At 42.4% G+C, this 72089-nt stretch overlaps 1 protein-coding gene and 1 pseudogene across 7 annotated transcripts; one reads left to right on the forward strand and one right to left on the reverse strand.

Moving 5' to 3' along the window:
* The first annotated feature begins 2202 nt into the window (after positions 1-2202).
* Positions 2203-50636, forward strand: LOC149749795 (UDP-N-acetylglucosamine--peptide N-acetylglucosaminyltransferase 110 kDa subunit-like). 7 transcript variants are annotated; one of them, XM_089908509.1, is made up of 7 exons: positions 2203-2646; positions 7151-7232; positions 9069-9283; positions 35765-37601; positions 44075-45642; positions 48239-48389; positions 49925-50636. In XM_089908509.1, the coding sequence occupies exons 3-4, from the start codon at positions 9135-9137 to the stop codon at positions 37344-37346; spliced, it is 1731 nt and encodes a 576-aa protein (XP_089764635.1). In that variant the 5' UTR covers positions 2203-2646; positions 7151-7232; positions 9069-9134; the 3' UTR covers positions 37347-37601; positions 44075-45642; positions 48239-48389; positions 49925-50636. The 7 variants fall into 7 exon arrangements, 6 of the variants coding, with proteins under 6 accessions (XP_089764635.1, XP_089764636.1, XP_089764637.1 ...); XM_089908510.1 differs by lacking the exon at positions 49925-50636 and having other exon boundaries at positions 44075-44430; positions 45491-45642; positions 48239-49745; XM_089908511.1 differs by lacking the exon at positions 49925-50636 and having other exon boundaries at positions 44075-44398; positions 45491-45642; positions 48239-49745.
* A 1905-nt stretch (positions 50637-52541) lies between these two features.
* On the reverse strand, positions 52542-52647 carry LOC149749796 (U2 spliceosomal RNA; annotated as a pseudogene).
* Positions 52648-72089: the final 19442 nt, after the last annotated feature.

Below are 72089 nucleotides of genomic sequence, written 5' to 3' on the forward strand. Positions count from 1 at the left end.
CTCCAGAGGGTTAGCACTTCAGTGTCTCCCAGTGCTGCGTGAGCTCTGTTACAGTTCCCTAATAGTTGTTATTTTCCTAGGGTCCCATATCCTCATCCTATGTTTTCCCAGTTTAGTGTTGAGCCAAAATTCAAGGGACTACCATACATATTTCTAGCCCTCTTTCTCTGTGTACCTCCTGTCTATCTTGTACTCTTGCCTGCAAGTTGCAGCTTCCTGAGTCTCTCTGAACTCTGATCTCTGTTTTCTCAAATTAGCCCATTGACCATGCTCAGCTTGGGTCTGAAAAGTGGCACCAGGCAGGAACATTCATAGGGCTTGCCTCATTTGTTCCCCCTCCTTTGGGGAACACAGTCCTGAGCTCTTAGCTGCCCAGTGTCTTAAAAGGGTTGTTTAAGTTATTCTAATTTTCTAATGATTAGCTTTGAGAGGAAAATTCTGGGGCCAATTACTCCATAATGGCTAGAAGCAGGAGTCCTCAACTGAGATTGATTGACTGAATGAATGTCTACAAGAGCTTACCTGCTACCTTCTCCCCACAGAAATGAGACTTGATCCCACTTCTGATTTTATTTTAATGGGGTGGAGGGTTGAGGAACTGAAGAATCAAAATCATTATAGGATAGGGACTTCCCTGGTGGTGCAGTGGTTAAGAATCCACCTGCCAATGCAGGGGACACGGGTTCCATCCCTGGTCCAGGAAGATCCCACATGCCCTGGAGCAACTAAGCCCGTGCGCCACAACTACTGAGCCTGTGCTCTAGAGCCCGTGAGCCACAACTACTGAAGCCTGCACGCGTAGAGCCCGTGCTCCACAACGGAAGAAGCCACCGCAGTGAGAAGCCAGCACACTGCAATGGAGAGTAGCCCCTGCTTGCCGTAACTAGAGAAAGCCTGCACACAGCAACGAAGACCCAACACAGTCAAAAATAAATAAAATAATTTTTAAAATGCTGTGAATTCACAACACAATGATAAAAAATTTTTTTAATCATTGTAAGATAAATAACTTGCATGGGGAAGATACTAGTATCAACTTACGTTAAATAATTTCAAAGCAGATACGATCATGAGAAATGGGCCCACATCACAAAGAATCAAGATATGCAAAGAATATGAGTAATTACCCTAAGGAATATTGTTTGAATATTAAATGAGATGTGAATATTAAAAAATGATAGATGGTCTAAAATTCCATTTAATTCGATTAGTGGAATTAAGTATGGTAGATGGTCTCGTAAGACATTCCCCAGAGAGAACTTTCCAATAATTTAAACATTTTATGTTCAGTTGTTCACTGGACATACCCAGAACGTGATTCATCCAAGAGGAATAGTTCTGGAAACACTGCTGATAGGGATTACTGTCTAATACATAGACAGACAACAGAGTACAATAGTTAAAAGTGTTGTTACTGAGATTAGACATGGGTATGAGCTCTGTTTCTGCACCCAAGAGCTAGGTGGCAGAGGGGTTGAAACATAGATCTTGAAGATAGTTCCTGACTTCAAATTGAGCTCTGTGCTTCCTAGCTTTATGTCCTTGGCAAGTCTCTTAAGAACACTGTACCTCAATTTCTTCATCTTGAAAAATAGGGGTGATGAATAATAATACCTGCCCTTTATGTGTTGGGGATGAGATAAATCCTTAGTTTATTATGAGGATTAAATAAATTAACATGTGTAAACCATTCAAGCAGTACCTGGGGCATAGTAAGTTCCAGATAAGTGTTAGCTATTACAATAATTTCTTGTCTAAAATTAGGATAATAATAAAAATAGTAACTCTTTCATAAATACAGGTGTCAGTGCCATTTGGAATAGTCTCTATAACAATTTCTGTCTCCACATTTACTGTGTTTCAGCAAATTTACCTAACAGATGGTGAGTGGGCAATTTTTAAAGGGGCATTTTTTAAAAGAGCGGAGAGGGAAGGAATAGAGACAGGCACATACTATATTTGAAGTTACCTCCACGTGTATTTTATGTATGTATACCCATACAATTAAGAAGTCTTTGGATGTTTTATCTTCAAGAATAATTCAGATACTGGATTACTTGAATATCATAAACATTTAGGGTTTAACAGATTTGTTACATATAGACGTTGTATCATGGATTTAAAAGACCATAGCCAGCGGGCAGCGGCGGGCGGAGCGACCGAGGGGCGGCGAGGGCTGGGCAGCGGGCGCGGGGGGGGGGGGGGTCCGTGCTTCCTCGCGGTGGAAGGCAGGGGTTCGCCAGAGACGCCGGGTTGCTCCGCGTTGCCAGGTTACCGAGCGCGTGCCCCGCGTCCGCTCTTCCGCCCGGGCCGCCCTCGGCGCCGCCTGAGCCGCGGTGCGGGCTGCGCGGGGCGCCGGGTCCGCGGAAGCCTAGGTCGGGGGCTGCGTGAGGGATTCTCGTCGCGCGTGGACGCTGCGCGAGCGCGCGGGGGACGTAGGGCGCCGACCTGGGGCTCCCCGGAGCTCCGGCTCCGCTCAGGGCGCCCGCTCAGGGGCCTCCGGCGCGAGGCCCCCTTTGTGGTCAAGATGGCGGCGCCCAGGCGGGCTGCGCCGAGGTGAGCTGGAGCTGGGCCCGGAGAGGGGCGAGTGTGCCACGCCCAGGACTTGGACCCCGGACTCGTCTCCCGTCTCCCGGGGAGCGGCGGGTGAGTGGGTGCGGCCGCGCGTAGGTTCCTCTCGTGGGGTGGTTAGCTCTTCGTGCGTCCGCATACTTCTGTCGTCTGATAGATCTGGGGTGGCCCAGGTTGGAGGCGAGGGTGCTTGATTGGGGAAACCTGAGGGGTTTAAGGACTCTGTTGGGATCGTTTCAGACCCCAGCAAGAAGCTGAGCAAGTTTTCTCCTCTCTTCCCGGCTAAGTTTTCTCCCTTCTCTGAAGACGCCAGCTTTTCTGAATCACCTTGTTACCCGGGGGGATACAGTTGGTGGTTCTGACCGTGGAACGTGGGACCCGGCGCGGGGAAGCCTGAGCTGGTTCTAGTTACTTCGTTTGCAAAGCACTTGTCTTGTCTTTGGAATCTTTGTGTATGTAACCAACGTTGGGAAGAGCCAGCGTTTTCTCCTCCAGAACACTGCGAGGGGTAACTTTATACGTAAGAAACAAGTGGGCGTTCACATCCATCTCTTTTCCAACCACTGAGTTTTGGTTGTGTTTCCTTTCTTTAAGTTTGTCTCGTTTTGAAGTGATAACAAAACAAACAAACTAACTAACTAAACCATAGCCAATTACACAAAGTATATACTCTAGTCTCAGTCCTGCCATTAATTAGCTATGTTATCTTAAGTCATTTAATTTTTCTAGGCCTCATTTTTCTCCTGTGATGTTTTTTCTTTGAAAAAGTGTAGTTTCTAGAAGTCTCTAATCTCTGTGTCATAGTTCAACTTGGAGAAAACCTGTTCTTATCCAAACTCCATGACATTGTATTTCCAGCTCCAACTTTGGACTTTGAGTGAGTTGGGGGCAACTTTTTAAGGATATTTTTACACAGCTTTTTTAGTTAATATCAGTCTAGCTGACTTGTCATACTCAGACTTTCTCCCATATTCTTTTACCAGTGTGTTCCTTAGTCATATATATAAAGACTGTTGTGGGAAAAATGACCTCCTGGGTCAGCTTACTGCATGGTCATCGACACAGGGCAGGGAGTAAGATTCTGTGGATTTTACAGAAGCAGATACAGGTTTCATTATCCATGTCCTCTCCCCTTTCATCTTACAAAAACAGCAGGCTTTTCTTGGAGAACTGCCAGATAATGCCATCCTGCCTCCTCACGGGCCCCGGGGAAGAGTCGCCCAGGGACTGAACTCCAGTAAAGCAGGTGATTGGCTCATGGGTAGGCATCTGACCTCGGCTAAGTCTATCAGACTCCTCCCCAGGACTTTTCTCTCAGAGCAAAATGGAAGAATTGTCTTTTCTCTCTGGAATTTCTAAGCTGGGGAGATATGACTCTGGGACTCCCAGTGACCATCCAGCACCAGAAGAGACTTTCTGTAAAATAAAGTCTTGCAGAGGTAAGCAGGGCTGAGCGATGGAGAGAGAGCTGGAACCCTGCTGATACTCTGGAATTTCCAGATCCAGCTGTATCTGAATATGGCTGCATCCCTGAATTTCTAGTACTTGTTTGTTGAGGTTGTTGTTGTTGTTTGGTTTTTGTTTTTAAATTTCCTTGGACTATTTTGAATTTGTTTTCAGCCATGTGCATTTGAAAGCATCATAGCTAAAAGAGCTAATTTCCTACATTAGTGTTAGGTTTGCTGACTGGCATTCCTTAAGTGAAAAATCATATCCGCTATTTTCTTTAAATAAAATCCTTCTAGCTCAGGTTTGAGATATTCAAAACTCTGCCTCCTACCCCCCTCTTTTCCAACATTTACTATATCACCTTGAAGCATTTGTGAGCACATCTTTCCCATCTAGACGCAGTTGAGAGAGAGAGCAAAGACTTCTGATATGAACTGCAACCTGTACGCCTCCTACCTGGAAGCTTTAGAACATACTTGATTCTTGTCATTAAAGCAGATCTTTTGTTGTTGTCTCCGGGGCACAGAAGCATTTTCATGGCATAATGGAGTACAAAGTACATTAAGCCTAACTCTACTTCTCACCCTCTTTTACTTTAAATAGGCAGAAAAGAACAATCTCAAACACATTTTCCCAACAAATAAAATACATATACGATTATGTTTAGAAGACATTTATGCAACATATAGTTAGACTGATTAATTAATGGACCTTTCGCCAATTGGCACAGTAAATATATATGTTCAATGTGCTTAATTAAAAAGAAGACAATAACATATTTTTACAGGTTAATTATCTGAGCAGAGTATTGTGCCAGCACACTTGATACTACAGTATTTCATGTTTGACAAGTAACCTTCTTTCAATTATATTTACTGCTAAATGTTTCCTGGATCAAGCTATTAAATTATAAGGTCAAAAGTAAAATGATATGAAATTACAATGATAAAGGGACACATGTCCCACTTTATGAGAATAGAAGTTGTAATTTCTTTTCAATACTACTAGTAGTGACCACAGTACTAATTTGAGCCCTTACTATGAGCCACTGTGCCCATATACATTTAGTTCTTACAGTAGTTCTGCAAAGGGCATATAATAATCCACACTGTAACGCTGAAGAAAGTGATTCTCATAGCTGAAAGTCACATAGCTGGTGAGTGGCAAAGTCTAGATTCAAACTTAGAGTCCTCTGACAATGCCCAGGTTGTTGACCACTATGTACACTGCTCAATTGTTGCACCAATAAAGAAGTGCTTGAAATAATTATAGATTTGCCTACCCTGAAACTGCAGTGATTTAAAGACATCAAAGTTGCCAGTTGCTTAAGCACATCTACTTACAGTAAGAAATTACATTTTATTTCATTTCTAAAACAAGATTAATTCTGCAGGCCCATCGAAACTTGAGCACACAAATCCTACCTCCAAATGAAAGATGCTTGTTTTCCATTATTCAACAGATGGCCCTGTACAGAGGCAATAAATATATAGTAGAATTTTCATTCAAATAAATGAGAAGAGAGGTTTCTTCTTGTCCTGATTCAGTGCCCATCATTATGGATTATGATGGCTCTTCCCAAACTTTACTTCATTCACTCCACTCTTTCTACAAAACTCCAGTAATGGAATCCGTCATTCAGATATATGTGCAAAGCGAAAGGACTGTATTAATACAGTTGCTGAAAGTCAAGTTGATAGAGCACAGGAAATACATCCTAATAAATGCAACATTAATGTTTGTGTGTGCCTTGGAGTGAGGGGTCGAAGAATTTTCAGTTTAACGGAATATTTTGCCTCTTGCTATGAAAGTGTGGCTTAATAGTCTTGTAATTGGTCATTTACAGAATCCTCCATCTCTGGGTTTCATGCTTTCTTTACTCTGCAGCTGTTGATTCCTTCTCTTGTTCTGGATGGAAGATAGCAACGAAGCCACTTCAAAGGGCTCAGCCTGCCTTTTTGTGTTATTGTTTAGATGAAGATATTTCCATTTATTAAAGCACACTATTTAAACATTTTTATCATGTTTCAAACTTGACTGTGTTCTGAAGGTATGAGCACAGGCAGACATAATGGGGGATGTTTTCCAGGAGAGAACATACGCTTATCAAAAGAGTTATCAGAATTTTCATGTATGGATTGAGAATCAAATTCTGGAGTTAGACCTGAATTTAAATTCATACTCACAACTTATTACCAGTCTCATCTTGATCAAACGGTTACCACACTTCTCATCAATTTCCTTATCTTTGAAAGCGGAATAAGAGAAGTATGCCTGGTGGAGTTACACATAAAGCTCATCCGATAGAATATTCATAAGGATTTTGCACAAAATATACATGGAAATATTTTAGCACCGAGTTTAGCATGCAATTCATCTTCAATACATTTAAGAGCTATTGTTTTATTATTATTATGCTATCATTAAATATCACTATTACTTAAATGTCATTATTGCTAAAATTGCTGTAAAATTAGCGCAATAACCCATGATGAATTCCCCTCTTCTGTTTCCTTTGTTTAAATGGAAAATATATATATAAATCTAGACAGAGAACACTTTAGTGATCCTATTCAGTGGAGTGAGAATTTCCATGGCACTGATTAAAACAAATCCTGAATTTCATGGACTTAAGATAGCAGAGAGGGGCTTCCCTGGTGGCGCAGTGGTTGAGAGTTCGTGACCCGATCCGGGAAGATCCCACATGCTGCGGAGCAGCTGGGCCTGTGAGCCATGGCTGCTGAGCCTGCGCGTCCGGAGCCTGTGCTCCGCAACGGGAGAAGCTGCAACAGTGAGAGGCCCGCGTACCGCAAAGAAGAAAAAAAAGATAGCAGAGAGGCTAAGAGATTTGAAGTTAGACATCCCCAAGTGTGAATTCTACTGTGACCCTCTTCTAGCTCTGGAACCTTGAGGAAGTTTCTTAAACTTTCTGAGCTTTACTACTGGTTTCCTCATCTGTATCTTTTTCAGGACTATTTATCAAGCATCTTCCTGTTCTCTATGCTTGGACGTATCAATGAATAGATTAGACAAGAGCCTTTGCCTGCGTGCTCCTTCTTGCATGCTTTCTCCCTCCTTACACTCTCGTGTGGAAACGGATGTTATAAATAAATTCTATGCTTTGTCACAGGTTGATGGGCACTACGGGATAAGGAAAAGGATGTGAAGCTCACTGAAGAGGCTTGGGTTGGGAGTGCTGGAGGAGTGTACAGGTAGGTTCTGATTTTAGATAGGGTAGTCAGGGTGGATTTTATAAGTTGACATTTGAGCAAAGACTTGAAGTGAGGGCGTTGTCAGAATGTATGATGGGGAGACCACTCCCTGGGAGCAAGAATAACCAGTCCCAAAACTCTAAGGCAGAAATATGCCGGGCAGCTTGGAGGAATATCAAGGAGGCCACCCTGGCTGACTTAGTCAGTGGGGAGGAAGAGACAGCAGGAGGGCTGGAGGTCGGATATGTGATGGGATGGATTGGGTAAGTCCTGGGAGGCCATCACATGCATTGTGTCTTTTACTCTAAATGTAGGCAGCCAGGGGCAGGATTTTAGCCGAGGTGTGGCATGAACTGTCTCTTGTTTGAAAAGCATAACTCTATCTGTGGTCTTGAGGATGTGGGGAGAGAGTGGAGTCAGGGAGAATCTCGGGAGGCGACGACAGGATCCTCGAGGTCTATGTTGGTGGCCTGCACCAGGCTGCTAGCGGCTGGTAGTTCTCAGAAGTGGCACATTGGGAAGGTTGTGACAGCACTTTGTGGTAGATTGAATGCAAGAATGGAAAGGAAGAGGGGGTCAAGGGTGAATTCGAGATTTAGGGCCTGGGGAACTGGAAAGGTGTGGTTACTGTCACCTAAGATGGAAAAAGTTTGGGGTAGAGCGTGTTTGGTGGATTAAAGACCAGTTTTGGAGGTGTAAGATTTGAGATGTTTTCGTGACGTCCAAGCAGAGATGCTGAGTACACAGTTGGATACACAAGTCTGCAGTTCTGAAGAAAGGTCTGAACTAGAGATACACTTTAATACAATGGAGATATTAAGAATAATGACATGGAAGCGCTATTTTAAAGATAAAATGAAGTCATGCAGTTAGCACTCTGCTTTCTCAAAACATTTAGTAACTGTTAGCTAAAATAATTACCTGAAATGAAAAAATACCTATAGTTTGTTTTGTTGTTTGCAGTAAAAGTGAATAAAATGTCACAATTATTTTAATAGTATTTGTGACAGAGTAGTTTTAGGTAAGACACCATGACTACAAACATTTACAATAAACCTTTCAGTCTCCTACTTTTCACTCTGATAGGGTACTTGGAACCATATTTTGTAAGGTTTAAGTTAGTTGTCATAGGGTACCTCTTTAATTAGAAGTAATTCTGAACTGTCTAGTTCCATGCAGTTTTATATACATATATGTATAATTATTATTTTATGATTTATCAAACTCAGTTGAAAATTTGCATCACTGATATACATTAGAATTTAAGCATTTACCCCGGTATTCAAGGAAAAAAAGGTACTTGTCTTGTCATTTCCATAGGGGTACTTACTTTCACATCTTCCCTTCACTTTGCAATTGAAAACATGGCAGGGGAAATACTATCTTACTGGTCTTTGAGTTCCCCTTAGCTATCTGCAAGTCCTTAAACAGCCTTTGTGGCTTAACCAAAATTCTCTTCCATCTTCATTCCGCTAACAGATATTGGTCTAAGCATGTACTTATACTAAAAAATGCATGACCACGTTGTCTCTACACATCTATAATTTTATGTTAACACTATCATTATGTAAGCTATACTTTAGTTGTAATTATAACAGATTTTATGTCAACACACATCCATTTCTAGTGTTCATCTGGTGTTCAAGGGGAGAGCAGCATGTCGTAAATTTTATCAAAATATAACATCCGAAGAATAGAACAGAGGGTAATTGTGTAATTCTGTATTCACTCTAATTAAGTTCAGTGGAGTTGGCATAATAGAATTAAGAAGAAAAACAAAAGACTGAGGTACCATGGCTCCCTCTCCTTAACACACCCTTTCGTATCCGAGAGCAGAGACTCAGCACCTTTCTGTACAGAAATGGAGACAGGAAGAGGCCAGAGGATGAATGACAGGCACGAATGAGGTGGAACTTGGAAGAGCAACATGGAAATGAAATACTTCTTTTGTATTTGGTAGGTGGGGAAAATGTACCAGCGTGTATGCCTACTGGGACCACGTTTTCCAGAACAGTTAAGCCCAGTGTCAACTATGCTGTCCCACCTTCCTCGTAAGTACGAGCATACTGTTACTTGAATCTTTGCTTCCTGTTTCTTGATACCTGGTTGAGAAGATTATCACAGGAACTACATCATGTTAGCAAACACAGTGTTTTGAAATGATTGACACTCACTGAAGAGTGGCAACTCCAAGCTTGCTCTCTCTTGATCTTGGACTGTTGAGGTCTGGAGTGCAGGAGTGGGTTATGGGGAAAGACCATTGGAATTCTTATGTCTTCAGCATAATGGTTATAGCATAATGGTTAGGAGTGTAGGTGCTGGTTCAAATCTCTGCTTTCCACTTGCTAACCATATGAGCTTGGGCAATTTACCTGATTACCTGAACCTCAATACTCCTGCCTATAAAATGATGTTAATAATATTTCATCCTCATAGACTTGTTTTCAATGTTAAAATGAAGTCACTTACACCAAGCACTTAATACAATGCCTAGAGCATAGTAAAGTCTATTATTATTACTATTACCACTACTACTACTATTATTATTATTACTATCACGATGCCAGGTGCTATTTTTCCTATGCCTTATTCCATTATCTTCTGCCCTGTCCCCCCATTTCTGTCTTGTTTCTGTACAGGGGTAGGTTTGTCACAGAGCATTTTCTTTCCCTAGTGTCTGACTCTTAGTCATCAAGGTGACTGGTCCACGACCCGGCATTCATTGCTGCTCGTTGAAGCAACCCATTTTGAGAAGGGGAGCTGGATATTGATGCCAAGTTGGGTGAAGGAGAGAGAATTTTCTCTCTTCTGCACACAGAGAGCTAAGTGAAATATTCAGGCCTCAGAAGGAGAATCAGGCAAAGGGCAACATGCTTAATTTCATACCTTAGTGATTAAGAACAAGTCAGACAGGCTGGATTTGAACTCATTTCCGTCATGTACTGACAACGGGATCTTGGGTGCTTTTGTAACCCGTCTGAGGCTCAGTCAACATCTGAAAGAGACGAATAACATTATCAGGACCTAGCGTATAGCCTCCTTGTAATAAGTGAGTAAATCCTTTTAAAACGTTCAGCACGTTGTTTGGCATATAAACACGTAATAAAATTTAGCTTCTTTGACTACTACCGCTGCTAATATTAAGTAGCTGAGCAGATCCGAGGCCCATTTTTTTCTTAGATTGCACATAATCATTTGGACAACCAGCTCCCATTGATCAACCGTTGCTTATATATAAACCCCCATGAACCCAAAGGTGCTTTAACTCTCTCCCAGTCAGAGCCTGTTCTGGGGGCAGAAGCAACACCGGCACTACCCCCGTCATCTTTGCCTTTATTGTCACTACACTCGCCTGCCGTACTGAGCACTTTCTGTTTGCCAGGCACCAAATTTAGCCCTGCGTATGCACTATATCATGTAGTTCTCACACTCAGGTGGGAGACATTATCATCATCCCCAATTTTCAGATAAAGACGCTGAGGTGTTGGAAAGGTAAGAAAGTTGACCCACAGCAAGAGATGGAGCCGGAGTGTTCAAACCCTTCTCTCTGACCTCAAGAACCCTTAAATATTAGCATACTACTACATCCTGGTAAGAAAATCTGCTTCCAGCCACTCTGGTGAGAGTAGAAATGATTCTCAGTCCCCACATTCCTCTATTGCCCATGCCACCCTAGCCTCAGGACTAGAGGGGAAAGGAAGTGATCTCTTCAAAGAGCAGCCAAAGGGAACCTACTCCCTTCTGCCTTTTCGTAATCAACTAACCAATATTTTATTTCCTTCTTAAGAGTCCCCACATGTTCCTTTTGGTACTTAGCTTGGCCTTTTGGAATTCTGACATTCTGTACATGACTCATCCACTGTATTTCATGTTAATTTATTGAGGTCAAGTATAGGGTCTTACTCATCCTGAAGTCCAGTTATCCCGTCACATCTAACTCTGTTCTTTTCTTCTTGTAGGACATCTGCAGGTATTTATTTGAATTTTGTTGAATTGTTCTCATCAATAGTACATTAAAAGTTATACAGAAAGTGCTTTCTTATAAGGAAAACCATCTAAATAGATTTCTAGCTCTTTACTTTTTATAGCACTATTGTAGAATTATAGATCTCCAGGTAATATTTTTTAGATTGAGTTCTTCATATCATCTTATTTTTACATATAATGATAAATCTGAATTTTCTCTATCAAACCTCTGAGACTTCACTGGCTTGTAACTTAGCTTGTTGATTATGTGTTGTTGACTTTTCCATTTACAATGATATTTGATCCTGGTAAGGATGGGGCTGGGTGGGAAGGTACATCTTAGGGCCATAAATTGGTTTTGCAGAGAACTAACATAAAGATCTAAAGTCTCATCATATTTCTGCAGAACTCATGAATCATTTTATTATAATTCCATTCATTCAGGGAGTATAAAACCATTTTCAAATTGTTATTCCTAATTTGTTCATCTTCTCTTCCTTAGTCTTAGTGAGAAGAGAGCAGGCTGAATGGAAGAAAGTCATTATGACCACTGGGGCCACTAGGGTGGGCATCAGTCCCAGAGTTTTGTTATCATCTCTCCGCTATTAATATTGGCTAATGTCTTGAGTGCTTACTTGGTGCCAATTACTTAGCCGACCATGGCAAATGGATTGTGTCATTTCATCCCCTGATAGTCATACAATTAATGTATGTATTATTATGATATCCCATAATGCATACATGGAACAGAGCCTCAGAAGTGGTTATTTGCTCACAAAAATATGGTAGATGTGGAATTTGGACTCAGGTCTGATAGACTCCTAAATCACTCCTAGTGATTTTTACCACTAAATTAAAGTTGTATACCTCTGGAGAGTAGATAGTTTCTAAAATTTCCTCAGCTCTAACGTTTTATAATTAATTTTTTGTCTGATGGCAAGCTTAACAGTTAAGATGGGTAGGAAGGAATGCCAGCCTGTTGAATGGAATTTCCCTGAAATAAGCCTGTTTTATGACACCAGTTCACTCATTCATTCACTCAGCATGGTTTGAATGTTTGCTCTGAGCAAAGGCATTTTAGGCATCACAGTGGAGTGAGCGCCCCTTCCATAGACTCTCCTGCAGCACTCAGAGAAGTGTTGGACTGGTTTGCCTGTTATGGAATGGGGCTTGGTGATAGAAGCCTGGTTTGTCCTCCACTGATAAAACTAAGACATACTCATATGAGTTTATAGGCATCTTGAAGCCGTGGGATAGTAACACACATGAATCTTACCATTTTTGCCTGGGATTAATGATATAAAGGCTTTGGATTTGGGTATGGAAAATGGGTGCAATTATGGGCGTGTTGGTTCTACATATATATGGACATCACGTGTCATCAGCCTGCAGCTACCTGCCATTCCTCACTACTCCTTCTTTTCACAAACCAAACAAGTACCTTCTTATCTGTCCTGTGGATAAGCTCTTGACAGTGGCACTAGGACCTCCCTGAATAAGTACATCATTGGCTAAACCAGTGGTTTCTCAGATATGCTCATTGAACAACCCTTAAGGTGGATTGACATTCCACTGCCTAGAATAGAATATGGTGTTCTTTAGAAATCGGGGGGAAAAAATAGGCCACCAGATGTACTTTCTTTAAATTGTTTATATATATATATATATATCTATATCTATATATATATATGAACAATTGTTATATATGTGTATGTATACTTGTTCATATATATGAATGATTTAAAATTGAAGAGATATATATATACACACACACACATATATATATGTATATTTAAATTTTGGCTTGTGTTAGCAAGTAGTAAATTAAATTATTAGCAGATCCATACTGCAGGGAAATAACCAATCAGATTTCATTCAGTAGCTTGCTTTTTTGTAGATTTATGGTTGTGATTTTATATCTGCAGGTATGTTTGCTGAAGAAAATATTTCTACCACTTTACACAAAATTACATTCATTTAATACCAATGCGGCATGTCTCAAATGTCTTAATACAGTTTTAATCTTGAATCCCATCAGAAGTATGAAATTAGAAACGTACCCCAAAATCATTTGAAGATAAATTACTTTCATTTCCCTTATACTTTTGAGACTTTTGAAAAATAAGTATTTAGTTGTACTTATCTGTTTCTGTCTCTCTAAGGATAGCAAACACTGAAACACAATTCTTTTTAAAAGTCAGTATTAAAAATATATTGTCCAAGATGATCAAAACTAAGGAAGTGGCAAAGAAATTCAAAAATTTAAACTTTCAAAGGGTGCTTTTTTTGTGAATGTGTAGTACTTGTTCTTCTGAAGGAATTAATCTTTTTAAAAATTTAATTAACTTATTTTTTATTGAAGTATACTTGGTTTACAGCATTGTGTTAATTACTGCTGTACAGCAAAGTGACTCTGTTATACATATGTATATACATTCTTTTTCATATTCTTTTCCATTATGGTTTATCACAGGATATTGAATATAGTTCCCTGTGCTATATAGTAGGACCTTGTTGTTTAGCCAATCTATATATACCAGTTTGCATCTGCTAATCCCAAACTCCCAGTTCATCCCTCTCCCACCTGCTTCCCCCTTGACAGCCACCAGTCTATTCTCTATGTCTCTGATTCTGTTTCATAGATAGGTTCATTTGTGTCATATTTTAGATTCCACATATAAGTGGTATCATGGTATTTGTCTTTCTCTTTCTGACTTACTTTGCTTAGTATGATAATCTCTAGTTGCATCCATGTTGCTGCTGCAAATGGCATTATTTCATTCTTTTTTTTATGGCTGAGTAGTATTTCATTGTATATATGTACCACATCGTCTTTATCCATTCATATGTTGATGGACATTTAGGTTGTTTCCATGTCTTGGCTATTGTGAATATTGCTGCTGTGAAGATCAGGGTGAATGTGTCTTTTTGAATTATAGTTTGGTCTGGATATATGCCCAGGAGTGGGATTGCTGGATCATATGGTGGGTCTATTTTTAGTTTTCTGAGGAACCTCCATACTGTTTTCCACAGTGGCTGCACCAACTTACATTCCCACCAACAGTGTTGTAGGAGGGTTCCCTTTTCTCCACACCCTCTCCAGCATATGTTATTTGTAGACTTTTTAATGATGGCCATTCTGACTGGTGTGAGGTGGTACCTCATGGTAGTTTTGATTTGCATTTCTTTAAGAATTGGCAGTGTTGAGCATCTTTTCATGTGCCTATTGGCCATCTGTATTTCTTCTTTGGAGAAATGTCTCTTTAAGTCTTCTGCCTATTTTTTTGATTGGGTTGTTGCTTTTATTGTCATCAAGTTGTATGAGCTGTTTGTATATTTTGGAAATTAAGCCCTTGCTGGTCGCAATCATTTGCAAATATTTTCTCCCATTCTGTAGGTTGTCTTTTCATTTTGTTTATGGTTTCCTTTGCTGTGCAAAAGCTTGTAAGTTTGATTCAGTCCCCTTTGTTTATTTTCATTTTGATTTCTATTGTCTTGGGAGACTGACCTAAGAAAACATTGGTATGATTTATGTCAGAGAATATTTTGCCTGTGTTCTCTTCTAGAAGTTTTATGGTGTCATGTCTTATGTTTAAGTCTTTAAGACATTTTGAGTTTATTTTCGTGTATGGTGAAAGGATGTGTTCTAACTTCACTGGTTTATATAAGGCTGTCCAACTTTACCAACACCACTTGCGGAAGAGACTGTCTCTTTCCCATTATATATTCTTGCCTCCTTTGTCAAAGATTAATTGTCAAAGATTAACTGAGGTGTGTGGGTTTATTTCTGGGCTCTGTATTCTGTTCCATTGATCCATATGTCTGTTTTTGTGCCAATACCACGCTGTTTTGATTACTGTGACTTTGGAGTACTGTCTGAGTCTGGGGTGGCTATGCCTCCAACCTTGTTCTTTTTCTTCAGGATTGCTTTGGCAATTCTGGGTCTTTTATGGTTCTGTATGAATTTTAGGATTATTTGTTGTAATTGTGTGAAAAATGTCATGGGTAATTTGATAGGGATCGCATTAAATCTGTAGATTGCTTTGGGTAGTATGAGCATTTTAACAATATTAATTCCTCCAACCCAAGAACATGAGATGTCTTTCCATTTGTTTGAATCATCTTCACTTTCCTTTATTAATGTCTTACAGTTCTCAGCGTATAAGTCTTTTGCCTTCTTGGTGAGGTTTATTCCTAAGTATTTTATTTTTGGGGTTGTGATTTTAAAAGGCATTGTTTTTTTACATTCCCTTTCCGATATTTCATTGTTGGTATAAAGAAATGCAACCAATTTCTGTATGTTAATCTTGTATTCTGCTACCTTGCTGAATTCGTTTATCAGTTGTAGTAGTTTTCATGTAGAGTCTTTAGGGTTTTCTATATATAGTATCATATCATCTGCATCTAATGACAATTTTACCTCTTCCCGAAGGAATTAATCTTGAAGTTCTACTAAGACTTTTGGGATACCTGTTTTAATGAGCCACTACTTCCTGCCTGAGATTGCACTATGCGCCAGAGATTCTAGAATTAGCATACTAAAACTAATAATGCAAACAACAACAACAGATCTTCACAAACCTTCCTTGCAAGGAAGTAAAGTCCACTGGAAAAACAGACAAGTGAAACACACATTCAAAATGGCAGTGATTCTCAAACATTTATGTGCTGAAAAATCATGACAAGCATGATAACCAGAGCAATTACTAGACCCCTTCTCCAGCTGGTCAGGTGTAAGTCCTGTATCTGTATTTTTGGTGAATGCCTCCAGGAGAGTCTGAGACAGATGTTCTCAGTTGTCGTCAACCTTTAGTGTGCATCAGATTTGCCTGAGAATATTGTTAAAACACAGATTGCAGGGCTCCAGTGCCAGAGTTCTAACCAGTTCCCAGGTGTGGCTGATATTGCTGGCCCAGGGACCACATTTTGAGAACCACCTTTCAAAACTCTGCAGTATGCAGTTGTGTGTGTTGTGAATGCAGTATGCGGTTGTGTGTGTTGTGAATGAGACGGGCCCAGAGAACCAAAGGAGGGCAAAGGGACTGCCCTAAATTAGTCAAAGGTAGCAATAGCAGCTAGAATTGATTGACCCAAGAAAAAATTATAAGAACTTTACCTGCATTTGCTCATTTAATCCTTTCAGTAAGGTACATAGGTGCTACTTAGTGTTCCTCTTTTACAGGGGTGTCCAGAGAAGGTAACTACTTTGCCCACGTCCTAAACTGGTAAGTAACAGATTAAGAATTCAAGTCTAGGAAGTGTGATTCCAGAGCCCACACCTCTACCCTTTCTGCATGTAGAGAGGAGTAAAGGGTTGTCAGTGAAGCCTTCCTGGGGGCCCTGGCCTCTGAGTGTAGATAGAAGGATGAGTGGACATAAAGATCATTATTTGTGTGTGGTGGGGGTCGGGGAGGAAGTATGAGGGCTTCCAGAAGAGCCCGCCCTCCCCATACATCTGCTATAAGCAAGTCTGATGATCAGGAGTCCGGAACATGAGTATGACTATGGGATACTGAGAAGGGTTCTAGAACCCTGAGGTTAGAGTTCTGGATCAGTTAGTAGGTAACAGAAAGTGAATGAGTGATTTACCTTACTTTCCACGGGTAGCAGGAAGTTTGGAGATAGTCCCTCTAGCGTTAGTCCAGCTGCTGAAGGGCATCACCAGGGGACTGGGTTGCTTCGCTCTTCCAGCTTCCACATCTCTAGCACGTCCACATAGCTTCAAAGTGACCCCAGAATCTCCAATAGTGTTCCAACAATTTGGGCAGGAAGAAAGAAAAGGAAAAAAAAAAGAAATTAAGTAAGAAAAAAAAGGCAGTGTCTAACTCAGAGAGCAAATTTTTTACCACAGATGGTCAGCAGACTTGCACTTAGATCTCATCAGCTCGGATTCTAAACTGGCCACCTTAGCCTTAAGGATAATGGGGTCTCCTAAACCAGGGCTCTGATAGTAAGGAATAAGGAGAGAGTGGTACTGATTAGCAGTGCCTGGTGTCCCAAACAAATATTATCCCCAAACTATTTTTTTTTAATCCTATATTTTACTTTAAAGAATGGAGGGGAAACATTATGTATCTGTAAATAGCCTTTTAGAAAGGGTACAATTATATAGTTATACAACCCCCTGGAGGGCTCCTTTCTTCTAAAATCTCTTTAAAAACTGTTCAAGGTTAAGGACATTTTTATCTTAATTTAGTAACTTGCTGTCGATTATCTTGGAATGACATCCTCTCTCTGCAGATGTTCTGTCAGGCTTTAGAAAATTCTAGAAGTGGACAGAGAAGTGTTATGGTACATGTATTTGCAATATGCACGTCTTTGAAATGAAATCCATTTAGGGACCAAAAGGCATTTCACGTCTTTGCTATACATTTTCACATATTTGCCTTTCCAGAATTCCTTTGAGCAAATCTGTTAGATGTAACCCATCCGTTTCTCCCATCTGAATTCTTTATTACTAAACGTTCTTCAGTATGCTCTCACTCCCCTCTGTCAAAGGCGTTTCTCTGGGTCCTCACCCTTCTCATCTCATATGTGAATGCGTACCTTAAACTGAAGCAACAGTCTGCTATGACTTCTCCATAACTTGAAGAACCTGTCTTTGTGGGAAAAAAAGTAGACTTACTAACTTAAAAGGTAAAATGTGCGCAGTGTTTCTGAGAATTAAAAACTAAGATAAAAACATAAGCAATGGAAAAAACTTACAGTGGATCCTTTTCAAAGACTTTATTTTACAGAGAAGGCAACTGAGGTTTAAAGAAAAAATGCGTTAGTTAAACACTAAATAATAAACCTTAAACCTCAGTGGAGCAACACATGGACAGTTCATTTCTCACTCACTCAGGAGTGTAGTATGGACTTTGGTGGTCTGAGGGTCAGTTTTCTGCTCAGTTATTCAGGGACCCACCACCTTCATCAAGTGGCTCTACGTTTGTCCTAAAAAGGAAAGGAGAGAGGAAGCTGCAAGCTACAATTATCAACTCGTTATCCTTCAGACATAAACTCTTCAGGTCACCTCTGGTCACATTCTTTGGGATAGAACCATACCCAGATGCAAGCGGAGATGGAGAATGTTGTTCCTATCTTGGTCCTAGTGATGCCTCTACAGGCTGGAGGAGCTAATTAAAGTGTAGTCAACAGCTCGTTGTTTCTGCCACAATGAGTGATTAGCCTAAGACTGTGGATTAATTATGTGTGTGTGTCACATATACATATAATACACACAAACATATATACGTGTGTGTATATATACATTTTTTAGCATGAGTTGACACAGGGGGCTTCTGCCGTATCAAAAGAGTACAAACTGCCTCTTGTTGCTTTTTCTTAATTGAAGTTGACTACTACTATCTATTTCCCTTCATTTTGCTACCTCCCCCCCACCTTTCAGTATTATATGAAAATTCTGAAAGAAATAATTTCAAAGTTTCCAGTGCTTTTAAAGGTAATAGAATACTCAGACCTTAACAATTTTCCTGTGTGAAACTTTTGCCAGACTAAAATAGTTAACTTATGAAAAGTAAATTTAGATTGATACAAAAGAGAAAATAAGCTGATTTTTTTTTTTTTACACAAATGCCCTGAGCCAGGGTGGAAAATAAATGGAAAACTGGAGGAATTTAGATCCTTTTATTGTAAATTTAAATATTTTTAATTGTAAAAATAATACAGGCTCATTGCAGAAACTCCAAAATTGAAAGGATTTAAAGAAAAAAGGAAAAATAACTCAAAATCCCATTTCTGATAAATCATCTCTGTAACATTTTTGAGGGTATCTTTTGAAACTTTTTTGTGACGGGGTGCATATAAATACAATGCAAGTATAAAATACCTTTAATTATTATATCCAACTACAAAACAGTTCTATAACATTTTTATTTAGTAATATAAGTATGATTACTCATCACCTAATAAAAATCTGCAGCATCATTTTTAATGGTTGAACAGCATTCTATTATTTATTTAACCAGTCCCTACTGTTCAGCATTTAGATTATTCCTGTTTTGCTTTGCTAAACAATGAGACAAGCATCCTTGTTCATATGTCTTTGAGCATTTGTTTATTTCCTTAGAATGGACTTCTAGAACTTGAATGGCTGGTTGTCAGTTCTGGTACATACTGACGTATTGTCTTCCAGAAAGGTTACCGTGCTTTTTATTTCTACCAGGAATTTAACATCCAGTGTGGTTTCTTACACACACTCATCAGTACCAGTATTATCAATATCAATACCAGTATTATCACGTTTTTTAAAACTTTGTCATTCTAGTCAGTAAAATATGACACCTGAATTATTTTATTTGTATTTCTTTGATTAATAATAGCAAGGTTGAACATATTTTCCTATCTTAATTGGCTGTTAATACTTTTTAGTTTGTGACTTTATGACATCCATTTTTCATCGATGTATAACAACCTTTTATATATCAATGTGTTTATTTTGTTTGTTGTAAATGCAATTTTTTTCTCTTCATTTATTAATTTTTATTTTGTGTGTGTTGAACTTCTTTAATACTGTCAAGTCTATTCAAAAACCCTTTAATGAACACAACAAATGTGGAAAATCAGTCACTCTCCTGCATTTTGTAATCAATGTATTTCCTTTTGGGCAGTATGGAAATGTAAGTTCTTATTTCATCTTATGGTTGGAAAGAATCTATTCCCTCGGAAAGGGATTATAGTCTCCATGATGCAGTAATGGGAGATTTTATAGGGTAGGCAGGGTCTACAGAAGAAAAAACCCTAAATCACACTCCATTGGTGGTTGCCTTATTTATAAAAATGGCATTTGAGGTTGTGTGACTGCCATCAGGTAAGCAAAATTAATTTTTAGCATGAAGTACTCCTATCAGCAAGAACAGCCTAGGATAGGCTAGCGGTAAGAAGTGAGGGGTTATGGGATTGGGGCATAGCCTCTGTTTCCTCCAACGCAGCTGGAAATTTAAACTGTGGGGCTCCTGCTTGATCCAATCAGCCCAGCTAGTATGTGTTGCCAGGTAGGGTGAATAGACTCAGAAGTACAAGAGCTCATCCTTGGTCCCCTCTGGAAATGAGCAGAGAATACTGTGTCAAGCAGAGGTGATCAGTCCATGGTCTGGAGACTTGGATCTCCTCACATAGTCCTTAAAGTCAGGGTGAGACAAAATGCCAATACAAATTATATTGATGACAGTATCAATGAGGTGACATTGAGTCCTTTGACCCAACGTGTGTCTGCAGTGTGCCATCCATTAGTAAATGGGCAAAGCCATTTGACAGATCTATCTGATACAATGAATGAATCTGACACTCATAGTTTGAAAAACTGAAACTGTATCCATTTGTCAAGAACAGTGGCTACTTGTTCTGCTTTATTCCCCCTGGTAGAACTAGGTGACATTGCAGGCAGTAAGACGTTCGGCATTTCACCCTGGAGTAGCCCCAAAACTGAAGAAGCTGTCTTATCAATAGTTAGCTCCTTGTCACCAAGAATATTAAAGTAGATTTGTATGATTAGCAAATTAAAGAGACTGTAGTGCCTACCACTACTGTATTCACTAAGGCACCCAAGTTATTCTAAAGAAATCCTAATAATACATTAGGACCGTTTTGAATATTTTTATTTGATTAGCCAGAATCTTCTAGTTCTAACATCCATCACCATTTTGACCACTGAAACTTGGCCTTCTTTTCTTACAGCCTAGCCCTGTGGTCTTGGGCTAATCACTAACCTGCTTAGAGATACAATTTTCTTCTCTATGAAATAGAAACAATATTATATGCTTTGAAGGGCTGCAGGAAGATGAGCTGTAATGTTTATCAAGTGCCTAGTAAGTAGCCTGGCCCATAATAAATACTTGGCTAATTGTAGATGTTAGTTTCATTTTTAGTTTTATTTCCAAACATTGCTCTTTACTTTTGGAACTGTAAAATTTGTTTTGAGAGTGGAGGACTTGTTGTTTGGATTCCTCCAACACTCTCTGTATATTCTGTACTTCTATCCCTACATCATTTATCTTAATGGAATAAATGATCTTTGGTCTGGTGATTCCAAGGTGACGAGGAGCTAAGCAGATGTTCAGTATACACCTGGAAGTATGGATTTTCATGCCCAGTGCAAATGTGGGAAAGGCATTATTCCCACATTATAAAGGGGGTAAAGACCTCCAACTTGAGGAGACTCTGGGTTGAGAGATGAGAGATTTACAGGTACTGTGTTTATCCTACAGGGTACCACAGGGGCTTTTATGTTCTGTAGCAAGAATTTGCACCTTATACCCTTGTAGTTAGAAGTAAAGCATACCACATAACTAATACCTAGTAAGCATTAGAGTTAGAATAGATACCATTTATTTAACGTTTCCTTTGTGTTAAGCATTTTACAGTTACAACATATGGATGGATACTATATTGTAATGGTTAAGAGTGTAGTTTTTTGAGCTGGATAATCCTGGATTGGAGTCTCATATTTATTACCTCTTTTTTTTTCTGTTTTATTGAGGTATAATTGACAAAATTGTAAGGTAGTCAAAGAGTATATCATGATGATTTGATATACATATGCGTTGTAAAAGGATCCTTCCCATCACGTTAATTAATACATCTAACAGCTCATGACACCTTTTTGCTTTTTTTCTTTTTTTTGTGAGAACACTTAAGTTCTATTCTCTCCGAAAATGTTAGTTATACAATACTGCAGCTGAAAGTTTGTACCCTTTTACCAGTCTTCCCCTCTTTTCCCCACCCACACCCCAGCCCCTGGCAACCAGTTTTCTACTCTGTTTCTATGAGTGTGGCTTTTTTTCTTTTTAGATTCCATATATAAATGATATCATTCGTATTTATCCTGTCTGGCTTATTTCATCAGCATAATGCACTCCTGTTTCATCTATATTGTCACAAATGAAAGGATCTCCTTCATTTTTTAAGGCTGAATAATATTCCATTACCTCTTAAATGGGTGACTTTTGGTACATTGTTTACACTTTCTAAGCCTCAGGGTTTCTTTTCTTCTGTAAAAAAAAAAAAAAAATATATATATATATATATATATATACACAGGTTATTTTCTGATATGTGGAATGTTTGTTGAATAAACAGATAATTAGTTGAGATCATAAATGTGACACTTAGCACTGTATTAACATTTATTAATACTCTCCCTGTTAATTTCTACAATAAATTGTATAATAAGTAACAATAATAATAGTACTACTAGTAGTTTTAGAAAATGCATAGGATGTGCCAGTCATCATATACTGTACTATCCTCCTTCATGTGCACCACAAGTTACATGTGGATATCATCTTCCACATTGTTTCCTTTAAAGAAAATTGAAGCTCAGCAAGATTGAGTAGCTTGCTCCAGATGTGAACTCAGGTCTGAATCACTCCACATATAGGTTCTTAATGACTCCATGTCTTTAATTCCACATCTGCATTTGTTTGTTGTTGTTGTTTTTAACTTTCCAAGCATCTGATGTGAAATTCCTTTCTCTTTGGGGAATTTTCCACTTTGTGGGTCTTGGTGAGAAACAGAGCCTTCCTCTCGTTATACAAGCTGAACATGTCAGATACACTGTTTACTCACATGCTCAGTCTCCCTTACAGATGGAAAACAGTCGGGCGACCTCGGGTTGGCCAACTGCACCCTTCTCTTGGATTTTGAATTACAAATAAATGATGTAAAGAAGCAAGGCCAGCAGTGCTGGGTCAACCTCCTGTTTCCTGTTCCTGCTTGGTAGCAAGGCCAGCTAGGACTTATAACATCACTTTGGCCTGATCCTATAATTGCAATAGCATAGCCTTGGCTTTCGGTTGTTTAGTCTGCTTCTAGTTACTGAGACCTAACCATAAACTTCCAGAAGTTTCCTTTTCTGCTCAAATTAGCCGTATCTGGTTCCTGATGATTACAAATAAGACCTTTCCTGATATACAATGGTGACCTACTTATCCAGGCAGATGTAACATCGTCCTGGCGGGGACAGAGGGCAGGCAAGTTCCTTGAACAGCTGAACAAGAAGAAAAAGACCTAAGAAGGAAGAATTGAAGCCAGTTCTGCTTGTGTTATAATTCTACCCGCAGCTGCCTCTGTTTCACAGACCACATGCTAAGGACCGTGTCCCTTCCCCTGTAACAGACGAGCAAAGTAGACCCAGGCCTTCCAACCCAGAGACCAGCTGAGCTGTACCGTGGACAATCTAGGATGTGAAAGACTTCACTCAGTGTCTTTGTCACTTGACATATTGTTCCTCTCTTTGGGAAGTAGCTTCTTTGTGTGACAAGAATATGCTAAACCAACACTTAAGTGGACAGAGGTGAAAGATGCCAAAATTAGCTACAGAAAAAAAGGTGTAAAGACTTGTATTTTCTGTTATTTGAAGGTGTTAAGACCCCACATAGAATATGAGTCCTTTAAAGGAAAGTTGTGAATGGCCCAGGGAATGTTGAATTTCCATGTGGCCATATGTTCTTGATCGGTCACGATGATGATGATGGTAGCAGCAGTAGCATTTATCAGTGTTTCCTGGGTGAGAGGCACTTTATCCTAATGACCTTTTATCCCCATGACGACCCTATGAAGTAGGAAATACTGTTTCAGCATCTTCAGAGTTTTTCTTTCTTTTTTTTTTTTTAATCAGGAATTTACCCTAGATCACAGTTGGGTGGTAGAATGACCAGAACTGGACACTAGCCTTTCCTGAATTCCCAGAGTGTGATCTTAGCAGTTGTATTGCCTGATGCAGAGCCATGTAAATGTTGCCAAAGCAATGAAACGTGTACCTATTTCTAAGAGATTCTAACTCAGAAGCTCTGGGGTTTAAGTGCAGAGCAGTTGAGTGTGATTGTCTTTACAGACAGTAGATAACTTAAGAGAAGTTGTTTAAAAGTATATTTGCATATTGCACTACACTCTCATGTCTGTGATTGGTTAGCTATTGAGTAACTAACACAAATCCCAATCCCATCTCTAATCTCATTCATCTCTTGTATATTTGACCTAATTGAGGCAGTATTTTTTTTGTTCTTTCCCACAAACACACATCGAACATCCAAAACATGCTTACCATTTGTGAGCATATTCTCTTAGTTATTTAGGAGTTGAGTAAGAGTGAGAGAGAAGGGCTTCCCTGGTGGCGCAGTGGTTGAGTGTTCTGCCTGCCGATGCAGGGGACGCGGGTTCGTGCCCCAGTCCGGGAAGATCCCACATGCCGCGGAGCGGCTGGGCCCGTGAGCCGTGGCCGCTGAGCTTGCGCGTCCGGAGCCTGTGCTCCGCAACGGGAGAGGCCACAACAGTGAGAGGCCCGCGTACCGCAAAAAAAAAAAAGAGTGAGAGAGAAAAAGACACATAAATATGAAATACGGTCATCATTTTTTTAATATCCTTTATGTTGTTAATCCCTCTTAGCATTTACTGCCATTCACTCATTTGTATTATTTGGGGTATAGCAGTTTATTCACACAGCATTTTTACATATGGCTTATCATTTGTATTCTATTTTAATAACACTAATAATTATAGACTATTGACAAACTCATCAGACCCTACATATTCATTTCAAAATCATGAAAATAAGGTGGAAAATGAGGTGTAAAGTGGAAAATCTATGTGTACGTTTTCATTGGTGGAATGAGGAGCTACCTGAATATCACTCCTTTAGCTTTTCCTTCAAATGGTGCACTTTTTCCTCCATGCATAGGAGTCACTTCCATTAGGTAAACAGTAGTCTTGAGGGCAAACCTCAGAAGTAGAAACTGGAGAACTTTTCAGTTATGGTAAAATCAAACATATTTTTCTTCAGTAGTGAAAAAAAATTCTTCATGAGAAGTTCAACCACCGTGAGTTCCATGGTGAAAAACTTTCCCCTTATAGATGCAACTTCCCCCAGAATTCTGAGAAATGTCGGTAGTAGAGAGGGGTGTTGCATACACCTGTTTCATTTCCCTCTGACTTTTCCTTCTCCTTTCTCTATTGACATTAAAATCTATAGTGAAAGCACATAGTAAGCAGTCTAGGACAAAATCTAGAATTATTCTTATGTGATCAAATGTACTAAAATAACAAAAGCAAATCTTATTTCTAGCTAATAAAATAGCATTCCTTATATGATGTCATATTATGGTAGAAAAGAAATATATGCGTCTATTTTCTTCTATATTAAAACTGCTAAGGAGTGGGGACCCATGAACTAAATCAATTGTTTTGGGTTCAAGTTGTAGTTTTTAGTAGCCATCCTTCTTAGCAAGTTTTCAGCAGCAAATGTAGTTCGTTTACTATCACCACTAAATGTGCAATTGTGTAGATTTGTGGAAAAAAGTATTATCAAATACATATACTTTAAAATGATTTGTGTAAATTTATCTATTCATATTATTATTCTCCCCAAGTAAATCAAAATCTATATACTGTGTTTTTCTTCTATAGCTTAAAAGGGGAATGTATGTTGAAACTTATTCAAATATTTATTAGGTGTCTACTAAGTGCCAGGCACTCTACTAGGCAGTAGAGCTGTTGTATTAGAGGTGGAAAATGTCCTTGACCTCCAGAACTGATACTCTTGTAAGAGAAATACTGGGTCAAACTAAGTCAACAGTTTCTTTGCTACAGAGCTTTTTACCAGTCTTGTGAATTATGAGTCTCTGATAAGGAGATGTAGTGGACAACAGATCCCAAATTTATTTGAAATCTTTTCCTTCATGGACTGTCTCATAGGATTTATGATCCACTGAACACACTTGAGACACACTAGTTAGTATTCTGCAGTGGTTAGTTAATTGTTTTCTATTAAACAACTATATACTGAATCCATGATATTATTATCTGGATTTTTTGGAGGATACAATGATGTACATGGCCACTGTGATGATAAGGGGGTCCAGTTTAGTTAAGAAGAGAAACAAACCACAGGAGTTATAACTTAACGTAACAAAAAAATACACACACATATACATATATTTATATGTAAATTACTATTTATATAGTATACAATGTCTTCTGAAGAAGATAGAGTTGTTTGTAACTTGGGATCTCACAGGAGGTTTCACAGAGAAGGTAGACCCTGAGCTGGGCAGAATTTCAGTAAGTTAATTTGGTTCTGACCGTACGATAAAATCAGGTATTTGCACTGGTCAATCTGACCTTGATGGAACAGCATTCCATTTGCAGGGAATAGTGTGATCAAACATGCAGTGGTAGAGATTGCCAGATTGTAATATTCCAGTGCCTGGAAAGTGTTGGAACATCTGCTTTCTCCACGGTCTAGAAAAGTGAATCTCAAGTGAAATGGACGTATAATGGAGGCCAGTGCTCTTTGCTTTGTACACTGCTTTGATTCTACAACATACAACAATGTAGTGATCTGTTTCACATTGTCATTATTCGAGAGGGTTCTTAGTAACAGGAGTGGAAAAGGAAGACCTCCCTTCCTGTGTTTCTGCCCTATGCTCTTAAGCCAGAAAAGGTACCAACATCACTGACGTGACCTTGTCTCAGGTATCTATCAGGATCTACTAGAATCATTCTAGTGAAAGGTAACTAGACGTCCAAAGGACTTAAAAGATACACTATAACCTCTGTATACTTTATATACCTGGTGAAACAAAAATGTCACCTGAGTGGTCCCCTTCCCTAGAAATACCAGTATGTTTTTCCAGTGCATGGCAGAACTTTGCAGGTAAAACTGGGATAAAGGTGAAGAACAGTCTTAAAATTCTAGTCCTTGAACAGCACCTAACACACAACAGGTTTTCAATAATCTTAGCAACAGTATTCACAAATAATGACCGTCAGCGTAACTGCTCTTTTGTGCCAAAATACGTTACCATATTCCTTTTTTTCCTTCAGCTTTACAACTTGGGTTCTACTATTGTTTCCATTTTACAGATTAGGAAAGTGAGTCTCAGAGATGCTAAGTCACTTGGGCAAGGTCACAGAGCTTGCAGGAGATAAACCTGCACCCTTACTGTTGGATCCTACCAACCAGACCATAATTTAAGTCCTTCAAAATATACCTCAGAACCTTTGAGTAAATTAATGAATAAATCCTCCTAGTCAGACTGACCAGATCATTATATTAGGTTCAGCTATAAGTGGAGGAAAGTCATAATCATAGTTGGACAGTTAATACAGTAATTTACTTGCTTTGAATTTTCTAAATGATGTTTAGCTGGTAGTTTCATGATGATAACCATCGAATAAAAACAGGCATATTTTGGTGTTTGGAATAAGATCTCGTATTGAGTAAAATACGTATTGATTCCTAGACCTATATGATGTGAGTAACAGATGACATTGAGATGTCGTCTAGAAGTACTCCTGTGCAGTTCATCATGTCAACCCAGCTAATAATTTTAGAATGTTCAGAGTGAATAATATATGCAGCCATAAAGCATATTTCTAATCAATGCAAATAATATTTTTCCTATGCTAAACCCAGAGTTAAGTTATAACACGCATCATAAGATTAATGGGCCATGTTTTCTTCATCACTTTGCTAAATTTCTTAGTCTGGAAACCATTCAGAAGGTTGCGAATTGGAGCTGAGCAGTAGTAGTGACACTGTGCCTCTGATGATGAAACTATTTCCACCCCGACCCCTACTGCTCCCTTCTTGGGAAAGAAGGCAACATGTCTCCTAGAAAAAGTCACAGGTTTATAAGCTGGCTTGTATAATACGTTTGGAGGAATAGTGTGTCTTTTAAGCAGAGCCTATCTCGGCATATAAAATAATTTTTACCTACCATTTAATGAAATTAACACTCACTTTGAGGCTCGGTCTTTTGCCATTTGACTCCTGGATCACGTCTATGGATATATTTTTTTCTTGAGACGAAGTGTGAACCCAATATAGTATCCATCATTCAGTCTATCTAGCTGATGTACATCCTCTGAAGCACAAGCTCCCTGAGGCCAGGCACTTTATCTGCTCTATCAGTGTAGCCCTGATGCCTAGTGTCTAGCTTTTGGAGATTCTTAATAAACATTTGTACTGAATAAGGTATGTATATGGTGAGCAAAAGTTGGCTTCCCATTTTACAGTCAAGAGTATCCCACTCTTGTTCTGTGAACACTGGATAGCAGAATCTTACTGTTATTTTTCTGTTCCCTTTGCAAGATTCCTGAAAGGGCATTCCTGTCCTTAGAATGTCCATCTCCTCCCATCTTCCTGGAGAATAACTCTTCTTTCTGAAATACTTAGCCCCATTATTGACTCTTTAAGACTGAATGTATTACCTCCTTACAAACAGGAAAATGCAGTGCTTTTTTTTTTTTTTCGACAATTTATCACCAGAAAATTATTCTAGCACCTGAAATTCTGGACCTAAAATGCCTGGACTAGTGGTTCTCAAAGTCTGGTACCCAGACCAGCACATCAGCTGCACGTAGGAATTTTTAGAAGTGAAAGTCTTGGGTCCTGCTCCAGACCTGCAGACTCGGACACTCTGGGGGTGGGGCCCACTACCTGTTTCAGGAAGCTCTCTGGGTGATGCCGATGCATACTCAAGTGTGAGAGCCACTGCTTAGACCTAGAGCTTAAGGTTTAGGCTTTGGACAGATCTGAGTCCTAAACACTACTGAGACACTGGAGTGGCCATGAGCAAGTTACTTCTGGGAACCTCTTAGCATCTGTGTGCCTTGCTTAGCTAATAGTGATTTTAATTAATTAGAATAATGCACACGGTGTACTCAAGAGAGTAACCAAAGCATACGTTATGTTCCATAAATTCTAGCTGTTTACCATTATCATCAATCAGAGCTTACTGACACATCCTGAAGACATTCTTCTAATAAGTGTAATAATGTGGTTTGTAAAATTAACAGCTTAGAAGAGCATATTACGAAGTTCATCAGACAGGGTCTCAGCAGGAAATCAGGGGTACATCAATAGGGATAAATTGAGCCCAATGTAGAGAATCAAGAGATAGTGTAGTGCCCTGGGTTCAGTAAAAGTGTGGCTACTTTATAGGAGATGAAAGAGAAAGGAAGCCTTGCTGGAGAGAGAGTCCTCCCCAAAGATGCTGTGATGCCCCACAGAGAAGCACTATACGTTAGTTGGGGGATGCAGCCAACTCCCAGCAATTTGGCAAGAATTAATACCCTAACTTCACTCCCCTCCTTCATTCCCTACAATCTTCTATTGGTACTCTTCATTGGTGAGCCAAACAGAAGCCAGAGCAAGGACACTTACTAAGATAGGCCATGCAAGCCATCCATGTAGAGTTGGGTGGAGAAAGGATGTGGAAGGGCAAATAGGACATATTTCCCGCAGGTGGTGAGCGAGCTGTAAAATCACTCGCCCTTCTAACATCATTGCCATTGCAGGAGCACGGAGGAGCAAGTGGTTAGTTCTGACTTGGCAGATCCAGGAGACTGTAGGACAGAACTGGTATATGAGTTGGGCTTTAAAGGTAGATTTGAATTTTAATGGAGAGTATGGAGTAAGAAATGGTGAAGAACCAAGGGAAAGGGAGATTCATTGCAAATGGAGAAAAGAAAAGTGGCATAAAGACAAGAAAAGTCAAGACTTACGGAAGAGATAGCAAATACTCTGCGTGTGACTGGAGCAGAGAATGGGTAGACAAAGGCTGGAAGTTAAGATGAAGTCATCCTTGAATAACATTAAAGTTTCCTCCTTTAACCTCAATTTCCACCTTCTACTCCCTTCACTAACATTGGAAAATTAAAAGTGAATTTGACTGGGTTGGTGGCAATGGCAGTATGAAGCAAAGAGAGGAGAATAAGAGTAAAAAATTTAGTAGTACCTTGGTGAAGCTGGGTAAATGATGGGTGGTGGTGTCACGTCAAAGCATGGGCAAGTGATTGTGACAAATATAGGCTTATTTCTTGACTATATGACTTCAGTTAAGGTACTTAAGCCCTCTAGGCTGCAGTCTCCCAACCTGTAAAATGGGGATAAAACCTCGCTTCCTCCAAGGTTTCTGTGAGGATCTAATGAGAAATGGAAGTAAGAGTTGAGTCCAGTAATCAGTTTTTAATACATATAAACTAATGTGAGGATAAGGGTAAGAATACTTGCTATCATTTATTGAATACTTATTATGTGTCCAATATTGTGCTAGTCTATTTACATATCTTTTCTCACTTAGCTTTCTTTTAGCTGCCTTTCTATAGGCAAGAGATAACTGATGGCTCAGTTATGAGGAAATGCAGTTGTGAGGAAAATGTCAGAGGGAAAATGTACCAGAAAGTTAATTCCTAATGGATCTGTCAGCCTTAAACAGAGCATGTCTGTGCTAAAATGTATAAAATATCTGTGCTAAAACTACTCAATTGGGCAAGTTTTGATAAAGTATTAACTTAATGAATAGGCATAAACAGCTTGGAGCTTTTTGGAGGGTATGTGGTAATCTTAGTATTGGTGTGATGACTTTTGAAAGTTCTATGGCGTATAGAAGTCAAAAAGAAGACCCGGAAATTGGGAGAACTCTCTCTGAAAGTTATTGGGGAAGTCTGGCTAGTAAGACTCCAAAAGGGAGAATCAGTAAGAGGCCAGGTTATTCATAGGCCTTCTAAGAATGTGTCCATGAGAAATATTTACAATGATTGGATGCCGGAATAAAGGAGAACACTGGCTCCATAAATGGTAACTTATTTTACACAAACAGGCTAATGATAAAAATAATGCAAATCTGATGGATTTTTAAGAGTTTCATTGACCAAACTGAGACAAAAGTGCATAACAGCTAGATGCTCATAGTTTTAATCAGTTCCCTTTGGAGTCAAGCAAAGATAGCACCTGAAATGGTAAGGGACGTTTATGCAAGGTCACCAAGATTTTTGGTGGTGCATTTGGGATATAAACCCATTTCCATAAGAATTCTTTCAGAAGTCAAATGTTTGCTTGTCAAAAAGAGCATGAACTTACTTCCAGGAAAAGTTCTTAAGAAAAAATAATTTGAGTAATGAAGAACACTGATGTAACAGTTACTTTAATTTAAGAACCCAGAAATAGAGGTAAAGAGTAAAGCAATTATGGGTTAAGAGTCTGCATAAATTCCCCTGGAAGGGGGATATGGTCAGAGATGGCAATTTGAAAACAGTGAGTCACCAAAAGTAAAAGTTTAAATTACAAGCTGTTTTGGGGGTCTTCAAGAGAGGTTTTATAGATAGAACAACAACAGCAGCAAGGATAAGATATAACGCTGTCATGTAGACTGCAGCCTGAAAAGAAAGCATTGCAGAAAAGCCACATCATCCTGAATTTATATTTCCGTGCATTTGAACAGATTGGAGAGCAGTAAAGTTGTTTTAAGAGCGAGTGATTTAAGTCAGCCAGCTTGTGAATAATACGAGATATTTTTGCATTTACATTAACTTATGTCCATAAATAACGAACTTTAACAATGAACAAAATCCATAATCCTGATAATGCTAAGAAAACTGGAAAGATACCTTTACCTTGAAAAGACAGGATAAAGAAGACAGCATAGAAATTTAGGGAGATTGCAGTTTTGGAAAAATCATATTAACATTTATTAGCTGCTACAGCTTTGAAATGTGATGATTTAAAGAAAGAAGTAGACTGTTGATTTCTAAAAGGTAATGTGTTGGCTGAAAGAGAAGAGAATCTTGTTGAGACCTAAAGTGTTCTTTTAAGGATATATTTCAATGTCATTTCAAAAAATAAACGCATTTCCCATAACAAAACAGTGAGGTTAATGGAATCATGCAGGTGAAAGCTTTTTGGCCCGAAGGAGTTCCATCCTTTGGAACAAAGTTTTATTGTTGAACACACCATGACCCAGGCCTGTGAGTGCCAGCACAGTGGCTGTTTTTACAAGATCTGGTACAATATTCACAGTAGTTCTGGCCTTAGCACTAGCCAAGGATCATTCTTTTTGTATCTTCCTGATTGCTTCCTCTACAGAAATGGGATAATCCCTCCTCTTCTAAACTGGAAAGTAGTTTCTTCCCTCAGTAAAACTAGTTTCTTCTCCAGGTTGAACTTTTCCAACTCTTAGAGGTCTAAAATGAATGATAGGAAACATACTATATTTGCATCTATTTTTATTTAAGAGTTATCTAAGGAGATTTATCTAATTAAATAGGAATTTCCTAACAGATGCCAAAATAAACAATCAACAAGTTTTCTTTAAAGATCATATATATTATATAACAAGATCCACCTAAGAGTTAAAATATAAGTAGGTATACAATTCAACTATTTGAAGATAATTTTTCTTCTTACCACTGAAGCAATAAGCAGGTAGTAGTACAATTTGGGGAAAACAATATTTCTGGCTTTTGTTTATTTTAATTTGTGATATTCATGAGATCTTTTGTGAAGCCTTTGGGTATATAGTAAAATTAATGGGTTTTTAACTTTGTATCGACTCGTACTTTTGTAGGTTTTAAATTTTTCTTCTGGCTTTAATTTATGCTATCTCCTTTTACTTCTTCATTTAGAAATAATGTATTTTTCTCAGGATTGCAATCTCAGTGCAGTCCTCTACTTTTCTATTTGTTGGACGTTCTCTTAGACATCTACATTTTTATCTAGTTAGTACCTTTTTAGTTTTTTATACAATTGATAAGAACTCTTTAATCTTATGAATTCTTTATATTTTCTCTTTGGAGACAAGATTTATAGGGATTTCCTTGGGCTTAAACTAGAAAGAAAAACGAATTTGCATATGAAATGTTGAAGGCTTTGTTACAAAGTGGACTAACATTATATGTATGTTTGAAATAAACTGCTTCAACCGGAGCACCTAGCTGTTAACCTCCAGATTAATATCTGTCATAAAATATGTGCGTGCTTCCAACACATGGCATTGCCTCCTATTACTGCATGTCCAGGAGAAATTGTTTTGTCTTGTAGCAAAAGACATTAGCTCTTTGCACATTTTTTTTTTTTTTTTTAATGACAGCTATCCAAAAATCAAGCGTTCCCTTGTATGTGAGGACAGAAAAGGACAATTTTTAGACAGGTCTAATATCCAGTTGTACCTTTCAGTCACTTAGAGAGAAGGCTTAGACCCCTGAAGCCCAAAGTCACAGGTTTTTTAGGATTATGGTGGTATATACTTCCAGTTTATAGAAAAAAAAATGCGTTGTAGAAAATCCAAGTTAAATTAGGACTCAAATCCAAGTTAAATCTAGAACTAAAGTTTTACTGCCCCAAATACTTGTAAACTCTAGGTTACTGCTCTGTTGTCCATTTCATCAGTTGCAGAATATTCAAGTTAGCCTTTCAGTGCTAACAAGAACATAAAAATGCATTATGTCTAAAAGCAGAACATGATTGCCAAGGCAGATCTGCGCATTACCTGAGAGTTTGGGGGGCCACCCAAGCGGCATCTACTTGTTTGCTACTGACCTTCAGTTAGACTTGCTCAAGAATTGTTACAATGTAGTAACATACACCCTTATGTACTCTTGAGTTTATTGAAAACACACAGCAAATGTGCACACACACACACATACACACCAGCACACACCTACTCTAGAGCCTAGAATTTTAAGAGTCAGAACTTTTTACTTGCTTCTGGATTAAGATGGACCCTGTATTTCCTCAGCATGCTAATTAGAAACTCTATAAACAATTCAAAACCAGCTTAAAATTCTGTTTTACAAAAAAAAATTGATGTTAAATATTATCCTCATAGAGTTCTACTCTGACTTTTCAAATTGTTTTTTTCTCCCTTCATGGGATAAACAGTTAGGGTTTCTTTTTCTTTGTTTTTGTATCTCTCATTGTAAAAAATTCTATCTTGAAAGCTGATTTATTATTTCTTCCTTAGCATGGATGACATGGAAACAAAGATGATATTTCATCAGTCTTGTTTTTATTTAAGTTGAAAGGTTATATATTTCTACTGTCTACTGCAATACTGCTAAATATTTTTATAGTGCTTGTAAATCTTATGACATTATTTTTTTAGTTTGTATTTAAGGCATTTACTCAAAAGGGACCATATGCCTCAGTTCATGTCACTCTATCATCAGTGTGTATGGTCACTCTATTTTCTAATACTTTTAAGATTGGTTTTGGCCCCAACGTTCCTCTGCCAGATTTATTTCCTTTATTTTCCCCTATGTAGCACCATTTGGGCCATTTAATATGTAATCTCCCAACTCACCTTTATAGTTATTTTAAACATATGTATATATTTGAAATACCGAATTGTTTTGTATTTTCTAATTTTTGCAAAAGTAGTATCGACTACAAATCACATCCTATTCTTTTATTTTCTACTTTCATCTCTACACTTCCAGTGTCGAAGGCTGGACACATCTGCCCACTTTAGTACTCTGGCAATTAAACAGAACCCTCTTCTGGCAGAAGCCTAGTCGAATTTGGGGAATGTGTACAAGGAAAGAGGGCAGTTGCAGGAAGCAATTGAGCATTACCGGCATGCATTACGTCTCAAACCAGATTTCATCGATGGTTATATTAACCTGGAAGCTGCTTTGGTAGCAGCAGGTGACATGGAAGGGGCAGTATAAGCTTACGTCTCTGCTGTTCAGTACAATCCTGATTTGTACTGTGTTCGCAGTGACCTGGGGAACCTGCTCAAAGCCCTGGGTCGCTTGGAAGGAGCCAAGGCATGTTATTTGAAAGCAATGGAGACGCAACCGAACTTTGCAGTAGCTTGGAGTAATCTTGGCTGTGTTTTCAATGCACAAGGGGAGATTTGGCTTGCAATTCATCACTTTGAAAAGGCTGTCACCCTTGACCCCAATTTTCTGGATGCTTATATCAATTTAGGAAATATCTTGAAAGAGGCACGGATTTTTGACAGAGCTGTGGCAGCTTACCTTTGTGCCCTAAGCTTGAGTCCAAATCATGCAGTGGTACGTGCCAACCTGGCTTGTGTACACTGCGAGCAAGGCCTGATAGATCTGGCAATAGACACCTATTGGTGAGCTATTAGATTGCAACCACATTTCCGTGATGCTTACTGCAACCTAGCCAACGCTCTGGAAGAGAAGGGCCGTGTTGCCAAAGCAGAAGATTGTTATAATACAGCTCTGCGGCTGTGCCCCACCCATGCAGACTCTCTAGCCAATATCAAAGGAGACCAGGGAAACATTGAAGAGGCAGTTCGCTTGTATTGTAAAGCATTAGAAGTCTTCCCAGAGTTTGCTGTTGCCCATTCAAATTTAGCAAGTGTATTGGAGCAGCAGGGAAAACTGCAGGAAGCTCCGATGCATTATAAGGAGGCTGTTCGAATCAGTCCTACCTCGGCTGACGCCTACTGTAATATGGGAAACACTCTAAAGGAGATGCAGGATGTTCAGGGAGCCTTGCAGTGTTATACTCCTGCCATTCAGATTAACCCTGCATTTGCAGATGCCCACAGCAATCTGGCTTCCATTCACAAGGATTCAGGGAATATTCCAGAAGCAATTGCTTCTTATCGCACTGCTCTGAAGCTTGAACCTGACTTTCCTGACGGTTATTGTGATTTGGCTCATTGCCTGCAGATTGTCTGTGATTGGACAGACTATGATGAGCGAATGAAGAAGTTGGTCAGCATTGTGGCTGACCAGTTGGAGAAGAATAGGTTGCCTTCTGTGCAGCCTCATCATAGTATGCTCTATCCTCTTTCTCATGGCTTCAGGAAGGCTATTGCTGAGATCCTTGGGAACCTCTCCTTGGATGAGATCAGTGTCCTTCGTAAACCACCGTATGAACATCCAAAAGACTTGAAGCTCAGTGATGGTCGACTGCGTGTAGGATACGTGAGTTCTGACTTTGGGAATCATCCTACTTCTCATCTTATGCAGTCTATTCCAGGCACGCACAATCCTGATAAATTTGAGGTATTCTATTATGCCCTGAGCCCAGATGACTGCAGAAACTTCCGAGCGAAGGTGATGGCAGAAGCCCATCATTTCATTGATCTTTCTCAGATTCCATGCAATGGGAAAGCAGCTGATCGCATCCATCAAGATGGTATACACATCCTTGTAAATATGAATGGTTATACCAGGGGTGCTCGAAATGAACTCTTTGCTCTCAGGCCAGCTCCTATTCAGGCAATGTGGCTGGGCTACCCTGGAACAAGTGGTGTGCTTTTCATGGATTATATCATCACTGATCAGGAAACTTCACCTGCTGAAGTTGCTGAGCAGTATTCTGAGAAACTGGCTTATATGCCCCATACTTTCTTTATTGGTGATCATGCCAATATGTTCCCTCACCTGAAGAAGAAAGCAGTCATCGATTTTAAGTCCAATGGGCACATTTATGACAATCGGATTGTGCTGAATGGCATCGACCTCAAAGCATTTCTTGATAGTCTCCCAGATGTGCAAATTGTCAAGATGAAATGTCCTGAGGGAGGAGACACCGCAGACAGCAGTAATAGAGCTCTTAATATGCCTGTCATTCCTATGAATACTATTGCAGAGGCAGTTATTGAAATGATTAACAGAGGACAAATTCAGATAACAATTAATGGATTCAGTCTTAGCAATGGACTGGCAACTACCCAGATCAACATTAAGGCTGCCACTGGAGAGGAGGTTCCCCGTACCATTATTGTAACCACACGTTCTCAGTACGGGTTACCGGAAGATGCCATTGTGTACTGTAACTTCAATCAGTTATATAAAATTGACCCATCTACTTTGCAGATGTGGGCAAATATTCTGAAGCGTGTTCCCAATAGTGTACTGTGGCTGTTGCGTTTTCCAGCAGTAGAAGAACCTAATATTCAACAGTACGCACAAAATATGGGCCTTCCCCAGAACCGTATCATTTTTTCACCTGTTGCTCCTAAAGAGGAACATGTTCGGCGAGGCCAGCTGGCTGATGTCTGCTTGGACACTCCACTCTGTAATGGACACACCACAGGGATGGATGTCCTTTGGTCAGGGACACCCATGGTGACTATGCCAGGAGAGACTCTTGCTTCCCGAGTTGCAGCTTCCCAGCTCACTTGTTTAGGCTGTCTTGAGCTTATTGCTAAAAATAGTCAAGAATATGAAGACATAGCTGTGAAACTGGGAACTGATCTAGAATACCTGAAGAAAATTCGTGGCAAAGTCTGGAAGCAGAGAACATCTAGCCCTCTGTTCAACACCAGACAATACACAATGGACCTAGAGCGGCTCTATCTACAGATGTGGGAGCATTACGCAGCTGGCAACAAACCTGATCACATGATTAAGCCTGTTGAAGTCACTGAGTCGGCCTAAATAATGACTGTGTGCACAGGAGAATTACCCTGTACCTGAGCCTCAACCTTCCGGGGGAAAGGCAACTACTTTCTCCTTATCTGTACAATACCATGTTGCAGATGGGTGACAGACAATGATAAGATAGCACAGCCAGACTTGCTTCCTGCATGATCATGATCACGATAGGGAGAGACACAAGAGATGGGAAACTGCTGCTCCACAAGGAGTCTCCATAGAATTTTGCAGCATCCAGGTGTCTGGAAGGTCTGGAAGGTAAGTCTGGAAGGTCTGATCTCCCTTGGTCTTCCATGGGATGGATGGTTAGTGTGGAAGGGAGATAGAGATTGCCCAGCCGTTTTGTGATTATCATGGATTGATTGAGTCTTCTGGATTAATATTTTTCTTTATATTTTGGGTATTGGAGCTTTTAAAAATGTTTGGTTTCAGGTATTTTTATTCATGTGAAGTGTATATGATTCTCTTGAGATAAGGTTTTAAGCTAAAATATTCCTTGTTTTAGTTTCTGAACTCTACAGATAAATGGGGACTTTGCTGCTGTAGTCTTTTTATAGGTTTTATAAACCACTTGAGCCTACATCAGTCATTTTAGTTTGTGACATAATGTTTGGAACTATCAGTGCTTTGTTGGTTTATAGATGATGGCTTAAATTCTTTTCCTGGTCCGCTTCCTTCTTCCCTTTCCCCCACTTTAAAAATTCTCCTGTAACTTGGCTAACAAAACACCAAGTCTGATTCAAAACCTCCCGGAGTGTTTCTCTTAGCTCGAAGGGACTGTCCCTACTTGTTCCCCTCCTTGTTCCATTCCATGGGAGATAAATCACCAGGGCCCAGAAATCAGAAAGAATGTAAAATGAGACAAGCAAAGCTGTCTCCCCCCTGCACATGCAGGTTATTTTTGATGCTTCTGGGTTTATGGGTTTTCTCCCAGGGAAGTTAACCTTGAGCCGAGACAGTCTGTAGATAATGTAAACCACCATCTGGCAACCTTCCTTTTTCTAGTCTATATAATCTGCAACTGTAGCAGGAAGGTGTGAGTCTTCCTTTGGTTCCAGAGTGAAATGCGAGTTGGAGTTGGAGTTGGAAAAGAGGCCCACAACCAAGTGTTAGAGAAGGAAATGTGAAGTCATTAGTGAAAAACCAGGTTGAAGTTAAGGTGAAGAGGCATGAGGAAATGGTCAACTGTTACAGTATTACAAAGATCATCAAGAAGCATATCCATGAATGTGGTTTGTATTGCAATCTGCTGAAAAAGAGACAAGTATCCTGGCCTGGCCTTCATGGAGATTATATTTTATTGATTCTGATAATAGATTATTGTTGAAAAGGGCCTCCTATAAATTATAACCATGCAAAGGCAGCAAGATAATTTTTTTTCTTTATGTATGTGTTTCTCATTCCTCCTCACTTCTCTCTTAGGGGAAGAGAAAATCACACACAAAAAAATGTCAAGTCTCAGCTATTCCTTTTCAAAATAATTTTTTTCCAAATTCCAGTGGAGGCAATAGGTTAACTGTTAAGATTTGTAAGGCTCAAAAAGCTAGATTTTTTACAAAGTGTACCCAAATTTTATTCTATAGCTAATAGCTTTGGAAAGAATGTGTCATGATGCAAAGTTGGAAAAAGCTGGTTTTTCTTCCGTGAATGACTTCAGTGTGTTGGGAGAAGAGGCAGAGAAGAAATCAAAGTAATTAAACATGGGGTGAGTTTTCCTGATAGGGGACTCTAGTGCTTTAAAATAGACTAGATAACCCTAGGGATAAGCTGAGGGTAGAACAGACCAATGCCTCATTTCCAATCTGGTACCCTGGAAGAAAACAGTGTATTTCCTTTGAAGTCTTGAGAGGTTTCTCTTCTGCTTTGTTTTGGTTTTGGTTCATTTTGTAATCAACCTTATTAAGGTATCATTTACATACAATAAAATGCAGACATTTTTAGTCAATAGTTCAGTGACTTTTAATTAATGTATACATTTGTATAACTACCACCCCCATAAAGATAGATAACAATTCTAAAACCCTAGAAAGTTTCCTCCTAGGCTTTTGCAAAAGTATCCCCATCTCCCACCCCAAGGCAACCACGGATCTGTTTTTTATCTTTAGAGATGACTTTTGCCCAGTTTAGAATTTCATGTAAGTTGAATAATACAGTAGGTGCCCTTTTGATCTGGCTTCACTTGCTCAGCATATAGTTTTTGAGATTCATTCATGTTGGGATGTTTTAAACCAGGACTTTAGCCTGGGTGGCTGATGTTGTCTGAAGGCACTTATAGGTACATCTGAGTCTCTGGCATTGTCACTGTCTGTTCTTGGCTCCGTATTTTCAACTTTACTAAGCAGCACAAGGTTGAAGTAAGGAAGATCATTGTCAGTATAATGGAGGTGAAGTGGGTTCTGTTATATAATATTCTCAGCAAAAATTGACCTGCTTGGAATCATTGTGTTGATAATTGACAAGAATACTCTTCTTCCAAAAACCTTGGTACTATAAAACTTCTAAAGGACGCTGTCCTAGGACTCTTTTAGTTTTCATTTTTTGGGAAACATTTCTGGAAAATTCAAATGTTCACAACCTGAAAGAAGCAATTATTCACCTGAAGGCTGACTCTGCTAAAGTTGAGTTGTCCGACCTTTACATGCTGATAGAAGCCAAATAGCCTTGCAAAACAATGCTCTCTTATTGGATATAAGCATATAGATTGTTTAAGATGGACGTGTATATGCAGTAAAGTGAAAAAACAGAGAATCTTTGGGTTTCCCTTGCTGGGTTTTTTTTATTTTTTCATTTAAGTTTCTATAGCGTATGCTAATAATTCAGGGTAACCTCAGGTTAGTTTTAGTTCCACTCTTTACATAAATGTTGAAGTACTCCATACCCACCATTTTCCTACCTTCCTTCTTTTCTTCCATCTTTCCTTTCTCACTTCTTATAATCCATTATACTTAATCCTGCATTTGCTGAGGTGGCACTTAGTGTAGGAAAATACTGTGAAATTTTGCTGTTCAGAATGCATGTTGACCAAATTCTATATTGAGAAAAGGTCTGAATTTACCCAGAGTAACCCTTTCTCAGAGTCTTTGAATAAAGGCCATAGAAAGTGGGCTATATATAATATCCTGACAGGTATGTAGAATTCATAGCAATTGCCCTCAAAGAGCTTACCTATCGTAGATGCATATGAATGCATTTAATGATTGCTTTATTGGCAGCAGTGCCATCATACATGGTCTGTTTGGTTTTATATCATTCTCATTACCTGCTGATTACCACTGTATACATTGCAAATGGAATGGTTTCTATGGCTTGTGAACTTAACGGCCAAATAATATGTAATTTATTGCACACTTTAGTGTAGAAGATGGAGACTCCATAACTTTTCGTGTGTGCTTTGCCCCTTTGGAATGTATTACCCTGAGATCAGGCAAAGTAATAAATTTATTTCAAATGTGCGTGATAGCTAAACATCAGTTAGGAATGGTGGGCAATATTTCTTCTTCCAGCAACATAACAGTGTTTAAAGACTAAGCCATTGAACGTGGAGTTACTGAACATGGGACTCAGTTCACTGGGATCCCTTCTTAGAAAAATAAAGCAAAACTTGAATTGGATTTGTGTGGCTTATTCAAGTAGTAACTTATCAGCTACATCTTGAACTTAATTTGTCACAAACATTTGGTATTTTATTAACTCTCTTCCCCTTCTTCCCCCGACTCTCACGAGAATGGATCATGAGTATCTTAAAACATACTAAGTCGTCTTCCATCCCTGTTACTCTAACTACAAGAGCACACTTTCCTTATCCAATGCAACTTACTGTCTTTTAGAGTAGCTGTGCTTTTAATTCTGTACAAAATTACAACCAGCAAAGAGAAACATTTTCAAGGAGCCACCACATTGTAGAGCTTTAGAAAGAAGACTTTAGAATTAAGGGCAAATATATCAATTTATAGCTAAAGCACCTGAGGCCTAAAGTAGGCAGGTTACCATCGAGGTCAGGGAAAGTGGTGGAAGATCAGGTTTCAAGCTGAGGAAGAGTCTAGAGGGACTCAATCTGAGCAGGTCAAAAACTGAAATGAGACGACGAATGTTCTGGGAAGGCTGGCATGTGGCCTCAAGTGTGGGATTCAGACACGGAGTGGGCCCGGGGGGAACTGAGCTTCTGCAGTAGGCAGAGAAGTCCACCTCCTCTCCGGAAAGTGCCGCTGACATCAGGGAGTTGAGGGGAAAGAGCAATGAGTTCCAGTCCACCTGAGAAAGCAGGCCAGTCTGATTAACTCTGAATTTAGGCTTATTTCAGATACTTCTTGAGAAAGAACTTGGACAAGAGCAAGTCCCACGCAGCCTCTTTTAAATCCATGCCCAGTATTTTCTGGTGGAGTTGCTTAAACCCTCCAAGTGACTCCAGCATTTTAATTTCACTCTGTAAATAATTCCGACAGTTCTATGATTGATTATTTAATGGGCAAATAAGTAGGGTCACAAAAGAGTGTGAATGTATTTTACAGAATGAGGATGGGCGGGGTGGAGCAGTCTGGAATAGGACACCAATAAAAAGGGATCTTGGTAAAGAAGAACGTCTATTAGAAATGGAGAGGAATTCGCAAGGAAATTAGTGCCTGACTCCACGCCCTTCTCTCTGCATGTTTAAAAGCTAGTTTCTAATTTTATTTTCATAGGAGATGTCTCTGTGATGAATTGTCTTTTACCTCCACACTAGTTATCACATGGACATATTGTGAAGTTTGTGTGAGAGAAAGCAAGTATTAGAATTTCTCTTGCAAGCAGCCATAAGCACTGCCTGGAACAGTCTAGGATAGAAGGAGAAGGAAAGGAAGGTGGAAACAAAGGAGAAAGACAGCTGATGATGCTGGAGTCTCTCGCTGGGATTTGTGGTATCTCATTTTGAAACTAAGTACAGAAAGTCAGAACTTGACTGATTGTTTCTTGATCACGGTTTGTTTTCATTTTTGCTTTTTTCGTGCTCTCTCATCAGTTATTCCAGCCAGTGCCATGTCATTTTCAGTTTCAGTAAGTAAGCATGCCTGTCTTGTTTCCATTTGCATTATTCATGCAAACGTTGATTGAACTGATGACCCCGAGTTATCACGGAAACATTAAATACACCAGTGGATACATTTCTTAATTTTAGAAAAAAATTACCGAGTGAAGGTTAAAACAACTCCTCTTCATTTTGTCATTTTAAAAATACTTCTCCTAACATGCAATACCTCATTGCCTAACAATGCCAGATAAATGAAGAATTCCTATGTATTCCTGAATGCAGGCTAGTCTGTATATTTTTTGGCAGGTATGACCGTTACCGAGGGTAACGGCCTGGTTTGCTGGCCATGTCCTGTCTCCTAGAAAGTTGTACTTTCTGTTTTCTTTCAGTTGGTCCATTGGATATCAGAGGTGAATTTATAAAACTATACTTCCCTTTACACTTACTTTGTTTTGTTTTGTTTCCCTTGAAGACTAGTTGATTGACAATGTTGTGTTTCAGGTGTACAGCTAAGTGATTCAGATATATATATATTTCTTTTTCAGATCCTTTTCCTTTATAGGTTATTACAAGGTATTGAATATAGTTGCCTGTGCTATACAGCAGGACCTCGTAGTTTATCTACTTTATTTATAGTATACCCTTACTTTCTGTGATCCACGCTGGTCAGACCACATAATTATTTTCACTTCTGATATAATTTTTTCCGGTCCAACCTCAAATCTTTGATAAGAAGATATTTTAAAATAAGTTTAGCATGTGTGTGCTCTAAATCCAACAGTAGTTATTAGAGATATGATTTTGCACTAGGTATTCCTCCCTTTTTTGTTCTTGGCCAACCAATTGAAAATTAGTTTTTATTTTCTGGTTGATTTGCTAGATGTTTATGACTATAATAAAAGTCTTAAATTTTGTCTCATATCTTAAAACACAATCTGAATTAGCAATGGATATTGTGCCATACATAGGGGCTGTGATATAAATATAGTTTCTAACTTCAAAAACATATAACCTAGAAGGGAACACAGACACATATGCAGCAATTATGGTAACTGCATTTGTTTACTAAGTGAAATAGTACTGAGATGGATAAAGTGCTAGCGAGCCTTGAACAGGCAAATCAGCTGCAAAAATAGATGCGCAGTTCTTTAAAAATCTTTTTAACATTTTTCCAGGTACATGTAGAATATAACTTAGCATAAAAACGGTATGGGTTTGAGGATATGGGGAGGGGGAAGGTTAAGCTGTGACAAAGAGAGTGGCATGGACATATATACACTACCAAACGTAAAATAGATAGCTAGTGGGAAGCAGCCGCTTAGCACAGGGAGATCAGTTCGGTGCTTTGTGACCACCTGGATGGGTGGGATAGGGAGGGTGGGAGGGAGACAAAAGAGGGAGGGGTTATGGGGATGTATGTATATGTATAGGTGATTCACTTTGTTATAAGGCAGAAAGTAACACACCATTGTAAAGCAATTATACTCCAATAAAGACGTTAAAAATAAATAAATAAGTAAAAGAAGACTGACTCATCCAATTAAAAAAAAAAAAGAAATTCTCTCATCCTGGATTCAAGAGAAGGGATGAAGTAAAAGGATGAGGAAGAACAAGAAGAGGAAATGTGAGCGTGGAGAGGGTAGGAGGAAGAGCAGAAGGCAAATAAGTGTATGTGCTTCTCTTGCCATCCCTGACTTTTTTTTTTTTTTTTTTTTTGGCGCTTCAGGAAAACCCAAAAGCCAGAGAAGAGCACAGAGGTGCTCACCACTGCATGTGAACAAAAAGGTGGAGAGAAGAGAATGGTGGTAATCTGCGCAGGCAACTGGAGGATGACCTGAGTGCATCTCGCCAGGGAACAGTCCCCGTTCCATAGAATCCCTGAAGATGCCAGGCTCTTATGTTTAGATGGGGGGCCGAAGGTGTCTGTGGGGTCATCACGTACATCACTCCTGGAGGTGTTGTTCACATTGTGTTCTTTGTAAAGAGTGTCCCTGGTGAGGTTCAACATCTCCCTCTGCAGGACCCAGCCTTGCCCTCCCAACCCGCCAAGGTCAGCAGACAACATCCCCAGTTAATCCCCAGGTGTGGTGAGATATCTGGAGTGGCCCTGGTACCCCCCAGTTCAGGCGTCCTGGGGAAAGGGTGAGGAGGACAGAGGAACCGGGGCTTCTTCTCATGCAAGCAGACAGCTCACCTGGCCCAGCGCTGCTGCATCCCTGTGGGCACACAGTAGCCCTGTCATCCGGTAGGGGACACTGCAGGATCCACACCTGGCTGGGATTTGCCCAACCCCTGGGGACCCCTCAGCCTCTGTGGAGCCCCACTGAAGGGCCTGGGTCACCTCATGGCACCATTTCTCAACCTGAGGTTCTATAGATTTTTCATAGATGTGTAAAAATTGAATACAACACACACACAAAATGAAGGCAATTCAAAGCAATGCTAATTTAGGATGAGTTAAAGGGCCAGGATTCCAAATTAATTATGACCTTAAAATTAGATAACAAATACATCTGGTTTTATTACATGCTGAAAAGCAGTGTCTTCTACAAACTTTTCATGTTGGGATACAGCAAAGCTATAGAATTTATGATTCTGTGACCACAGCATCAGGATATTTTTAAATTAAAAAGCACAGGCAAGTTTGGCTGGGGTGTTAAAGAAAGAAAAACGATTATTAGGGGAAAAGGGAACATTGCGGTTCTCTGCCCACTTCCACTGTGCTGGTCTCATGATGGGCCGTGTTGCGTGTGGGCTGGAGGGACAGGGTCACTACTCCCACCTGTGTCATCAGACCTCCCACTCCTCACAGCGCCCAGGTGGGAGGGACCCACACTTTTCAACCTGGAGCCCCAGTGCCTCCCCTTTCCTCTGCATCACTTTCACTGTTCAGGGGACCAGTCGCTCGAACGCCGCCCGGCCAAATGCCCAGGTTAAATCGCCCCTGTAGGACAGGTCTCTCTGCTACCAGAACACACTTGGCAAAGAGCAGCAAACAGGCCCCAGTGCCCTGGGGATGTGAGCCCTGGGGATGTCAGGGCCCAAAGTCACTTGCAGGGTCTGAGTAGCCCCCTGGGTCCCACACACCGACCCCAGGGAGCCCACCTCCCCACTGACTCCAGTCCCTGCCTTTGTGTGGCAGGTTCTCGTCTGACTCCTGTGAAGACTGTGACCTGGAGGCCTCAGCCTGAGACTCAGAGGGGATGGAGCTTGTGCAGCGTCTGGCAGCTTAAATGAGACACGAGGCCAAGGAAGGAGGGCCACCTCTCTGCTCCGCCTCCGCTCCTGAGTCAGGTAGTGAGTGCCGGTTACTTCCTGTCGGAGCTGTACATATTTAGCATAATTTTAGATATATGTCTTCCTTTTAACAGTGAAAGGCTGTTACATCAAACAAAATTGATCTCCTCTTTATTTTTTTAAACATTTCTATGTAAAATAACACACAAGTATAGAAAGCACCCTCCGCAAAGGGAGGGCTCAGTGAATTACAATGGGCGCTGCACTCTGGGGAGCAGTAGTTCTTCCCTCTGTAAAAGCCCAGATGCTTCAGAGAAGCTCCTCTCAGCTTCCTTACTCTGGCCCCACCTCCACAGCGGAAATCCCAAAGGGACTGGATTCTCCCAGCCCTCCAGCACCCTCCACTACTTTCTCATTGTGCTGCCACACTCATTTTGAGTTATTTGTGTGTAAATCACTGCACTTGGAATATACATGGAGTAACTGACTTCATTCTTATAACCGAATAAGTTAGCACTTATTCTTCGACAGGGGGCGGCCAGAGTGCTGGGGACGTCCTGTATATTGAACTGGGTGTTGGTAACAGATGTGTTTATATTTACAAGAAACCATAAAGCTCTATGCTTAAGATCTGTGCCCTGTACAATACACCAAGTAAACTTCAATTAGAAAGAGATGCCAAAAAAATTTCCCCACAAAACAAACTTCAGGGCCAGGTGGCTTCCTCTGATTTCTACCAAACATTTAAGACAGAAACGATGCCCGTCTCCTACACACTCTTCCAGAGAACAGATACAGAGGGAACACACCCACACTGCTTTCATCGGACCAGGAGAATACTGATGTCATACCAGCAGTAGATATTACAGGACAGGAGAAATTCCAGGCTAAACACTTCTGAATGTCGATGTCAAAATCCAAAAGCAAATATTAGCAGTCTAAACCTAGAGGTTTTCAGAAAGGAAGGAAACTGGGATTTCGTGGCGGTATTTCCAGTGGTTGATGTGGACAGGATCACTGGGTGTTTGGGCGCTGCCTGGGAACGTGGAGAGAAGGGACAATGCCATCGGGTTAGTGGAATGAACATTTGGTGACAGAGATTAGGAGGGCCTGGGTCATCCTCAGAGACAGTCCTGGGATGGGGTCTCTAGGCTGTGGCTATGGAGGGGTCCCTCTAGAAGGGCATGGGCCTCTCTCCTGTGCCACTGCAGGGTCTAGGGATGGATGAGGAGTTTGTAGGGGCTGGATTTTGATGAGGAAGGATGAGCAGGGAAGGTGCGCCCTCAGAGCCAGTGCGGCCACGGCCCCTCCCCAGCCAGGCCGTAGCCCAGGCTACTCAGACAGTTGCTCACATCAATAGGCGACAGTGGGGCACGCCAGCTTCACCCACTAAACCACCAAGCACAGCCCAGCAGGCCACTGTCCTGATTAATCAGCACTAACTGTGCATCCAGGGCTGGTTGTTGAAGACCAAGCTAATTTGTTAGAGACGTGCCATGTGGGCAACTGGCTTGGAGAGACCAGGGCTCTGAGCCACGTGGAGACAAGCCGACCACTGGTCAGACCACCAGGAGGCTCACCCAGTGTGTGAGGACGCTGAGGGAGGAGGGACGTAGATGGGACCCCCTGATCCTTCAAGGGACCTTCTTTCAGGGATATTTAAGAGCTGTGGGGTCAGGGATCAACATGTAAGGGAGGCAGTGGGTCAGGCTTGGGCCCTCCTGTTGGCTCAGACCCTTCCTGTCCTTGGAGCAACCATGGGGCAGGCAGGAGGCTTGGGGGGATGGAGGGAGGGGAGCCCTGGGCTCAGGAGTCCAGAGCACCATCTAGAGGATTCAGGGGTTCAGGGATTTCTGTCCCAGGGAACCAACTACATTCCTGTCCCACATCCATCTGTCATCAGCTTTGCGACTCCGGGAAAGTCACTTAAAATCTCAACATTTTAGTGCCATGTACCATAAAATATGGTTCACAGCACCTGCCATGAGTTCCCCACGGGGCTGATGTGGGGATCACAGGAGATGATGACAGATATTCTTCACAAGCTCTAAAGCATCACACCCATAACCTTCCCCACTCCCCTGCCCTGTGGCATCCAGGTCCCCTCTCTGGAGGCAGCACTACCACATGTCTTGCTTATTCTTCCAGACATTTAATATTTGAACACCTAGGTAGCACTTATGAAGTAACCATCATTTTTCATCAGGGTCTACCTGATTTGCTGTATTAAGCTTCCTCATGTAATACTAATAAGTGGACCCTATTAACATTTCCACTATCACAGAACAAGGAACTGAGGACAGAGGGTCTGCATAACTTTCCCAGGTTCATGTGGCTTCTGGTATGATTTGAATCCAGACCATCAGGCACCAGCTCCCACTCTGTCGGTCACTGTGCTGTGCTCCCTTTCTATATTATCTCACTAAATAAAGTCATGTCCCGTGCAGTCAGCCTGCTGGCTATTTTAAGTGCACACCACATTGCAACACCCTCTTCTCAGCCCAGCTTCGATTCACGTGACTCCCCTAGACTCCCCTAGGAGGCTGGTGAACAAAGAGAACAGACGTGTGACCTGGGAATGAATTGACACCTCTGCATGGTCTTCTCCCAGCAACATATCAATAGTTCTCTCAGTTTTTGTTGTGTTTTCCAGGATCATGACTCGGGTACCAAGAAGAAAAGGAAGATTATAAAGGAATCAAACACAGGATGCACAAGAATATCATCTGTGATCAATATAATCTGCTGGCCATCCGCAGCGGTGGTTCAGGCACATCAGAATCAGCATCTGGCCAAACAACAGGGTAGGGACCCAAATAGCACCCCCACTGACCACTCCATTGAAGGTACTGTGGAACTAATACCAGCAAGTAGATTCAGGAGCAATGGCTGTAGTTTGTACAGCAGAGCCTGGATCTGGCTGAGGGAGGATTGGGCAGGGAAGGTGCCCACTCAGAGCCCGTGCAGCCACTGCCCGCTCTTAGCCAGGCCTTAGTCCAAGCTGCTCAGACGATTGGTCAGTTTCTAGTCAGTGAGACCCTGGGGGCCTGTAACATTCATGTGTTAAGCCACCAAAACACCAGCCCAGTAGACCCTGTTCCCAGCTAATGAATATTAACTGCTCATCATCCGGGTTTGATCAGTTGAAGATGATGCTAATTCTCTGTGCAACTGTCATGTGGGCAGTTGGTTTGGAATGTCCTGGGTTTTGAGTCAGTTAGGGAGTCAGGTAGACTACTGGTCATTCAGGGTGGTCACCTGACCACCAGGAAGTCTCACTGCAAATCAGCTGCTAGAATCAAGTGCTGAGGGGGAAGGGAGGGGAGATGCACACATATTTGGATACCCTGGTCCATCAGGGGGTCTGCATTTGGGGGAAAGACACTGTATTTGGGGTCAGGGATTGAAACGTAGAGCCAGGAGGTGGGTCCAGGTTTGAGGCATTCTCTTGGGCCAGGCACCTCCTCCGAGTACCAGCTGTCTCCCTGCAGCATTCTTGGGGCAGGAGGATGTGGGAAAGGGAGTGAGGAGAGCTCTTGGTTTGTGTATCCAGGGTATGATCTCATGTCCATGTGTTCTGGAATCTCTGTCCCTCCCCTGCCTCAGACCCATCACTCATCAGTGTTGTGACGCTAGACAAGTTACTCAATCTGCCTAAATTTCAGTGCCCTGAACCATAAAATATGGGTCGCAGCCCCTACTCTGCCCACCCCACAGTGCATCACAAGAAATAATATTCTTTCCATGAGCTCTAAAACTTCTTACTCGTGTCATCAATGTGAAAAAGTAGGCTCTATCCTATTTGTAGCCTCCTAGGTGCCCTTTCTGGAGACAACCTACTTATTCTTCCAGGCATTTAATACTTGAACATTTATGTAGGTAGCACTTATGAAGTACCCATCATTTTTCTTCAGGCTTTGTATTTACTAATTTTTAGCCTCAGAACATAATACGAATAAGCAGGTCCTACTAATATTTCCATATCCCTGGCCAGGGAACTGAGAAACAGAAGAGCTAAGTAACTAACCTTCCCAGGTACACATGGCGTTCGAATAGGATTTGATTTCAGGCCATCAGGCACCAGCACCCATACTCTCCCTCATTGTGTTGTGCTGACTTTGTACTTGTCTCATGTAAATAAAGTTATTTTCCCCATGTGATCAGCCTGTTGGGTATTTTAAGTGCACGCTAAAATGCAAGGTCCATCTTCATAAGCCCTACTTTGATTCAGGGGACTCCCCGGGCAGCTAGTAATAAGGAGATCTGAAGTTTCACCTGTGAATAAGACTTTTGCCAGGAAGATGTCAACACCTCTCACTATTGTGAATGTATTTCCTAGGAGCTTGTTTCAGGAATATGAAGAGAAAAAGACAAGGATTCAAACCAAGGATACCATATGGGGATTGATCCTCCATGAAGAAAATATACTGGCTGGCCCTCACCGTCATTCAACAGCTCAAAATGAACATCTAGTCCCAAAGGGTTGAGCCTCAAATATCATCCCATACAAGCCACTCCATTGAAGTCACTGTGAGAATTCCATCCTGAAACTGATCAAGAGTAATGACTATAAAAAGGTTGTCATATTATCTTTTGATTGAGATATAATTCACATTTTTTTTAACTGTGTGATTCAGCTGCTTTTAGTGTGCTCAGGTTTTGCAATCAAGATCTCTAATTCCAGTACATTTTCATCATCCCCAAGAGAAACCTCATACCTAGTATCAGTCATTCTCATTCTGTCCACCCCTTTCACCCCAGCCCTGGGTCTTTCTGTCTCTGTTGATTTTCCTATGCTGGACCTTTCATATGAATAGAACCACACAATGTGCGGACTTCTGTGTCTGACTTTTGCAGTAAGCAAAATGTATTCAAGGTGCATCCAGGTTGTAGCATGTATCTGTCCTTCACCCTTTTAATGGCTGAATAATATTCATTGTATGGATATAACACATTTTATTTTTCCATTCCTCAGTTGGCGAATAGTTGGGTTGTTTCCACTCTTTGGCTATTATGAATAATGATACGACAATATAACACTCATGTACAAGTTTTTGTGTGAACGTATGTTTTTTATTTCTCCTGGACATATACCTGGGAGTGGAGTTCCTGGGCCATATTGTATCTCTGTGTTGAACTTTTTGAGGAACGGCCAAACTATTTTCTTTTTCGTATTTGCACCAGCAATGATTGAAAGTGCCAATTTCCCCACATCATTGCCAACGCTTGTTTTTAAAAAAATTATATGGCACAATAGTGGGTATGAAGTGGTGTCTCACTGTGGTTTCAGTTTGCATAATTTTGACTTATAATTTTGCACATGTTTTCATGTGCTTATTGGCAATTTGTGTCTTCTTTGGAGCAGTATCTGTGCAGATTCTTTTTCTCGTTTTTAAAATTTGGTTATTTGACATTTTATTGTTGAGTTGCCAGTGTTCTTTACATATTCTGAATACTAGGCTTTATCAGATATATGACTTGCAAACATTTTCCTTCATTCTGAAGGTTGTATTATGTCTTTCTTGATGGTGTTCTTTGAAACACAAAGGATTTTAATTTTGATAAAGTCCAATTTCTTTTTCCTTTTGTTGTCTGTGCCTTTGCTATCATATTTAAGAGTTCATTGCCAAATCCAAGACTATGAAGATTTATCCCTTTTTTTCTTCAGAAATTTGTATAGTTTAGCTCTTATATTTAACTCTTTGATCCATTTTAAATTCAAAGTCTATTTTGTCTGATATTGGTATAGACACTCCTGCTCTCTTGGTTACTATTTGAGTTTTCTCGCTGAGTTTGGAATTCCCTTTTCTATCCTTTAACTTTCAACCTGCTTGGGTCTTTTGATCTCAAGTAAGTCTCTTGTAGACAGCATATAGTTGGATCATATGTTTTTACCTATTCCGCCAATCTCTGTATTTTGATTGGAGAGTTTAATGCATTTACATTTAAAGTAATTGCTGACAAAAAAAAGAGTTATTTCTGCTATTGTGCTGTTTCTTTTCCATCTGCCCAAAGCTTTTTTGCCCCTCATTTCCTGCATTCCTCTCTTTCGTTGTGTGTGTTTAGCTGATTTCTTACAATACAATATTTAAATTACTTTCTCACTTCCTTTTGGGAATATTCTATAGCTCTTTTCTTTGTATTTACCATGGGGATTACCTTTAACATCCTAAAATTAAAACACTCTAATTTGAACTTATACCAGGTTAAACTCAACAACATCCAAGTTCTTGAAGCTAAAAGAGCATCCTACTATCTCAATGCAAAAGACCTTCTCCAAGACACACTGCAGTTTCTGCCTGGCTGGGACATTGCCCCAGAGTGCGGTTAAGTTGAAGGAGTCGAAGGAGGCATACATTTCCATCCTCTGGATCACTGCTCACCAAAAAATACATAATGCCAGGCACATATGTAGTTTTGAATTTTCTAATGAAGACACCAGGAAAATAAAAATGGTGGAGTCAATGTAAATAATAGATTTTTAATTCAGTATCTGCAAAGTGTTCGAATGTTTACATGTGGCACGAGAACTGTGGTCATATTACGAGGGCTTGAGAGCCGCATGGAGCAAGATAGAAGACAAACAGCATGCACTTGAAACTCTAAGAAGTGAACGCTAACAGGCAGATGGGGCCTGGAAGTCCAAAGTTGAATAACAGCCCGTAACAGGGTGATTATGGTGGGTTCTTTTCCTGCCTCTGTCTCCCAGCTTACGCAAGGCACGCAAAGTCCAGCAACAGCTGAAAGTTAAAACCATGGGATCAACCTTTTATTTCTAGCCAGACAAGTGAGAAAGTGGGGGGCTTGGATGTTGAGGAGTGAGGGGGTCATCCCCATTGGTCTTTTTCTCCCCAGTTACCACATCTCCCCTGCAACCTCAGTGATGGCAGAGGCCTTCACTGAGAAATGGCCTGTGTCTCTGGACAAAGGAACAGGTTAAGAGACTCCTATTGTTTGAAGAGTGTGGGGGCATGCCCGTTATTTTCCTTTCTTTTCTCTTGCTATTTAAATTGACAAGAACAGATACTACACTTGATCTTAGCCAAAAGCCTGAGATGAAATAGACAAAATAAACTTTAAGCTAAAATTACTGTCAAGTATAAATTTTACTAATATAGTAATCCCAAAGGACCAAAGAGCAGGGCAGTGGCTTTATTGAGAACCCAGGATTTCCGAGTGTCCACCGTGCTCAGTCACTTTTAAATCATCAGCACAGCCCTATAATTCAGAGATTTAGGTGAAGTGACTTGCCCACGGTCACACAGCTAAGTGAGAGTCTTCTGGGACCAAGAGTAACTTTTGCAAAGGCGTCTCTTGCTATACTTACTCACTGCCACCATCTGACACTCACATTCTTTCTTTTTATACTATTCTGTTTCCTTGGGTCAAAGAATCCGACGCCTGAATTAAGGTTAAATAGGAGTTAGTGGCAGATCAAAAGCCAAAATCGCTTCAAGATATTCTTTTCATTCCCCCAAGTAATGCCTTTAGTCACAAAAATATAGAACAACATAGACAATTACAAGTCAAGTGACCTTAGTGTTCACAGGCAAGCACTAATACATTTTAATGTACCATGATCATATTAACATAGAAATAACTATGAAACATTTTCTGCGGAGAAGCAGCCCCTGCAGCAGGCAGCAGAAAGGGACAGGAAGGCTGCATGGCGCCCAGGCCCCCAATGGCCTAGGTCTCACCCTGCAGCGCACTGTTGATGTGCCGGAACGCTGCTTCCTTCTCGGAGTCTAGGTCTTCAGTGGCGACAGGGAAACCCAGCTCAGGGCCTGGGGGCAGCCTCAGAGGCTCCCCTCGCCGGTGCGGCAGCAGAGGAATCCTGCGTTTTCGGGGCCTGGGACTGTCAGATGTGCGGGAGCCCTTCCTCCAGGGCCCTTTCTGCCCTCTTGCTGCCTCTGCATCTTTGTCAGGCTGGCTTTTCCTCCGGGAAACCACCGGAGCTGCAGAGGGCGACGGAGGGCCCTCCTCGCTCCCTTTCTTTGCAGACTTCTGGGGCAGCCCTTGCGGTATGGCGGGACCCCTCCTTCTCTTCACTGGCGGGAAACCTCGGGTGGAGCTATATGAGCTCGTGATGGCGTTTCTTTGGGGGCAGGAGCTCATACAAGTGGTCTACAGTTTCCTGGTGGATCTGTCTTCTGCCCACTTGGCGTGGAGGTCTCTCTGCAGAGGTCCAGGCCTGGGCACGAAGAAAGAGCCCCCCAGGGGCCTAAATGCAGATCGTGCGCCCCCGGTGTCATCGGGGCCGCTTCTCTGGTCTTCGTTCCTCCCTGTGACTGTGGGGACTTCCTCCTGCTTGGCCATCCCTTGCCCGCTCTCTCCCAGGGCCCTCAACACCGTCTTCTCGGTGCTGTAGTTCGGGACACAGCTGGGTGTCGTGGCCGGCACTGGCTGCCCCCGCGCCACACTGACAGTGACTGTGTCCACTGCGGACACTGAGCTGCGGGACGTCGTGGAGGTGCGAGCACCCATCACTGCCTTCTTCCGATGGCCTCGCCTGCAGATGGAGATAAGGACCCCCAGAAAGGAGCGCAGGGTCTGTGGGATGGTAGAATGTGGCCTCAGAGACTCTGTGGCAAAGCGCAGATGCAGAGTCACTGGACACTTGTGGGCTGGCCTGCGAGTGGATAGCCGGCCATAGACAGCTGGGTGACCCGGGCCGGCCACGGTAAGTTGGTGGGCGTGGGGAGCGGAGCGGGCCAGGGGCAGATGAACCCTCCTGGCAGGTGCTGATCCCCCAGTGCCCGGGGCGGGGGTGAGGGGCATGGCCTACCTAAGTAACTGCCCCTAGAGAACTTGGGTGAGGTCGGTCCTTGGATAGAGAGCTGGGCTCCGAGCACTCTCCTTCAGCTGCCAACTCGGCCAAAATCGGAGTGCGCTCTCTTTGGCCTGTTGCTGGGATGCAGCTCTGGAACCTGTGAGCGAACAATGGGCGTGCGTTGGCGGGGCGCAAAAGTTTAGGGAGGGGTGGCGCATGCGCAGAGTACACGTCAGGCCCTGGGGCGCACAGGTGAGGATGCGCGCCCCTGGACCGTCTAGCGCTTCTGAATCTCCCCGGGGGTCTGAGGGCTGGAGGTGTTTGCCTTGAGGGTGATGAGCTTCTTGGCAGGGCAGCTGCCCCTTCTCCCCCGGCCGGCTCTAACTGTACAGGATGGGTCCCCGGCCACCAGAGCAGGAAAGCTGGAGAGCAGGGTACCTGGCTCAGCAGCCGCCGCCCGAGGTGGCAGATTTGGCGTCAGCGCCTGTGCGTCCACCTGCCCTCCCACCTGGTAACATTGGAGGAGAGAGCCGCTAAGAACAGAAATGCAAAAAAAAGAAAAAAAACGCAGAAGTGCCCAAGCCAACCGGATCCTGCTGGGGTGACAACTGAAGGGGCAGGCAGGGCGGGCTGGGAGGGACATATATACCAGGTCCAAACCCAGAAAGATCTGAAATGCACGAGTCAGAATGAAAGTCCAGAATCATCCTTGGGCTTTGGGCTGAGCTGGAAGTATAGCCAAACTCTTCAAGGTCTCCAGCTCCACCTGCAGTTTCTGCCTGGCTGGGACATTGCCCCAGAGTGGGGTTAAGTTGAAGGAGTCGAAGGAGGCATACATTTCCATCCTCTGGATCACTGCTCACCAAAAAATACATAATGCCAGGCACATATGTAATTTTGAATTTTCTAATGAAGACACCAGGAAAATAAAAATGGTGGAGTCAATGTAAATAATAGATTTTTAATTCAGTATCTGCAAAGTGTTCGAATGTTTACATGTGGCACGAGAACTGTGGTCATATTACGAGGGCTTGAGAGCCGCATGGAGCAAGATAGAGGACAAACAGCATGCACTTGAAACTCTAAGAAGTGAACGCTAACAGGCAGATGGGGCCTGGAAGTCCAAAGTTGAATAACAGCCCGTAACAGGGTGATTATGGTGGGTTTTTTTCCTGCCTCTGTCTCCCAGCTTACGCAAGGCACGCAAAGTCCAGCAACAGCTGAAAGTTAAAACCATGGGATCAACCTTTTATTTCTAGCCAGACAAGTGAGAAAGTGGGGGGCTTGGATGTTGAGGAGTGAGGGGGTCATCCCCATTGGTCTTTTTCTCCCCAGTTACCACATCTCCCCTGCAACCTCAGTGATGGCAGAGGCCTTCACTGAGAAATGGCCTGTGTCTCTGGATGGACAAAGGAACAGGTTAAGAGGCTCCTATTGTCTGAAGAGTGTGGGGGCATGCCGTTATTTTCCTTTCTTTTCTCTTGCTATTTCACCTGAAAGGTCAACCTGGTCATAGGGAACTGCATGACAGCATGGCGGCTTAAACACTTTAAGGAACATGTAGGAGGGGCCCCTGAAGCCTGAGAATGTGGGTAGAATTCCAAAGAGGAGAGAGCTATAGGAGGAGATTATTTAGGTCTGTGTACGAGCCCACATAAGTCCTGGGATCCCCCTGAGCCTCATGCACAGACAGAGCCAACGAGGCAGAATAGAGGCTTGCGGAAGTGAACTACAGTATAAACTGCCACTCAATTCCGAGATTAACCCCTGAGTGGTACGTGCACCATGTGGACACAAACAGCACAGCAGTGTCCTGAAAACTGCACCAAGACTGGAACAACTCAGAAGACAAGGCACAATACCTGTTTGACCATAGGTTCATGAATTGCTTAATAAAAACCACAGAAAAAGGAAAAGTATCAATCTCCTGAGGATTTTAATAGGAACCAGAGTCTCGAAACATAATAAGCAAACTTTCCAGGATACCACCCAAAATCACACAACGGAGCATACAAAGAACTAGGAAAATGTGACAAATTCTCAAGAGAAAAATGCAATCAACAGACCCAGCCCTGAAATAACCCACATGGAGGAATTAGCAGACAAAGCATCCATTACAACCATGCTCCATGAGTTAAAGGTAAATCCTCTTGAAATTAATGGAAAGAAGTTCTTCAGTGAGAAGTACAAACTATGAAAAAGAAGCAAATGGAAAGTTTAGAACTTAACATGCAATATCCAAAAGCAAACATTCACTGGATGGGCTGAATAACAGAACAGAGAAAACAGAGGAAAGATTCAGAAAACGTATGGATCAATAGAAATGGCACAATCTGAAAAACAAAGAGGATACATGACTGAACAAAAATTAAGTCTCAGAGACATGTGAAACAATATTGCAAGTTCTACCTTTTGTGCCGTTGGAGGGTCTGAAGGAAAGGTGCAGAAGAAAATATATGAGGAAAAGAATAGTTGAAAACGTCACTGATTTCGAGACACAGACCTAAGCTCAGAAAGCCTCACCCTGACACACAATCTGATAAAAAAGCCAAGGTGAAGAATAATCTTGAAAGCAGTCAAGGAAACCGACCTGTTATACATCACAGAATGTCAACTTGAAGGACTGTGATTTCTCATCAGAAAACAGAGACCAGAAAAGAATGGAATAACATCTTTAAAGTATTAAAGGAAAAGACCAAACCAGGATATGATATCCTTAAAGCAAGGATATCCTTAAAGACTGAAAGCCAAACAAAAGCCAAAATGAAGTCTGATGGAGATGAGAGAAAACTAAGAGAATTCATCACCAGACAATTTGCTATAAAAACATTACATGAAAGGAACTTCTTCAGGCTGAAGTGAAATGACACAAGAAAGAAGTAAGCTTGCAACTTCAGGAACAAAGGAAGGGCAACAAAAATGGCAAGTATCTGGAAAAATTATCCTCTTACATTATTTTATATATGTATGACTTTTTTTTTTTTTTTGGCCACGCCTGCGTGGCCTGCGGGATCTTAGTTCCCCTACCAGGGACTGAAGCCGGGGCCCCAGCAGTGAGTCCTAACCACTGGACCGCCAGGGAGTTCCCTGTATATGTATGAAAAAAGGATACCACAGTCTCAGAGGGTGGCGTTGAAGTCATATAAAGGTGACACATATGACAGCTATAACAAAGAGTGGAAGGTAAAAGAATCTATATGGATGTAAGCCTTCTGAATTTTATTTAATTGGTAAAATATTAACTCTAGACTGTGAAACAATACGTATACATAGTGTTATTCCAAGAACAATTAAAAAATGACAAACTCAAGAAAATTGGATAACCTCAATAGTCCTATATTTAGGAATTGTGGACAAGATAGCTAAAACATTCACATTTGTGTTTTGTGAAAAGTTTTTCTCTTGGTTAACTGCCTAGGAGTGGGTTTTTGGGTCATATGGTAAGTATGGCCCTCTCAGCCAGCCCTGGCCACCACTTCAGGTGTCACCCCAGCAGGATCTGGATGGTGTGGGCACTTCCGTTCTTAGCGGCTCTCCCCTCCAGTGGCGCCAGGGGAACGCAGAGGCGCTGCTGCCAAAGCTGCCGCCTCTTGTGGGAGCTGCACAGCCAGCAACCTTGCTCCACGTTGCTGGGCGGGGATCCCGTCCAGTACAGTTAGTTACCCCGACAGCACTGGGGCGCGGCCAGGGGAGAAGGGCCAGCTGTCCTGCCAAGAAGCTCATCACCCTCAAGGCAAACACCTCCAGCCCTCAGACCCCCGGGGGATTCAGAAGCGCTAGACGGTCCAGGGGCGCGCATCCTCACCTGTGCGCCCCAGGGCCTGACGTGTACTCTGCGCATGCGCCACCCCTCCCTAAATTGTTGCGCCCCACCAACGCACGCCCATTGTTCGCTCACAGGTTTCAGAGTATAAAAAGGCAACAGGCCAAAGAGAGCGCACTCCACTTTTGGCCGAGTTGGCAGCTGAAGGAGAGTGCTCAGAGCCCAGCTCTGTATCCACGGACCGACCTCACCTAAGTTCTCTAGGAGCAGTTACTTAGGTAGGCCCTGCCCCTCACCCCCGCCCCGGGCACTGGGGGACCAGCACCTGCCAGGAGGGCTCGGCTGCCCCCAGCCCGCTCCCCGCGCCCACCGACTTCCCGTGGCCGGCCCGGGCCACCCAGCTGTCTATGGCCGGCTATCCACTCGCAGGCCAGCCCACAAGTGTCCAGTGACTCTGCATCTGCGCTTTGCCACAGAGTCTCTGAGACCCCATTCTACCATCCCGCAGACGCTGCACTCCTTATGGGGATCCTTATCTCCATCTTCAGGCGAGGCCATCGGAAGAAGGCAGTGATGGGTGCTCGCACCTCCACGACGTCCCGCAGCTCAGTGTCCGCAGTGGACACAGTCACTGCCAGTGTGGCGCAGGGGCAGCCAGTGCCGGCCACGACACCCAGCTGTGTCCCGAACTACAGCACCGAGAAGACGGTGTTGAGGGCCCTGGGAGAGAGGGGGCAAGGGATGGCCAAGCAGGAGGAAGTCCCCACAGTCACAGTGAGGAACGATGACCAGAGAAGCGGCCCCAATGACACCGGGGACGCACGATCTGCATTTAGGCCCCTGGGGGGCTCTTTCTTCGTGCCCAGGTCTGGACCTCTGCAGAGAGACCTCCACGCCAAGTGGGCAGAGGACAGATCCGCCAGGAAACAGCAGACCTCTTGTATGAGCTCCTGCCCCCAAAGAAACGCCATCACGAGCTCATATAGCTCCACCCGAGGTTTCCTGCCAGTGGAAAGAAGGAGGGGTCCCGCTATACCGCAAGGGCTGCCCCAGAAGTCTACAAAGACAGGGGGCGAGGAGGGCCCTCCATCGCCCTCTGCAGCTCCGGTGGTTTACCGGAGGAAAAGCCAGCCTGACAAAAATGCAGAGACAGCAAGAGGGCAGAAAGGACCCTGGAGGGAGGGCTCCCGCACATCTGACAGTCCCAGGCCCCGAAAACGCAGGATTCCTCTGCTGCCGCACCGGCGAGGGGAGCCTCTGAGGCTGCCCCCAGCCCCTGAGCCGGGTTTCCGGGTCACCGCTGAAGACCTAGACTCGGAGAAGCAAGCAGCCTTCAGGCGCATCAACAGTGCGCTGCGGGGTGAGACCTATGCCATCGGGGACCTGGGCATTTCTCCCCAGCATAGGAAACCCATGTGTGTGGACTCTCCTGTCTTCACCCCACAGAACCTCCCTCCCGTCACCAGCCCTACTGCCCCCTCCCCAAGCCTGCCCGTTACGTGTACTGTCAGTTCCAGACCCTCACCCGGCACATCTGCGGGCCTGGCACCCCAGGCCGCTTCTGACCCTGAGGTCACCCCCATGGACACCACTCCACCCTCCCATCCTCTCCTCTTGGGGTCCGCCTCTGGCTCCAGTGGGAGCCTCTTCTCCTCGACCCAGGCCCGGCAGACGCCCCCCAGTGAGAGCACATCCTCAGTCACAGTCACCACCAGCTTGCTTGCACTCAGGTCCCGCACCCAAACTCTGAGATTTCCTCTGCAGCCTGGAGCCACTACCCAGCCCATCTCTGGGGCCCCTGATTGGCAGCAGCGAGGAACCACCGCCTGTGGCAGCTCTCCCCAGCATAGGAAGCGGAAAGCTCCAGGCTTTGCCTCTGCTCCAGGCCCCGCAGCTTCGGACGGCCCCACACAAGCATCTTCTGGGTGTTCATCATTTACAAATTCCACCGTGGGCACCCATGCCAGCACACAGCTGGGTTTTGGGAGCAGAGCGGCTGCCCGAGATCTGAGCTGCATGTTTGCAGCTCTCAGTGTTACGGGAGGGCCCATCTTAGGTCACATCCCCGTGGGCGCACCCAGGCAGGGCCCCCCTACTTCCAGCGGAGGGCGCAACCCATGCCCAGCCAAGACTGACTTTAGGGGTGTGTCGGTTCCGGCCTCTACTACTATCAGCCCCAGCTCCGCAGTGGGCACAGCAAGGTGCAGCCTTGCTCTTAGGGCCCCCTCATCACCTGCCAAGCGCTTGGCTGGACAACAAACCGCTGGGCCATCGACCAAGTCATTCTCCTCCGGGTCACGATTCATTACCTTGGGGTTTAAGAGGAGGAAGTTGGCCTGAGCCAATAATTTTGTGGCGAGGCCATCAGTGTCCACCTCCTCCCAGGCTGGGCCTCGTGTGGACCCTGTTTCGATGTGAAACTTATAATAAAGCTTTGTTCTTGTTCTTTTGCATAATCCTCACGTGTCTGTGATCTGTAGATCAAGTGGGAAAAGCACTGGCTTGTATGAGTGGTAACATGGAAAGCCAGACCTGTTTACAGTTTCCTGTGACCCTGCTCATGGGTTGTGAAGAGTAACACAACAAGATGGCTACAAGGGCCCTATATTAAAAGTGTGTTTTGAGTTTAAACGATGCAGCCCGGAAGAAAATGGGCCCAGAGGGAGGGGTAAACAGGGAGGGTCATCCTTGTCTGTTGTAATTGCTGCTTCCCACCCACCTCTCTGGCCTGGAGGGGGCTGGGTCATCCCGAGCACACACCAGCCGCCCATACTCTACATGTTTAGTATTTTCTAATGTAGCAGTTTCTTTGACTTTTTTTGTTTTGCTTTAATAAGTCTTAGGCAAATCATTTACATGCACATCTCAGTCAGAGAGTATATGTCCATACAACCTAAAGCAATCTACAGATCCAGTGCAATCCCTATCAAAATTCCAATGACATTTTTTATATAAATAGGAAGAACAATCCTAAAATTGGTATGGAACTGCAATAGACTTCAAAAGCCACAGCAATCCTGAGAAAGAAGAACAAAGCTGGAGGCAACACTTTTCCTGATTTCAAATTATACTACAAAGCTAGAGTAATCAAAATAGTATGGTGCTGGCATGAAAACAGACACATACACCAATGCAACAGAATCAAGAGCCGAGAAATAAATCCACACACATACAGGCAACTAATTGACAGGGATCCAAGAATACTCAACAGGGAAAAGATAGTCTCTTCAGTAAATGGTGTTGGGAAAACTGGATACCCACATGCAAAACAAAGAAAGTGGACCCCTATCTTACACCATTTGTAAAAATTAACTTGAAATGGATTAAAGACTTAAATGTAAGACCTGAAACTGTAAAACTCCTAGAAGAGAACATAAAGAGAAAGCTCTTTAACATTGGTCTTGGTGATGATTTTTTGGGTATGACAACAAAACCACAAGCAACAAAAACAAAAAGCAACCAATGGGACTACATCAAACTAAAAAGCTCCTGCAGAGCAAAAGAAACCATCAACAAAATGAAAAGGCAACCTAGGAATGGGAAAAAATATTTGCAAACCACATGTATGATAAGAGGTTAATATCCAAAATCTATAAGGAATTCAAACAACTCCATAGCAAAAAACAAACAAACAAACAAACCAAAACAAATGACCTGATTCTAAAATTGGCAAAGCAGGGGACTTCCCTGGTGGTCCCAGTGGTTAAGACTCCACACTTCCACTGCAGGGGGCATGGGTTTGATCCCTGGTCAGGGAATTAAGGCCCGCATGTCATGCAGTGTGTGTAAAAAAATAAAATAAAATAGGCAAATCAAGACTAGGAAACAACTAAGTGTCCAACAGGTGAATGGATAAAGAAAATGTGACATATAGATATAGATAGATAGATAGATAGATAGATATAGATAGATAGATAGATAATGGAATTTTATTCAGCCACATGAAAAGAAGGAAATCTGCCATTTGTGACAACACAGATAGACCTTGAGGGCATTATGCTAAGTGCATTAAGTCAGAGGGCGAAACGTAAATACTGTATGAGATCACTTATATGTGGAATCTTTAAAAGCAAAGAAGAAACAACTCACAGATACATAGAATAGACTGGTTGCCAGAGGTGGGAGGTGGGTGAAATAGCTGAAGGTGGACCAAAGGTACAAACTTCAAGTTATAAGATAAATAAGTCCTGGGGATGTCATGTATAATGTAGTGACTATAGCTAACAATATTGTTGTGTATTTGAAAGTTGCTAAGAGAGTAGATCTTAAAAGCTCTCATCACAAGAAAAAAATAATTTGTTACTGTGAGTGGTGATGTATGAAAAGCCATGGAAGAAGCTTAAATGCATATTGCTAGTTGAAAGAAACCAGTCTGAAAAGACTACACACTGGATGATTCCAACCATATGACATTCTGGGAAAGGCAAAACTATGAAAACAAGAGGACATGTGGCCCCAGTGGACACCACTGTCTCTCCTTTCAGGAGCCTCCAGGTGCTGGAGACCTTCCCCCCTGAGATCCAGGTCTTCATGAAGGACTCCAGTGGCCAGGGCAAGCCTTACACCATTGACCCTGATGACTCCATCCACGACTTGAAAGAGAAGATTGAAGAGGCTGGAGGACCTTACATGGAGGATCAGATAGTCAGGTTCCGGGGCCAGAAACTGTGGAATCAATAGCTTCTCAGACTGCACATCAAGGATTGTGACACCATCATGCTCGTTAAGAGAGGCCCCACATCCCCACGAGTGCCAAGATCAGGCTGTTCATTTTGTAGACTTCTATGGTCATGTCCCCCTAGCTCACCCCTTTCTACCCAGACCACTGTGCTCTTTCTGAAGCATAAATAGAAACAGAATCCTCCCCTGCTTAAAATTCTCCAATGGCTCCTATTACCTACAGAATCAAGTTGAAGTTCCTTTGCTTGGCATTCAGGGTTCTTGACCATTTAGCTCTTGCTGACCTCTCAGTCTCTCCTCGTCACTCTCAGAACATACCAGACGTGGCCAAACACTTGCAATTCCAGAACACTGAATGCTGGCTCACAACTCCATGACTTTGAGTCAACTTTCCTTCTCCCCCATGTTGTCACCTTTCAAAGCTCAAACCTCTAAGTTATTGATTCTCAAAAGTAAGGACCCCAGACCAGCAGAATCAACATCATCTGGAACCTCTTTGAAATAAAACTTCTCAGCAACTAGCCCAGAATTACCTGAGTTAGGTTCTCTGGTAGTGGGACTCAGCAATCTGTCTTAACAAGCCTTCCAAGTAATTCTGAGCAAATATGGAAGTTCCAGGGAGTTAACACCCCAGGGGGTAAGCCTTGGCGCATTGAAAGACAGGAACCAGTGAGTGCAGCGAGTGCATACTCCCCTCCTCCACCTCTCAGGTGGATAATTTTGAGGCACGTTCTGCATTGCTCCTTAGAGGGTCCCCAGTGGGATCAAAGCTCAGCTGCCCACAGTAGTGATCAATTTCATGATATTTCTTGGACTGTTTTTTCCTCCTTCTTAATCCCCCACACCTGTCCCTTGGGATCATTTCCCAAAACAAGTCTCATGCAACTCCTTGTCTCAGGCTCTGCATTTGGAGGAACACAAGCTAAGAGAAAACCCATCTTTATGTATCTTCCTCTTCCTAAAACCCAGCCCACACCCTTCCTAACTACTAGCTCTTCCCCCACTGCCATAGAAATGTGCCCAACTACGTGGCATTTCTACAAACCATAAAACCAATACACAATCGACTGCATGTTCCCTTTTTTTTTTTTTTTTTTTTTTGCGGTACGCGGACCTCTCACTGTTGTGGCCTCTCCTGTTGCAGAGCACAGGCTCCGGACGCGCAGTCTCAGCGGCCATGGCTCACGGGCCTAGCCGCTCAGCGGCGTGTAGGATCTTCCCAGACCGGGGCACGAACCCATGTCCCCTGCATCGGCAGGCAGACTCCTAAACACTGCGCCACCAGGGAAGCCCCATGTTCCCTTTTTAAATCGTTTTTTTTTTTCCTTATTTTGGCCACTCTGCAAGGCCTGCAGGTTCCTAAATACCAGACCAGGGATTGAACCCTGGTCCCTGGCAGTGAAAGCCCAGAGTCCCAACCGCTGGACTGCCAGGGAATTCCCCCTTTCGAAATCTTGAAAGCTGCTGAACTCCCAGATATCTCATGAAAATGAATAATGAAATGAATCAAAACTAATATGTAAAGTCTATTGAGCAAAGTGGTGGCTACCAGTGGGGAGAGGCAAAATAGGAGGACGGGATTAAGAGGTACAAACTACTGTGTATAAAATAGATAAGCTACAAGGACATATTGTACAGCACAGGGAATAGAGCCAATATATTATAATAACTTTAGTTTTTCAAAGGTTTATTATTTATTTAATTTATTTTTGGCTGCATTGGGTCTTAGTTGCGAGACGCAGGATCTTCACTGAGGCGTGCGGGATCTTTCATTGCAGGACGTGGGCTCTTCGTTGTGGTGTGGAGGTTTCTCTCTAGTTGTGGCCTGCATGCTTCAGGGCACATGGGCTCAGTAGTTGTGGCACGCGGGCTTAGTTGCCCTGCCGCCTGTAGGATCTTAGTTCCCCGACCAGGGATCAGACCTGTGTCCCCTGAATTGGAAGGCAGATTCTTTACCACTGGATCACCAGGGAAGTGCCTATAATAACTTCAAATGGAGTACAACCTGTAAAAATATTGAATAACTATGTTGTACACCTGAAACCGATATAGTGTTGTAAATCAATTATACTTCAAAAAAAGTTTTAAACTAAGATGTAAGGTCTGAATGTTTGAATAACTTTTGTTTGAATAACTTTTATATTGCCTTGAAGCTCATTATCTGTCATTATAAACATAGGACAAATGTTTGGAATCTCACTTTATTGTTGACTTTGGTTTGCGAAATTGCCACTGCTCTTTAAACAGTTATAATATAGGACTGTTTAAGGACCAGGCACTACCAAACTTTGAAAATATGGAGACTTTTAGAATTTATGTAATTAAAAATGTGATTCTTTCCGTTTGGGGTTAGCCAGTTGGAAAGTTTAAATTGAAACGTGTCATGATTGAGGGTTTTTTTTTTCCCCCAAATGGTATTTAAGACAACAAACACCCTCCACCCCACCACTTCCTCCAGCTAACACCTGGTCTTTCTCCTCCCTTTCACGACAAAGTTCTTGAAAGTGTTATCTACACTCCTGGTCTCCATCCTCCTCACCCAACTTACTCTTCAACCCCGCACCTAAAATCTGGCTTCTGCTCCCAGCTCTCCCTTACATTTCACCCACAATGATCACCAGTAGCCTCTTGGGTGCTTCTCAGACCTATATTCCTGAACTTATCGGAAGCATTAGGCAATGTGGACAACTTTTTTAAGCTCTCTGGCTTAAACAGCTACCCTTGTAGACCTCCCCACTTCCCACTCCTCCTTTTATCTTCCTCCCTTTGTTAACAGTACCCTCCATCCATTACCCAGGTACCCAAGCCAGAGAGCTGATAGCCATCCTGTCTTTTCCCTCACCTCCTACCTGTAGTCACCAAGTCCTGTTCACCCTCCCCCCAAGGTAGACCTAGAATCCCATCCCTTCTCCGGCCAAGTCCGGGTCACCTTCCCTCTCACCTGGATCACTGTACAGTGTCCTGACACGTTTCCCTACATATCTACCCCTGGCCCCTGCAATCCATCCTCCCCACAGAAGCAGCCAGACCAATCTTTCCAGAATGGTCATTTCACCCCTGGTCGCTCCTCTGATTTGCCACTGCCCTCAGGACAAAGTCAGCGCAGATTCACCTGATATGTGACCCAGTGGATCACTTTCTCTTTCCTAGAACAATGTTTCCACTTGGCTATCAAAACACACTGCTGATTTTTCTTCCACCTCCCTGGCTACTCCTTCGCATTCTTGTTTGCCGGATGCTTGCCTCTCCCCAATCACTTAATACTATTAAGTGTTTCAGGGCCCAGTCACTGGTCCTTTTCTTGTCTTGCTCTATACTCACTCCCTTGGTGAACCCATCCAGCCTCATGGCTTTAAATATATCTATGCTGGTAATTTGTATCTCAACCCCAGACTTCGTCCCTGAAATCCAGACTCAAATATGCAACTCCCTAGCCAACTTGGATCTCTCTCACTAGACACTCAAGTTTGCTTCCAAAGCCGAGCTCCCGACCTTCATGCCTACACTGTGCCCTGGCCCAGTCTTTCCCTTCTCAGTTAAGGACAATTCCATCCTTCCAGTGCTAAGGCCAAAAGCCTTAGAGTGGTCCTTGACTCTAATTTTTCTCTCACATCACACTCTATCCTTTAGCAAGACCTGTTTATACTCAAAATATAGCCAGTGAAATGATATGAGGTCTGGGATTCACTTCCAAATAATACAGGAGGGGAGATGTGGATGGAGATATCATTGAAACAAGATTGTCTGTAGGTTGGGACTTCCCTGGTGGTCCAGTGGTTAGGACTCTGTGCTTCTACTGCAGGGGGCATGGGTTCAATCCCTGGTTGGGGAACTAAGATCCCGCGTGCCGGGTGGCCAATAAAAATAAAAATGGGCAGAAGACCTGAATAAACATTTAAAAAACTGTCTACAGGTTGATAATTGTTGAAGATGGGGGATGGTACATGGAGGTTCATTGTATTATTCTACTTTTGTTCCTGTTTGAAATTTTCCATAATAAGAAAATTGAACCATACCACTTCTCCCTACCTTTCACTGCTACCATTCTGATCCAAGGCGCCACATCTCTTGCCTGGACTGTTGTAGTAGCTTCTTAACTGAATTCCTGCTTCTGCTCTCACCTCCACTCCCCACCCTCTGCTTTTAATCCAATCTTCCCACGAACAGCCAGTGTGATACCGTTAAAATGAAAGCCCATCCATGTCCCTCTTCTGCTTGGAACTCCCCAGTGGTTCCCCATTTCAATCAGAGTAAAAGCCAAAGTCTTAGTAGTCTTCAAGATCCTACACAATTTGCCCCCTACACTTGTACTCAAACCTCATCCCCTCCCACTCTCCCCCTTTGATCATTCCATTCCAGTCACACTGCTATTCCTCAATCCCACCAGGCATACTGCCGCCACAGGGCCTTTGCACTTGCTGTTCCTTCTCCCATTCTTCTTTAATTTTTTTAATTTATTTTTTTTTTTTTTAATTTTTGGCTGAGCCGGCTCTCAGTCACGGCACACGGGATCTTTCGTTGGGGCGTGTGGACTTCTTAGTTGCCGCATACAGACTCTTAGCTGCGGCATGCGTGTGGAATTTAGTTCCCCGATCGGGGATCGAACCTGGGCCCCCTGCATTGGGAGAGTGGAGTCTTACCCACTGGACCACCAGGGAAGTCCCACTTTCTCTCATTCTTCCCTCTGACATACATACCGCTCACTCTTCGCCTCCTTCATGTCTTTGCTCAAATGTCTCCTTTTCAGACCTTCTCTAGCCACCTTTCTTGAGACTGAACCCCTGAACATTGCCACTTCTCACCCCCCCCACACACGTAGTCAGTATCTTTTAACCTCTTTCCCTGCTTTATTTTCCTGATTAGCACTTATCACCGTCTTAATTATTATAATGTTACTTATTTATCCTGTTTATTATCTGTCTCCACCATTAGAGTGTTAGCTCTCTGCAGTCCGAGAATTTTGCCTATTCACTGCCGTATCCCCAGGACACCTGCCTGGCACATAGCAGGCACGCAACAAATGTTTGTTGAATGAATGAATGAATGAATGGCATTCCGAGTTTCAATCCCTGCCCACCTGTCCAGGCACAGCTCTCACCTCTCCCCTCCCTGCCCTCCATGCCAACGTGGGTCTGACAGCCGAGTCCTGGCACATACCAGGATGATTCACACTTCTCAGCCTTATCCTGTCTTGTGCCCTCTGTCTCCTGGCCGCGTTCCCAGTCTTTTAAGACTCATCTCAAGCAGGTGTTCACTGACACCACAGGTGACCCCAAAGAAACTCTTCTGCCTGAATTTCCACCAAGTTTCTGTGCCCTCTTTTCTCCTAGTACACAGGACACTGGACTCTCTGTGTCTCCTGCGTCTCCCTCACTGCTCTGGGAGCCCCTGGGGCAGGAACCACGTCTTACATTGTCTTCTTAGCACAATGTCTGGCACCCAGCCAGCACTCAATAGATGTCCATTGAACGAATAACAATACTTGCATTTACTTAATGTTTTCTCTGCTAAATGTTCTCTTGCTTAATCCACACAACCTATGGGGTAGGTATTATTCTTAAACCCATTTTAAGGATTATTTCTGTGAGGGTCAGAGAGGTTAAGAGTCTGGCAAAGGGCAGACTGGAATTCCAGAGTTTGTTCTGCGGAACCCTAGAATTCCCACTGTTCAGCCCAACCTCCAGCGAGTGCCTGCTCTTACTGAGCCTGTTTTGGGTGACAAGGTTGTGGGGATGGGATTGGTGGACACCATCCAGCTCCCATCTCCTGGGGGAGTTGCCTTTCCCAGAGCCATCCTCAAGCCAGTTTCAGTTTCCAAGTTGTAAAAGGAAAATTAAGAGGTGAGAAATGAAACATACAGCAGAAAGGGTGACTAAAAGCCCCGCCTGTTAAGGTGGTTTCACCCAGGGTCCCTCGATACCCCAGCTGCAGTGAATGGCCTCCAGGAAGAGGATCCCCTGGTCAGCCAGACACCCCTTGTTTCCTCTGCACTCTGGTCCTTTATTCCACAGGGTGCTGGAGGTCAGCTGAGGAGGAGTCCCCTTAAAGAAGAGTGTGTGTGCCAGGAGCTGGGTAGGTGTGTGGGTATATATCTAACCACCAGTGGTACTCTCAAGACAGAGATGGCAGTGCCCCCGAAGCTCTTTGTCACCCCAGCTTCCAGGCTGAACTCCTTCGTGGCTCACTGCCTGCATCCCAGCCAGAAGTGGAAAAAAGAGGTGTTGGAGACTGTGCAGGCTGTGGAGCAGTTCCTGAGGGAGCAGAGCTTCCAGGGGGAGCATGGGCTGGACCAGGAATCGGGGGTGCTGAAGGTGGTCAAGGTGAGACTGGTTCCCTCCATCCCCAGGCCAGGGCTGGGCAAAATGCAGCTTGTGGGTCTACATCCCTGAGGATGCTGGGACCTGTTGCCTCATTATCTCTAGCCCATGCTACTGACATCTCAAGACACTCCATCCCAATGCACTGCTGCCTTGAGCAGAGCAAGTCCAGTAAGGAAGCTAATAATAATAGTGTACATTTTTGGATGCACTAGCCTAACCCCTTAACATGTATTATGTCTAATTTGTGTACCCTGTGAGGTATGTATTATTCTTTTCCCATTTTACAGATGAGCAGAATGGAAACTCAGTGATTTAAGATCCATAATGACCAAATGCAATGCAAGGTCTCTGATTGGATCTTGGTGTGAATGGACCATCTGTAAAATATAATTTGGGAACAGTTGCGGAAATTTCAATGTGGCCAGAATATTAAATAATATATATATATAAGGGAATTGTTTTTTTAATATTTATTTATTTTCTTGGCTGCGTCAGGTCTTAGTTGTGGCAATGCGGGATCTTTTGTTGCAGCGTGCGGGCTCGGGCTTCTCTCTAGTTGTGGCGTGCGGATTTTCTCTCCCTAGTTGTGGCGCGTGGGTTCCAGGGTGTGTGGGCTTTGTAGTTTGCGGCACACGGGCTCTCTAGTTGAGGCGTGGGAGCTCAGTAGTTGTGGCACGTGGACTTAGTTGCCCTGCAGCGTGTGGGATCTTCGTTCCCTGACCAGGGATCGAACCCGAGTCCCCTGCATTGGAAGGTGGATTCTTTACCACCGGACCACCAGGGAAGCCCCAGGGAACTGTTTTATTGAGGCGTAATAGTTTTGTGGTTATGGGGGGAAATGTTCTCTTTTGTTGGACACAAATGCTAAAGTATTTAGGGACGATGGTCCTTAGCGTTTGTAATTTACTTTAAAGTGGCTTAGTTGAAGCAAATATGGCAGAGTTTAGACTTGTTGAATCTGGGCGGATGTATAAGTGTTCATTGTATTCTCTTTCTATTTTTCTGTTTAAAATTTTTGATAATGGAAATTTTTTTTTAATGGAAGCTCAGAGAGGTGAGGTCACTTGCCCAAGGTCACACAGCTAGTGGTGAAGCTGGGATTTCACCCAGGATCTATCTTACTCCACTCCAGGCTGCCCTCACTGAGCTTTTTTCCCCAAGCCCTTCCTGCAGCTGCGTCATGTCACCTGCTGTCCTAGCTGGGATCATAATGCAAGAGGGTCAAAACTAGAAAGGGGTGATGAGGAAAACAACTTTGAGGAAAACGATTTTGTTTTTCTGAGTGGCTGCCTAGGCATTTTACAGTATGGTGACCCTACTAACACCAAAAGTTCAGAGTCTGGACTTTTAGATAGGTTTAGGGTATCCCCACAGGTTCCTGCTTTGCCTTCCCTGGTGGAACCTTTTAATATAACCACTGAGTGGGCTTCCCTGGTGGTCCAGTGGTTAAGACTCTGAGCTCCCACTGCAGCGGGCATGGGTTTGACCCCTGGTCAGGGAAGTTCTGCATGCCACACTGTGTGGCCAGAAAACATAAATAAATAAAAGTTTAAAAACATTTAGAGCTAAGCGGGTATAAAATAAAATTTTTTAATGTAAATTGATACAGCCACTATGGAGAACAGTATGGAGGTTCCTTAAAAAACTACAGATAGAACTACCATACGACCCAGCAATCCCACTACTGGGCATATACCCTGAGAAAACCATAATTCAAAAAGAGTCATGTACCAAAATGTTCATTGCAGCTCTATTTACAATAGCCAAGACATGGAAGCAACCTAAGTGTCCATCAACAGATGAATGGATAAAGAAGATGTGGCACATATATACAATGGAATATTACTCAGCCATAAAAAGAAACGAAATGGAGTTATTTGTAGTGAGGTGGATGGACCTAGAGTCTGTCATACAGTGTGAAGTAAGTCAGAAAGAGAAAAACAAATACCGTATGCTAACACATATATATGGAATCTAAGGGAAAAAAAAAGAAGGTCATGAAGAACGTAGGGGTAAGACAGGAATAAAGACACAAACCTACTAGAGAATGGACTTGAGGATATGGGGAGGGGGAAGGGTAAGCTGTGACAAAGTGAGAGAGTGGCATGGACGTATATACACTACCAAACGTAAACTAGCTAGTGGGAAGCAGCCGCATAGCACAGGGAGATCAGCTCGGGGCTTTGTGACCCTCTAGAGGGGTGGGATACGGAGGGCGGGAGGGAGACGCAAGAGAGAAGAGATATGGGAACATATGTATATGTATAACTGATTCACTTTGTTATAAAGCAGAAACTAACACACCATTGTAAAGCAATTATACTCCAATAAAGATGTTAAAAAAAAAATAACCACTTAGAGTTAAGCCTGTGAAAAGTTAGTAGCCTCTGCCCCAATCACCTTGTAAGGCCTAGGTGCTTGCTACCCTGCTCTATCTCCTGCTGGCTTGTGACCTGGGGTGGAAGACTGCCCTTCCCCCGGCTCACTGTGTCCCTTTGCTTCTGGGATATATAAGTAATAAATCATTTTTTTTAATTAATTTTTGTTGGAGCACAGCCGCTTTACAGTGTTGCGTTAGTCTCTGCTGTACAGCAGAGTGAATCAGTTACACGTGTACGTATATCCCCTCCTTTTTAGATTTCTTTCTCATTTAGGCCACCACAGAGCATTGAGTAGAGTTCCCTGTGCTATACAGTAGGTTCTCATTAGTTATCTATTTTTGAAAGTAATAAATCTTATGACTCTACTCCCTTTGTATGGGTGTATTGAAACTGCACCTTTCCTCCAAATGACCCCGGGGGTTTCATTTCCCCACAGAGGGAGTTTGGATGCTGAGGGAGCTACCTGCCCACACTGTGTGGGCGGCTTGTGGCCCCGGCCAACGAGAAATTAACACTTTATTTGGGCTTTAAACTCTCCCCCAACCCCTGAAAATCTGGTAAGCTGTGCTGGTCCACAAGAGTGAATG

The sequence above is a fragment of the Delphinapterus leucas genome, chromosome 3 (assembly GCF_059928025.1).
Source record: "Delphinapterus leucas isolate spDelLeu-1000000601 "Yukka" chromosome 3, BTC_Dleu_Yukka2, whole genome shotgun sequence".
Classification (NCBI taxonomy): Eukaryota; Metazoa; Chordata; class Mammalia; order Artiodactyla; family Monodontidae; genus Delphinapterus; species Delphinapterus leucas.

Coding starts and splice junctions, on each gene's coding strand:
- LOC149749795 (XM_089908509.1), top strand. CDS start 9,135: ATGAGGTGGAACTTGGAAGAGCAACATGGAAATGAAATACTTCTTTTG. Junction 9,284..35,764: donor TATGCTGTCCCACCTTCCTC/GTAAGTACGAGC, acceptor TCATGGCTTCAG/GAAGGCTATTGCTGAGATCC.